Raw genomic sequence first — 72,089 nt, 5'->3', positions numbered from 1 at the left:
TGAGACCGTATCGTCTGAGCCAGTTGCCTTGAAACGATTCTGGATGTTGGATCATCTGGGCCATGGTGTCATCGGAGACCTTTCAGGTGGTCTTGGCTGGTCAAACCTGATGTATCTTAATCTGGAACAAATCCATAGCCTCTGGCTTTCTGTAGAGACAAAAACAGAGTCTCCTTTCCAAAGTAACACATCCTTATATCCAAATTTTAAAGTCAAGATATCTTTAATATATACATATTGGTTTAACTCAACATCTTTTACGATCAAATGTTTTTCTGTAGTTAAAAATCCCAAAGACAATATAATCCAAACTCTCTGTGTGATATCCATCTTTACATGGCTTATTTTTTATATTACTTTTACTTTCTCTTTAATACCAACGTCACCGTTCCTGGAGAACTTACCGACGTCACTGCTCCGTGTGTTGAGTTCTGAATCCTCTTTACCACCACGCGAGGATTCTTCTCAGATCACACTTGATTGGAGCGCCTCTTGGTTAAGGGACTTTGTCTTTAGTATTTATTTATTTTTTTTTTTCATAACACCGGCCTTTATCCCTGTTCATTTGTCCTTTTTCTTTAGTCCCTCTTTTTTTTTTTCTTCCCTTTTTTTCTTTAGCCCTTTTTTTCTTTAGCCCCACGTTCGGGCACCATTTGTAGGGCGCCTCTCTCCCTCACCCTTCCCCCTCTCTCTCCCTCTCTCCACCCCTCTTTTTGTCAAGCTAGCTATGCAATCAAGTATTCCATCCCAGGCTTCTTCTCTGCCTCTCATGGGGACAGAGCAGGACCACAGCCTGGATAGCTCAGCAAACATGCAATTGAGGATGATGATGGTGAACACACAGCCCTACTTCTACACAGCGCCATCTAGTGAGAGCCTTCTGCTCTCAGACCTGGAGCCACCTAAAGAGAACTCTGCTCTCACTCCCCAAATCAGTTCCTCTTTCTCCTTTCCTTACTTTAGTTCTCAATGGCTGCTCTAATACAACATCACACACATGTTGACTCAGCAAAAACCAGGATCGGCTCACAGTTCCAGAGGTCCGAAGTCCGACATGAGTGTGCAGCTAAAGCCAGGTGCAGCTGTGTTCTGCTTAGAAGCGCCATGAAGGACTCCGGTCCTTGAGTCTTCCAGCTCCTGGAAAATGGCTGTATCCTTGGCCAGTGACCCTGATTCAGTAAGACGTAAATGGCCATTGCTGCATCCATGTCCCCCTCGTATAAGATCGCATGCTGGATTGCTCAGGGGGGCCACCATGTAATCAATGTTTCCCCTCAAGATGCAGTCACATCTACACTGTGACTCTTACCATGCTAGCCAACACGTTCACAAGCTTTGTGAATGGACACAGACATTTGGAGTCCGATAATTCTGCCTCACACTCTCATTCTCTTTAAATCAACAACAAATAGAGCAATTTGAACTCTACTCCAGAGTCCCAGGCAGCTGGGGTTTATGCACTAATAATCAGCTCTCTCCAAATCAGCCATTGCTAGCTGGCCAGATGGCCGTAGTGGGCACCGTCCAAGATGGTGCCAGGTGACCTTTGCCTCACCATGTCTTTGTGTGGCCTTCTCCCACACAAGTCCTGTGTGACCAGTGGAGTAAAAAACTGCCACTTCTCCCCTGGTCATTGGAACACTAGCTCTAGGGGGAGCCCTGAGGACACTCCAGGAGCCTGTGAGGAGACCCCTCAAGGAAGGAACTCGATTTCACACCAACACATATCCTTCTATGTACTCTGCCATCCCTACCATAACTATCACATTAAAAGTTACTCTTACGCATATCTGTTGCTTACTCTGTGCTGTACTCCAAAGGCATCTAATTGGTTCCTGGAGACAGTGACCTTGTCACTTTGTCAGGACATAATGACATTGGAGCATTTGCTCGCGGGAGGTGCACAAACCTTATAATCTGCACACCAAGCAGCCCCAGCTCCCCATTGAATTCAGCCTCTTTAAGAAGGGCACCCAGCAGGAGAAGAGATGAGGGAGGACCCAGTGATTTGGAATCTCCCTCAATTCTGCCACACATTAATAAGTACTTTTTCTGATCCAGAAAATCAACCAAGAAAGGTTGTGGAACCATTAGTTTATGATTTACTTCTCCAAGTCAGAGAGGAACAGTGTGGGTATTAATATTCTGTGTGGGATAATTCTTCGTTTTATGAGGTGCTTTTATTCTTGCAAGATGATCTGCATGATTGACCCTACACAGCAGAGGCCATGCTTCTGGACATGCAAACACATTCCCAATCATCCCAATGGAGGGATGCTATTGCCTCTGTTTGAAAACTGTTGGTAAAATTCCTAGGCTGAATGATACACTCGTTTGGTCAGAAAATGACATGTGCTGGATAGCACACTAGGTAGACACTGAGGAAAATTCGACCAGCAATGAACACCCCCTTACTGAGTCTATAGTAAGTAGGAAATGATGACACTTTCCCTTCCAGAATAATTCCAAACCTAGGGCACCAGAATTCACCAGACAACACTCCACATTGTTCATCCCTACCAAGGGAAGAAAGCATTCTCTATCATTCACAATCTCAAACTCAATCTCAAATTCCCTGACACTATTAAGTCAATACACTTTCCAGGCTAGGACACACCCTGTGTGCACATCTTCTAATTCCCTGAAGGTGGCTTTGCCAGGTCTCTCAACCAGCAATATCTTCCTAAAGTGCCCTGACATCATGGAAGCATCTTTGCATTATTTATGCACAATAACATTTCTTCTGTGAGGTTATGAAGTCTTTGAACAAGCAGCACACTGGTTTTCATTTGTCACCCAGTATTTAAAAGGTTCATATTTGTGTGCTTGGGAAGTTTTGTTACAGCCTTTAAGTTACTAGTTACTTAAAAGACTAAAAGCCCATCCCTTCTGTAGTCCTCAAAATGGAAACAATCAGGTTCCATTCCTGTTACTGGGAACAGTTGTTCAGAAGATGCAGGAATCCTCTCTGCCCCTACAGACCCAAGTGAGCTGACTGATAAACCAGTGAAACAGAAACCGAATCCAGAGAGCTCTGGATCAGAATCTGAGATCCAAAATTGTCATCCGTGTCAATAGCCAAGCCTCTCTTTTGCTCTTCTGTACAGTGGAGTGAATACGGGGTGCATTTCAGGGCGACTGGAAGGACGGTAGCGAGACAGTGACTAAAATGCCCACAAGAGACTTGCTAACGCATAGCTTTTTTATTCACTCCACAGACATCTAACTGACAAGATGTCTCAAGTCAATGTTCAGTCTGTTACCAAGGAAAAGATTTTCATCTCAGTTTTTTTTTTCTTAAGGGCATAACAATTCTGTCAGAAATGAAAAGCCAGGGAAAGAATTGCTTTTAGATAACCTAATTAGTAAAAACTTGTAAATGATGAAATAATTGTGGAAAGACTTGCTAATTCTGTCATTTTTGTTTCTGTTCACCCAGTGATAAACATTTCCTCTTTTTTATATGGTAGCTGTTTAATTCAAATTTACAGCAGGTTTCTTTTGAGGAACTGTTACCCTCAGGGGTAGAGAAAGAGAGATGGCTTGGGAGAGAACAGGATTTGCTTAGCAACACAGCTTTGCAAGCTTTAAGACAACCTCTAGGTATACACTCTATCACTGAGCTTCGCTCCCAACCCCAGCATCTCATAAGGCAGGAATCAGTGTGATCACGTGGCTGTCATCACAGCTCCCAGGAGGTAAAAGCAGAAGCAGCGTTCAAGGTCAGTCATCCTGGGACTCTTAGTTTGAAGATAGCCTGTTATATGCGGGAACCTATCACAGGCAAACAACCAACCAACCAAAAGGCCAGGAATTCAGCTTAAAATCATGATTCCAAATCAACTGTAATTTAAATTTCCTGCTTGAAACCTGAAATTAAAAAGGGAAATGTAATATATTTCATGTGCATATTTTGTCTTCATAAAAAAATCTAGCTTTTATTTATTTTACATTTTGAGTTTTAATTCTTTCTGGGGTGAGAAACCTGAGTGCATCATTCATTCAGTTTTAGGGCTATTACATCAAGTGACTTGTGGGCTTAACTGGTCACCCAGTAGAAGTTGCCCTTCAAGAGGTGGTTTGGACCAAATGTGAGATTTTACATTGAAATCCCACAGTGAAGGTTTTCAATTTATACCACCACCTGTCGGTCCAGACTAGTGCTGTTAATGCCCTTCAGGTGCGGAGTGGGGTTGACTATCTCCCTGAACTAACTAGCTCTCATATTTGATGAGTCTGCTACCCACCCCAAGATTTACAGTACATTTCCTTTTCTGCAATCATTTCTTCCTTCTGTGCCTTCTACATGTTTAATTCTCATCTGATTGGACTGTGCATATATTTTACATACTTTTCTCTTTCTGTGATTTGAAGATCGTGTTAAATACATCACTCCAAGGCATAAATATGAAAATAAATTCTGAAAGTAATACCAACCTTCCCCGGATTACAATCTTACAATCGTCATTTCTCTTGATTTAAGGAAAGAACGTTCATGATGCTTATTAAAGGCAATGAAGAACACTTGTCCAAGGGCAGCGTAGAGTGGGGTTCATAGAAGGGGAAGCTGTCGAGATTGTCTCTGACTAAGGAATATGTAGACATGGAGCAAAGTGGAAGCCAGAGATGAAAAGTCACCAAGAGGAAGCCAAGGAGGGGTGACTTGGGCTAAACCACACTAACAGGCAGAGGGTGGCAATGAAGACCCCTTTCCTGAGCTGAGGGTGGTGAGACGTCTCAAGTGAAAGGCTTCAGGTTAAAAGGACTCATCAGTTTTCTCATTTGATTATACTCTGCAAGGAAAGATAAGGAGCCTGGAAGCTCAGATGGTCATTACAGTCAAACTTAGACAAGGAGAGAATCTTGGTCCTTCATTTTTCTCTTTCTGCTTGTACAGTTTCAAGATTATATTGATGCCATCACCCAAAGTAACCATTATTATCATGTCTACCCTTATCACTTCAAAAACAATTTTCAACCCCAACTTGACACAAACCAGAGTCACCTGCAAATGGGGAACCTCAACTAAAGAATTGCCTAGATCAGATGGGCCTATGGCCACATCTAGGAGATAATTTTCTTATTTGCTAATTGATGTGGGGCAGCCCAGTCCACCATGGGCAGTGCCATCCATAAGTAGGTAGGCCTGGGCTATATAAGAAAACAGCTGAACAGAATCCTGGAAGCAAGCTACTAAGCAGCATTCCCCGTGCCCCAGTGTGGAGGGAGGGAGAGAGGGAGGAACAGGAGTGTATAGCCCGAGCATCCTTGGATTTGACTAATTTCCATGAGTGAAGCACAGGACCAGGACGCAGACTGCTGAGAGATTGTCAGTCGCAGAGCAGGGGCCTGAAGGACACTGGGGTCCAAACGAGAGAGCACAGTCTGTTGCAATGTTTCATCAAACAGAGAACAGGGGCCAGAGGGCAGCTAAGTCCAAGGGACACACTCGTGGTTGCTGGTACTTGAACTTGAATGGGGCCAAGAGGTGAGAGACCATGGTCAAGAGGAGAGGAATCCTCACTTGTGGGAAATGACCAGAAGGAAGGGCTTACCAATTATGACGGCGTTGAAGGTCCCAAAGATCCTAGCGTGCCTCAGGCTGCCCAAGGCAGAGAAAGCTCCAGAAGGGCTTCTGCCAAGTCATGTAGCACCAATGTTATGATACAGCACGCAGGGGGCCTTGGCGGGTTGGGCCAAGGTCCCCCAGTGGGTGAGGGAAATGCGCCATGCAGACCAAGCAGCGGGCTGTGGCGAGGAGCAGTGGAAAGTCACTCATGCCGTATCAAAACAGTTGTACGAAGTATGACATCATTACTTTTAATTATGCTTATATGTAAACCTATTAAATTATTTTAAAATGCGATGATCACATTGTAGGGATCATAAATATGTGTCAATGTGAAAATAAAAAAAAACTCCTCTAATATTGAATATATAAGGATTTGGAATTTAAGACATAATTCCAGGAGAATTACAAATGACTTAAATAAAACATAAAACTAGAAAATGTTGGACACGTGAGATAATCCAGTGGGGAAAGGTGCTTGCCACCCAGGCTGAAAACCTGAGCCCCATTGCTGGACCCACGTGATAGAAAGAGAGAATTGACTCTCCAAAGTCATTTCCTGACCTCCATATGTGTACTATGGCATGCCAATACACACACACACACACACACACACACACACACACACACACACACCAAATACCTTAAATGGAGTGCAGATGCACATACTTCTGATCAACGACAGAGATTGGTATATTCCACCGAAAGCAAGGGCTCTCTAAATAATCAGTTCATGAACTGTGAGAACAGAGGGAAGAAATATCTTCATAACAAGGTGGCATAATGCTCTAGACTCTGATCTGAGATTAGAGAAGACCCGCTACAATTTCCAGATTCTCCTGTCCCGGGACAACAGACTGCACCGTGGATACACAGTTAGAAATGGAACTAGAAATAGAAATCGTTTGTTGAGGAAGTCTGACCACTCCCAAGAATAAGAATGAGCAGTGAACCAGGGGACGGGGCACAGAACCTCGAGCCACACAAGCCTCTGGACCCTCTCCAGGAAATTAACACAGCACACGTCTCCTGCTCTTTGGCGACTGGGGCTTTGTCCACGAAGCTGTTTCGCTTCACTTAGCCCCAGTAGCAAGGCTCTCGGACCCTTTGCCAGCTGGCTTTTCTCAGGCTAGTTTTGGTGTTGTCTTCTGCAGCTAGCTCTCCTGCCACAGCACGGGATTTTTAGTGTGTGCAACCTGTGTGCAAGGGAACCGTATTTATAGCTAGTTTACCCATATTCCTAAAGGTATACGTATTTCGGTTGTCAACGTTTGAGATGCCTTTTCTTTGGATTACCTAAGAAAACTCCAAAAAGTACATTTGGCAAATAGAGCAGAAGCCTAGAAAGTGGGTAAGGAGTAGGCAGGATGGGCACATTTATACATTTAGTGACAGCGTTTAGATGTGGGATTCAAAGTGGAGAAAAGAAAGTAATAAAGGAGGAAAGAGCGGCAGAGGTGTGAGGAAACGGTGGGAAGCAAAGGACTGAGGGTACTTGCCACTGCTTGTATAAAATATTGCAGAAAGGAGCAGCTCGGCTGACAGGAAGCTGATGCTCAATAGAGCATCCTAGAGGTCAGCGGCTGGTAGGCTGTCCTGGGAGCCAGACTACGGAGAATGGACCTGAGGAGTGACTCTCTAACCCGAAAGCCCTCTTCTTGTTGCTCCTGCTTCTAAGAGATGCATGCGTGCCTCCAGCTCCTCCAGACCTTCCTGCCACTAACAGCCGAGGTTCTGGCCTCCTGATCATGGGAGGCCTGCAGGGAACCACACTTCCTCCTCTGAAGAGCTGCTGGCCCTTTCCATCTCCGCCATAGCCCTCTTGGCTTGCTTTATTCTCCCACATCTGTGGAGACCAATACTGTTCTTCCTTAAAGAACAGTTCCGCTGTAATGGGCCTTGCTAACAAAGTGGCAGGCTCCGTGGATGCTAGCCTGTCTTTTTCTGGATTTCCCTCAGCGCTGACACACAAATGGAGGTCAGTGTCTCACACTCTGGTACTAAAAGGATTAACATGTTGAAGAGTCAAGAATTCTCTGAAAGCCAGCCAAATTTAGTGCCTTTTTAAAATGAAAACTGAGTGAATAACAGAAGCCCAGAGGAGGAGATGATCTGATGTTATCATTTAATGCTGCATTATCCACGATGTAGTGTGATATACAAATGCATTTATTGAAGTGCACATAATTATGTTATTACCTATTAATGGCTATGTGAGCACTTAATACACGCTTCCTAATGGTGAGATGGCCACTGGCATGGCTCTCTGCCAAAACAAAAGCCGATGAGCAGAGTGGGCTGTCCATAGTCAGAATAGGCTTCTATTAACAAAAACTAAGGCAGCATCAGAGGTCTCACACTACAGATTAACTTCTGGATCAGAAAGATCATTTTTAACAAAGATTTGGCTATCTTTTTTATTCTATGTGTCACTCATGTGACATTTTTAGTAAATGATCATTCTTTCCTGTTTTTATCATCATCTTTTTATCTTTATTTTGGATCCTCTTTGCCCCATTATTCACCCACTTTAGAGGAAAAGTGACCCTGGGCAAGGATGTCAAGCTTGAAGCATTTGGGGAAATTTTTCTTAAGTTTCAGCCGAGAAAGTACCTACAAAGTACCTATATGTTCTTTATAGCAAAGTATGTGTTTGTCTTCTTTCTCTGGAGTTTCTTCACTGAAAGTGGAGTAGTTACCAGAGGGCTAGAATCTGATATTTCTTGTTTATTTAATCATTTGAGAACAAGTACGGTTTTGTCCCCATAAGACCATAATTATGTTTTTAGGTCCACAGACAACTTCAAAGTTCCTTAAGTACCAACCTCATAAGTTTCTCCCTGCTGCCTTCTTTTTCCTCTGTCTCTCTGTCTTTTCTGTATGTGTCTCTGTCTCTCTGTCTCTGTCTCTCTCCCCATCTCTGTCTCCCTCTCCCTCTCTCTATATGTATGTGTGTGTGTGTGTGTGTGTGTGTGTGTGTGTGTGTGTGTGTAGTTACACACAGAGACCAGAGGAAGGCTGCCAAGTATACAGCAATCACTTTCCACCTCAGTCCCTTGAAACAGGTTTCTTGCTTAACCGAGAGCCAGTCTGCCAGCCAGCAAGCATCAGAGATCTTCCTGTCTCTATCCCGCAGAGCACTGAGGTTACAGACTCTGGAGACCAAGACGGGCTTTTTACAGGATTCTGTGGATTTGAACTTGGGTCTTCATGCAAGCGCTTTTACATCCCAAGCCATCTCCTCAGACAGAATGTCAGTCTTGTAATGAATACAAACCATTACCGATGCACTGAATAGAAATGAAATATCAGCAACCTTGTTTTTTACTACTTCCAAACCAGTGCAGGGAGAATAGAGGCCCAATGAGCAACACTTTTGGAGATGCACAGCAGTAGGACAGACACTTGGAAGGGTGTTCAAAGGTTAAACAAAAAGACTCATATCTTACCCCCAAGAGCTTTACATTTCTAAAACTGGTTGACAATCACACATGAAGGAGAAGAACATTTTGTCAAGTTGAAAGACAAAGACGATCAAACGTTTCCTTTAGACTCTAGTTCAAAGCTTGGTTGAGAGGTCTGGGTGGCCTCTCAACTGAACTCAGAGGTAAAATATTTCCTTTAAACTTTCCTTTCATGCAGCAAAAAGGTTTGCAGGCAAATAAAACTTCAATAACACAGTCCTCTTTTATTATTATACCTGTCTGATAACATTAAGTACAACATTTCTTTTTTAAAACAGAAATACTATCAACAAAGCAAAGTGACTTGATAAGTTTCTTGGCTTTCACTTGGTATCAGAGACACAGAGGTCAGAACTCAGAGCTGTGGAGTGTGTGAGCTCTGCTTCTGTTCTCCCTGTGCTCTTGGAGGGTATGATAAACTTGTATCATGTAAGTAGGGGACTCATTGCCTGCATTATATAAGAACTTCCAGACTTCATTCATTCATTCATTCATTCATTCATTCATTCATCAGTTCTCTTGCTCCCTCATATGTATCACATACTTTGTCTTACTGAACTTTACATAAGGAGCTGTAGACCTACATTTTAAAGTAACAAGGTGTTTTCATATCTGCTGTATGTTTTAAATTATGATCCTGCTCTATTACACTGTATTCATTTTCTAGCACTAACCATGTTAAATGTATTTTTATGTTACATAAGCTGTTTATCTAAAAGCCTACCTGTGTTTTCACTCCGCCTTTCAGATCTGTGAGAAGCTCAGGTTTTGCTCAGGGGGTGTCATCCTTTCTTAGCTGGTCAGCGTGTGACTCTCCATGAACATTCCCAGGTCCATGCACAATGACAAGAGACATTTCTTCTCTTCACCTTCTCTTCTATTTACTCCCTAGTGGAGTTCTCTGTACATCTGTGGCCCAGGAATTTGAACTGTAGTGAAATCTTATATCCTCAATGCTTAGAATGAATTTGCCCTGAGGATTCATCCATGAGCCACAAAGACTTACAAGTGATGCTGAATAAAGAACTCTTCCAGTACAATCGGATTTCACAGCCATACCTACTGCCACCATGACGATTGGGTGCCTTTTGTTTTCTTTGCAGCCTGACGACTGTGCCCTAAAGAGCATAGTCTCCCATCTTAAATTATTTCATTAATCTAACTGTCAAATGAAAGTGTTAACATTGGTAGAAGCTAAGTTTAGCTTTAATTTTCTGCCCTTCACCTGGGTATAACTATTCCATCCTCCATGGTACACTATGAAAGCACACCAAATCTGTTTGACAATGATGAACATTTTGCATAATAACACTGGAGCCTGTAATCACATAACATGCCAAAGTGGCTGAAGGTTTTAGACTACTTGACTTCCCTGGTGCTATAGTAAAACACTGACCAAGAGCAACTCAGGGAAGAAAGGATTTGTTTTAGCTTTCACATTATGGCCCATCAACAAAGGAACCAAGACAAGAAGTCAAGGCAGAAACTTCATGTGGAAACCAGCAGAACTCTGATCATCGGCTTGCACACTTGCTAACTTATTCCTCTCAGGACCACCTGCTCTGCATGGGTACCACACACAGTGGGCTGAGTCCCGCCCCCCGTCAATCATCAGTTAAGAAAATGTCCCCGAGACGTGACTATCAGACAAGCTGATGGAGGCAGTTCCTCATCTGAGGTCCCTCTAGCTGCAGCTTCCTCACGTCCTCTCCTCTCAAGTGGCCGCGGGGGAAAGAAGCTTACCTATTTTAGGACACAGATATTAGTAAGAATGAAATGCTCTCTCCAAGAGATCTGTCAGAGCCACGCATCTCTGTGCTGGAGCACGGCTGTGGAATTACGAGTGACTTCTGTCCCCAGCACTCACGTCAGGGAGCTTACAACAGCCTGCAGTAGCTCCAGCTCTGAGGAGGGGCTTCCTGACACTGCTGGCCTCCACAAGCATCTTTACTCACGTGTGCAAACCACCCCGCATGACATAATTTTTAAAATAATAATTAATTTAAAAATCTTAAAATAAAAACCTACATGATTCTCGTAAGTCAACCTTCTCTATGTATGAAAAAGGAATTTCTAAAACTTTAAATATATATACATACATACATATGTAGTGTATGTGTATGCATGTGTGTATGAAAGATCACCATAGTCTCTTCTGTAAAGTCCAAAATACATTTCACATTAAAATTTTTATAAAAGCTGGGAATTTGGGTACATAGCTGTAATCCATAATCCAAGCACATCACAAGGCAAAGACAGGAAGAATACAAGTCGCATGCCAGTCCAGACAAGAAAAAACAGTAAATTAAAAAAAAAATCAATCAATATATTTTAATGTAAATATGCTTCTTTAATTTTGACAAATACAAATAGATATTATAAATAGACTAGATAGTGTAAGTGTAATTATTCTTTGATAATTGTTTTGTTATATGTAATTTTACTATGTGAAAGTTAAAACCTTCCTTTTTGAAAAAAAAGAAAAGGGGAAGTGCTGTGGGTTGATCTGTATGTTAAATGTGTTGCTCTGATTGGTTAATAAATAAAACACTGATTGGCCAGTAGCCAGGCAGGAAGTATAGGCAGGACAAGCAGAGAAGAGAATTCTGGGAACAGGAAGGCTGAGGCAGAGAGACGCTGCCAGCTGCTGCCTTGAGTATCAACATGGAAGATACTGGTAAGCCATGAGCCATGTGGCAAGGTATGGATTTATATAAATGGGTTAATTTAAGATAGAAGAACAGTTAGCAAGAAGCCTGCCACAGCCATACTGTTTGCAAGCAATGTTAAGTCTCTGTGTGTTTACTTGGTTGGGTCTGAGCAGCTGCAGGACTGGGGTGAGAGAGATTTGTCCTGACCATGGGCCAGGCAGGACTGGAGAAAACTTCAGCTACATAAATACTCATCAAGAACTCCACCAGTAAGATTTTTTCTTAGTTTGCTGATGAAAAATAATTAGCAGAATTTTGAAGGAGGGTGAGTCTTTTTGTGACAGAGTCTCATGACATCCTGGCTGCCTCAAACCAGCAATGTAGACAAGACTGGCTTTGAAATTCTGGCCACGTACATGTGCACAGGTGTGCTCACATGTATGCATGCACACATACACACACATGCACACATACTTAGAGTATTGGGGTGACAGATGTATACTACTCTTCCAATTTGCATCTCTGTGGCTGTAATAAAACACTGACCAAAAGCAACTTAGGGGTGTAGTCAGAGTTTTCCTGTGCCAGCAGCCACTTCCCATATAGTCTTATTATTAATTATAAATGCTCAGCCAATAGCTCAGGCTTGTTACTAGCCAACTCTTACATTTATGTCAACCCATATTTCTTATCTATGCCTTGCCATGTGCCTTGGTACCTTTTCTCAGTATGGCATCCCATCTTGCTTCTCTCTGCATCTGCTGGTGACTCCCCATCTCTGCCCTTCTTCCCACCATTCTCAATTTGGCTCTCCTGCATAACTTTATCCTGTTCAACTATTGGCCAGTCAGCTTCTTTATTAAACCAATCACAGTGTACTTTACACAGTGTACAGAAGGATTATTCCTGAAAGGGTTTCTTTGGCTTACGATTATACCTTGTTATGATCCATTATCACAGGACATCAGAGCAGGCGCTCGAGGTGGGAACCTAGAGGCAAGAACTGAAGAAGAGACCACAGGAGAATGCTGCTTACTGGCTTGCTCCACTGCTCTTATACAGCCCAGGACCACCTGCCCAGGGGTGGCACCACCCACAGTGTGCTGGGTCCTCCCACATCTACCATCAATCAAGGCAATGCCCACAGGCCAATCTTATGGAGCCAATTCCTCAATTAAGGCCCCCTCTTCCCACATGTCCCTAGTCTGTGTCAAGTTGGCAAAAACTAATCAGCACAGCCACCACAGTCCGCACTAATGACACTTTTTAAAGGAAAGATTATTACTGTAATAAACTGTAAATTACAATAAACTGTAAGTTTATTGATTTAGAAATGGAGCCATGTTGTTTTGCAAATGGACTTTTGCCATGCATCTTTTATTTGGTAGACTCAATATAGTAGACAGTCTTTATAGACAAATTAAAAAACAAAACCTAGTTTGTACTAAAATGTATCTGGGTTGTGATATCCACTGCAGATGGAACAGTAATAAAGTGTCTGGGGAGGCCCAGGCCAGGGAGCAAGGTAGATCGGTGACTTAAGCTGACAGTTGCGCAATCAGGAACCAGATCAGCCCCCCGGTGAGGAGCGGACGCCACGTAAACCTGGGTGAGAACAAGCTGAGTGGAGGTCGCAGGCCCAGGACCAGGATGGAAGGGGGCCAGACGGGAGGGGAGAAGCTGACCAGACGCGGGAGCTGTGCCAACAAGCCTACATGAAGCTGGCCGCATGTCGAAGACAAATTCATGGGACTCAGAGTTTCCTTCTTGCTTCGGTACACGGGTTGTGTGGAGTACTGTCACCAATGCGAGCCCTTGACTTCAATCCCTGGTCTCGGGTCACCGGGGAAGCCATCAGTTTAGTGTGTGAAGCTGTGCCTGGTGCCAATGGTGCGGCAAGGAAGAGAAAGCCCTGTAGCTGCCCACTCAGCTCCCCTCTGGGGAGGAGCGACCTGAGGTTTGCTGGAGTGCCGATGGCTCTCCCTGTGTCCACCAGCAGCCTCAACCTCACAGCAGCAGACTGCAAACAGGTCATTGCCAACCATCACACACAATCTGTCTCATTCGCGTCTGACTGGGATACAGACACAGCTGAGTATGTTGCCTATGTTGCCAAAGACGGTGTGAATCAGAGCGCCTGTGGCATCCTGGAGTGTCCTGAAGAGCTTGCTCAGGACGTCATCAGCACCATAGGTCAGACCTCTGAGTTGCACATCAAACAATATCTCAGGAATCCACCCAAGCTGGTCAGCCCCCATGACAGAATGGCTGGCTTTGGTGGCTCAGCTTGGGATGAAGAGGAAGAAGAGGCACTTGACTATCAGTATTACAATGACTTCTCAGGGAAGGACCCGCCTCTTGATGGGTGGTAGACATGCGGCATCAGGAAGGGACTGCTTGAGCCACTCTGCCCACTGCCCAGATGCCCAGCCACTGGGGAGCCACACTGCCTATAGGGCAGCATGCTGCAGGAGACCCTGAAGTCCATAAACACATGCTGCCTCCACCACCCTGCCCTGGAAGAGAGCTCTTCCATGACCTCCTCTGCCAACATCCAGAATCTAGACAAGCCCCGCCCCAATCCTTCCGTTAATGGCAGTGCACCCCAGACTTCTGACATGAAGCCCTTTGAAGATGTCCTTTGGATGCCTCCAGCTTCCCAGTCCATGCCCATAGCTGGGTGGCTCCAAGGGGAGTCCCGGTTCCAGGGAAAGCTGAGCAGGGGGGAGGCTGAGACACAGCAGCAGCTCAGCAGTGACTTCTTGGTGTGAGAGCGAGCGCAGCCACAGCTGGCCAGTACGGGCTCACTGACTGCGGAGTGGGCAGCCCAAGCTCCTGCTTCTGCTGGCCCCTGAAGGTGTGGTTTAGACAAAGGATCGCTGCTGTGAGTTTCAGTCACATCAGCTGCCACAGGGTCAATCACTTGCCCATCAGCTCTGCAGGCAGCAAATTGTATCTATAGCCACCCATGGATGGGAAAGTGATTCCTCCCAGCCCTTCCTGAAGGCTGCCCTTCATCCCCTTCTACTGTGTTCTCGAACTCATGGGACCTCTGTTCTGTGGGTCAGGTCTTGGGTGGGAAGTGCCTACCTGGGAAAGAAGGTTTTAGTTAGGAGCCTGTGGTAGTATCCTGCTTCTGCCCAAACCTCACCAAAGTACTAATTACAGAGTGGTCCCCTGCCTTGGCCTTGCCTGAGCCAACCTGATGCCTTTTCCCCCAAAGGGTGAGTTCTCATAATGGAAAATGCCCTGTGGTGATAGGTGCAGTGGAGCAATCACGCTTTGGGGGAAGGGAAATAATCAAACCTCTAGTTTATCCTGGTCTTCAGGGGATCCCAGATCCTCTTTAACATACCCTACTCCTTATGCATCCCCGCAAAACTTTGTGCCTTTGACTGTCTCCTAGGTCTGTAGAGTTCTCAGGCCGTTCATGGATAGGGTTGCCGCCACCTTGGCTCCTGGAACCCTGTCACGCTCAGCACCCCTTCCTGTGCTTGGGAAGAAATGGGCAGGAGTGGCAGCTATCTCCTCTGTCTTTTGGTTGTGCAGCCCTTAAGAGACTGCCGCAAGCCGGACTTGGTGGCTTTTTTATCCCAGCACTCAGGAGGCAGAGACAAGAGGATTTGTGAGGCCACCCTGGTCTATAAGAGTCAATTCCAGAACAGTCAGGGCTATGTAGAGAGACCCTGTCTCTAAAAAACAAAACAAGAGAGACAGAGAGACACCAGTCCTGATGGCGGGGGGGGGGGGGGGGGGGGGGGGGGGCGGCGCGCAGGGGGGGCAGGAGGGAGGGGCAGGATCGGACGCCTGCCTTGCTCAGTGGCTTCTGGCCTTGGTCCCTTTCTATCAAGGGTCTGTATATTTCTTAAGCCCGCCCCTCCCCCTCCCGTGTTTGCGTGTGTGTTACAGTCTACAGCCAAAGCATGGCCCTTCTTCCTGCATCCCCATCCAGGCTCCCTCTCTGGGATGGGTGTGTGACTGAGTTGGGCCTCCAGTATGTGTACAGTTGACCTCAGGGTGGGCTTTGTGGAGGCTGAGACTGAAGCTGTAGACAACCCCCGATACCGTCTGTAGGTCTGAAAATGCACTCTTCTTTTCTTCCTTTACACGCATAGAGTTTAGGGCTGTGAATTTACTTTCCTGATTTTGCTTTACTTTTGAGCACAAAATGTTAATAGTTAATCGTTAATAGTTATACACCACCTTGCTGACCTTTCTAAACTTTAAAAAAAAAAAAAAAAAAAAAACTGTTGGGAGTTTACTCTCTCTAGCCTAAAAGGAACTAGGACCGGATGTAGTGGGTAGTCATTCCAGCTTGGATCTGGAAGCTCCAACCCCCATTGAGACTCTGGCAACTGTCACGCCTACGAGGCGGGGCGAGGGGAGGTGCTGGAAACCTGAGAGCTGGATGGGCAAGCGCTCGCTCGGGGCGCGCTCTCTGCGCCTGGACCCTGGATGGTGGAGATTGATTGTGCAGAGCTCCAGAGAACACCGCTGGATTGCTAGACGCCTTCCCCAGACCCCCGCGACCTATCCATTCTTTCATTTGTAAGTCATCCACTAAATAAATCTTCCTTTTAACTACGTGGAGTGGCCTTTATAATTTTCCCCAATATCTGGCGCCCACGTGGGTCAAATTCCAAAGGTCTGGGCGGCTCCTGCCCTCAGCCTGTTCCCCGGCTGGCGGGTACCTAAACCCGCCTACAAAGTTCCATATAACCAGTCCATTCCCGAAAAGGGGAGCAGCTAGTCCGGTCTCAGCACCTCCCCTCGCCCCGCCTCGTGTGAGACAGAAGGAAACCAATAAAAGGGACCATTGTCTTCTAATTCTAATTCTCTCCATGCTTACTCTTGATTTCTCAAAATCCTTTCTTACATGCTATGTCCTCTTTAAATCCAAACCTCCCATTTTTGATAACAAATAAGTTTTCCCAATAGCAATCTCAGAAGTCACAAGAAGGAAGATGGGGCCCCAACAACAACAACTCTACCCAATCCATAATGATGCCATGGTAATCATCATCATACTACACTTCTTGCCAGAATTTCAGACAATCTTACCCATTACTCTAAAACTTGCTGCAGAACCTACAGTTAGTCTAACTGAGATTTAACTATCTGAGCTTTCTCACAGTACCCAACAGAGATAACATCACCCCCTAAACGGCAGGAACCAATTCTAAGAAAACGACGCCCCTTCTCCCTTAGGTTTCATAATTCTCAGGGTTATGGATGACGGTTGTAGGGTTGGGGGTGGAAGAAAATATTAACTCAGTATTGTAAAAAAAAAAAAAAAAAAGGGGGGGGGCGGAAGAAATGGAACGGATAGGTATAAGATATGATGGTAAATCATTGTATATACTAGTAAACAAACTTGGTAAAATAGCAACCTTAGACAATTTGCACTGTAATTTGTACTGTTACAGATTCTTATATGTTGATACAAATGTAAACTATTTTTATACTCCTGTTTAAGATAATTTGTATATTGATACAAATACAGAACTATATTTGTTATAATGTACATATATTTCTACTCTTATTTGAAACATTTTTATATTGATACAAATGTAAATTTATATCTGTCATACTTTATATATGTTCTACTTCTGTTAGGATATTTGGTATATTGATATATATTTAAGATTATTGTCATATTGCATATCGTACTATATATTCCTACCTCTGTTATAAATATCTTGTGTATTGTCACAATTTTGAAGTCATCGTTCTTCACCATACATTTGCTTATAGACTGTTTACCTTATTTATGTGAAGCCTTAGTCCTTAGGTTATTTCGGTAGATAAGATTTATAGATTTATAGTCGCCTATGCCTGTCATCTCTATAGTTACGTTAGTTAGGTTATCCAGATTTACAGATACATAGGTCAGATGGACAGGTAATCTTCAAACACTTCATAGACCTAGAGAATATGGCATTTAAATAACTTACAATTCTGTTGACGTGAGGCACAATTGCTCCTGGCTGCACCAATTGATCCCGAGAGAATGTTGGGCTTCTAAGACATTTCCATTTGGAAGTTTGTCTTTTTGGCACAAAATGGCCTACGGGGCAAAGAACTGCCCTTGCCTTGATGGCTGACAGTACAAATGCAATGCTGTCCTTTCTGGACAAGCGGGACACAAGGAAAGCGACCACTGTACTCTGCCAAGACAGGGTAAGATGGTCTTTCAGAAATCCTGCTTCTGAAAATGGTCTGTCAGATACTCTAGGCCTGTAGCCAATTTGAATGCACCAACAATGCTGAGAAACATTAGGTGACTGTCCAGGCTGCCAGCTGTCTTGGTCTACTCTTGCAAGACTCCCGAAGTTGCTTGCATCCGTCTACCATTTCTCAAGTACCATTATGTTCCTTCTCAGGTCTTTGATGGGATTGAAGACTAGCAGTTATAGTTACAACTTAGTATATATAATATCTTAGATAGAACATATTAAGTATTAGATTCAGGTTCTTTAGGATAGGACACCTTTGAATGATCTTTATAACATGCCGTTTACCTATGCTCTATACTTCTCTGGATTTTAGAATGTGTTTCTTGCTTGATATTGTTTGCATTGGTTGTAGTTACATCTTATCTAGGTCATTATCCCTCATTATTTCTGGACAATATTTGATAACCATTCCTTTGTATATAGTCTTGTATTAGTTTAGAACCTTCTTATTTAGACAAAAAGGGGGAGATGTAGTGGGTAGTCATTCCAGCTTGGATCTGGAAGCTCCAACCCCCATTGAGACTCTGGCAACTGTCACGCCTACGAGGCGGGGCGAGGGGAGGTGCTGGAAACCTGAGAGCTGGATGGGCAAGCGCTCGCTCGGGGCGCGCTCTCTGCGCCTGGACCCTGGATGGTGGAGATTGATTGTGCAGAGCTCCAGAGAACACCGCTGGATTGCTAGACGCCTTCCCCAGACCCCCGCGACCTATCCATTCTTTCATTTGTAAGTCATCCACTAAATAAATCTTCCTTTTAACTACGTGGAGTGGCCTTTATAATTTTCCCCAATAACCGGATTTTTTTTTCTTCTTCTTCTTCTTCCCTAAGAGACCTGAGCAGAAGTTTGGTTAAACAATGTTGTGGGGGTGTGATGCGAAAGTTTACTTCAGATCCTACCTTCTACCTACCACTTGCAGGCCGATGCAGTCAGGACAGAAACCTTGCAAGCTCAAACTGTAGCCTTGTGAACAAGGGGAGGTCAACTGGCTTTCTCTCTTGGCCATTGCCTGTTTTAGGTATGGATGTCTTATTCCAAAGGGTAATAAATTCACTAAAGTCTGTATTTCTTCAAAATTAAAATTAGTCTGTATTAAATGTATCTGGGTTGTGATATCCACGCCAGGGGGAACAGAGCAGCAGTAACAAGATCTACTCTCCATTAGCAAGGGCCAACAGGACGAAATACACGAAGTAACAGTTTTCAAGACGGTAAATAATAAAGGAGACACTAATCCCTAAGAGTTGAGCAATAAATAAGCTGAATCATGCAATTACCCCACCCAAGAGTCGTTGCTTCAATAAACTATGCAGGCCCAAGTATAGCAAGGGTGAATTCGTGTGGAACACAGATGACACCTTGAGGTGGGAGAAAGAAGTGAATCAAGGGTAGACTTACATCCAGCGAGGCAACTCCACGTGTCAAATAAAAGGTATGATGTGATACAAAGACCAGGAGGGGTAGACTGGGATGAGAATTTAGTGTAAGGTCTCACCCTGTGCAGCAAGAGATAAAGTAAGCCTCCAAGAGCTGTGAGACATGAAAGATGTACGCTGCAGGCAGACACTGGGCAAAGCAGCCCGCCACAGCCATGCCATAAAGGAGAGAAAATAGAAGCATAAAAATTGTAATTATCTAAAAACATCGGAAAAAGATGAACACGGAAACAGAAGAGGTGGGATAAACTGAAAAACAGAGCTATTATAAATCTAACTACATGATGATTATATTCAAAGTAATTGACTTGCATACCCCAAATAAAAAAAATAGATACTTTGTGACCAAATAAAAATATAATGAGCAGGGTACGAGAGATGCCTCAGTGAGTAAAAGTACTTGCTGCATTTAACACAGGACCAGACTTTCGTTGTTGTGCAGCTCATAACTACCTATAGGTGAGCTCCAGGGGATCTGACGCCTCTTCTGGCCTTTGCAGGCACCTTCATACATGTATACCTACTTACTTACATGTAAACACACACACACACACACACACACACACACACACACACACACACCATAAAAATAAATGTCAAAAATTTAACATTCAACTATCATACTACATGCAAGAAGCTCACTTTAAATATGGACACACAACAGGTTAACAGTAAAAGACTGGAGCTAGGGATGTTAAATGGGCATGCATGAGGTCCTGGATCAATCCTGAGCACTGAAAAGAAAAGGGAAAAGATCTTCAGAAGACAATAAACCACATTAAAACTAATCTAGTTTCTATTAGTTAAGACTAATAGAAAATGGGATTGGCTATAATAGCAGAGAAAATAAACTTCAAAGCAAAGAATATTACTAAGATGAAGGACTTCATTTTATAATCATCAAGGGCTCAATTAACCATAATACAACAATATTAGTGGATATATACATGTATATATATATAGATATATATAGATATATCAGTGGATATATATGTGTGTATTTATATATATATATGTTATAATTTGTATTATATATATATATATATATATATATATATATATAAAATGTTGAGAAAAGCAAGGGCTTTGAAATGTAGAATAATTGGGCTGGTTTTAAAATGTGTCTGGACAGCTTCTTTACATCACCCACTTTCCACTTGGAAGAGTGGGAAGCACAGATGTTCACAGCAGCTTTGTTTGTAGTAAGCATAAAATTGGAGGAAAGTTTCGGGAGTGACTGTCATGGTGACTTTGTGAGTGTACATTTGTCAAAGTTTATCAGCTTGAACATTAAACACATTTTACCTTGTAATTCAAAATAAAAAAAAACAACAATAATTTCAGAAGACAGTGAAGGCTCATAGAAGCTGCTGAGCTGTGTAATACTGTGTAAAGTAAAAAAACACTGAGAAAGGGAAAAGAGGAGGGAGGGGTGGGGGAGACAGACAGACAGACAGAGAGGGCGGACTGTTCTCATTGATAGCCACCACAAAGCTGGAGACGGCTCAGGGGGGTAACCTATTTACTGCACAAGCGTGAGGCCCTGATTTTGAATCTCCAACATCCACATAAGAGCTGGGCATGGTTGTACACACCTGTAACCCCAGTGCTGAGGGCTGAAAACCTGCAGGTCCCCAGAACTCGCTGGCTGGCCAGTCTAGCCAAAGTGGCCAGCTCTAGATTCAGTAAGAAGAGATCTTGTCTCAAAAGAGTAGGGTGGGAAGCAAAGAGGAAAAATATTCAGAGTCAACTTCTGGGATCCACACATACATGAAGGAAAGAAGTACCCGCACACACATGTGTGTGCATGCATACAACACATATATGCACACCAAAAAATGAAATCCAGTACAAATACAACAACCACATGGCTGCATGTAGTAACATAGCAGCTGCTGGTGAAAATCACTGATGTCAGCTGTAACATAGCAAGCCGGAATCAGTACCCTGCAACCATACACACACACACACACACACACACACACACACACACGCACGCACGCACGCACGCACGCACGCACACACGCATGCACACACACACATGCACACACTCATGCACACACACACACACACACACACACGCACGCACGCACGCACGCACACACACACACACACACACACACACGCATGCACACACTCATGCACACACACCGCACGCACGTACAGGGGAATGTGTGCTCACAGCAGAACATTGGTTTAGCTCTTGACGCTTCGATCAGAGTCATGTTTTCTGCCAGGTCAGAGGTTTAACTATGAGATTTGGTATATTGTCTCCAAAAGATCACACACACACCCAAAAATTGGATTTATTTAATAGTTTAAAAAAGTTGTGTGTTATTCTGTCTCTATGGATGAGAGAATTTAGGACAAGAAGTTAATACCTTAAAAGTGACAAAGCACTAAGGTGTGGGGGCACACACCCATGATCCCAGCACCTGGAATATGGAGGCAGGTTTCCAAATTCAAAGTCAGCCATGAGATCTTATCCTTAAAAAAAAAAAAAAAAAGTAACAAACCCAGCATTCGACACAATATGTGATCTACAAACTTTTAAAATGTAACTCAGCAAAATACATACAAACATCAGTTATTTCACATAAAATTCTATTGCTCCTTGGAAGTCAGTTTTGAATATGATTAATTCTAAAGGTACTGAGATCTCTCTTTAAAATTCTCTTTCAAAATTCTACACATCTTCAAAAGATTACAAATCTCAATTCTTCAAATATTATTATACTTCATTTCTGGAAAAGCCAAGAATCATTTTGAACAAATAGAGCTGAATTGAAATGGTAGTATCAACTAAAAATTATGGTAATGTCTACAAAATACAAATGGCTTCTCAAAAATATTGCGTGAGATGAGTATGACTAAGAAGTGTGTAGTCCCCACAGGAATCTTTAAAAAGTCTTTATGAGCTTAGGAAACACATTTTAGTGCTCCTTATTTTTATGGTTTGGATGGGAAATAACCCCACAGGCTGCTGTGTTTGAACACTTGGTTCCCGACTGTGAACACTGCTTCCAGAGACAGGGCTTAGTGGGAAGAATGAGTCACGAGGGGGTGGGGCTTAACCGGAGGTAGTGCGTCATGAGGGGTGGGCTTAGCCGGAGGTAGTGCGTCATGAGGGGTGGGCTTAGCTGGAGGAAGTGCGTCATGAGGGGTGGGCCTTGAGGTGCCATAGCCCTGCTCCCACTGGCCTCTCACTATCCGGTCCTGGTGAGGAAGCAGCCTGTGCACATGCCCCACAACTTGGTGTTACCCACCTTAATTGGCTGTATCTTCAAACTGTAAACCAAAATAAACCCCACTTTTCTTACATTGCTGCTGGCCATGTGTTTGGTCACAGTAACCAGGAAAGTAACTAACACACTTTTAAAAATCTTTTTCTGGGCCGGACAGATGGCTCGGGGGTGAAGAGCTCTGGCTGCTCTTCCAGCGGACCCATGCTCGGTTCCCAGTACCCATGTCAGGTGGTGGCTCACAATCACTTGTTAGCTCCAGCTCTAGGGACATGACACCCTCTTCTGGTCCCCACCGGTACACACACACACATTTACCCAGACACATAAACATTAATACGAATCATATTTAAATATTCCTTTGGTCTCTGTCTAGCTTAAGTCTCATGCAGCTCACCCTTCTATCTCTGGAATGTTACTGAGTTTGCTCGCCTTACCCTAGATCTCATTTGTGTTGTGCCCAGATCGTGACCCCCAGAGAGACCACCAAAGACGAGCATGCCGGAATGCAAAAGCAAGGTTTAATTCTGGATATCCAAAAGCAATACAAGCCTAGGCAGGGACTTCGTCCAATACATCCAACACAGTGGAGGCTGGAGGAAGTGCCCACCTGTCTGCAAGCTCAGTTTTTAAAGGGAAAAATCACAAGGTTACATCATTTAGGGGTGCTAGTACAGGTACAATTCTGATTGGCTCACTTCTAGGGACTTCTAGAAATTACTTCTAAGGGAGTGGTTGCCCGCCACCATTTCTCATTGGCTGCCCTCAGGTGGGGGCATTTCTGTGGTCAGTTACCCTGGAAACCAGGGAGAGGACATTCCATAGTCTGGCAGGCATTACCTCGTGACTATCTTGTGGCTCTGTACTTTTACACTTCCTGGTTTCTGGAATCTGAACTGACTGGTCTCAGTAACTTCTGGCCTGTTCCAGTAACTTATGGCCTGTAGCTAAAAGGAGCAGTCTTAGGCCTTTAGTTTTGGGGTGAGAGCATTTTGGTCTTATTTTGGTTCCACATTTCCCCCTTCTCATGTGCCTAATGGAACCCAATCATGGGTTTTGGACAGTTAGCTCCTAAGTATCCCTCTCTAATAATGGCCATGTATAGTTAGCCATCTTGTCTCTATGCCAGGGAGTTTTCTTTTGACCCAGCATTTCAACCTTTTCTGAACAGGGAACATGGGTGACGTTCTCTTCTGGAACTGCTTCAAGCTGGCATTGGGGCGCCGATATCAGGGGGCCCCAAAAGGCTGAAAAGCTAGTCAAAGACTGGGCAAGGGGGCATTTGTCAGAAGCATGTAGCTGCCTGACCCCATAGGGACAGACAGGGAAGAACCATGTTAGCTGGGCTGGTCCACGTCAGCTTTTAGCGAGTTTGGAGCTCACAGTCATCTGGAGCAGTGGAGTCAGCAACTGAAACCTGGAGGTGACTGCCAGCCAAATGGAAATCTGTTGAGACAAATTTAAACTAGGAACAGAGGTTAAAATTTATGAACTTATTTGGAACCCTTAGGTCCATACCCTTAGTAATGGGAAAATCAGTAGTCCCAAGACCAGGAGAGAGGAAAAATACCATCTTTAGGAATACTTATCTGGGGTCCTTTTGACCTCTGCGAAGTGGGTCTAGGTTTTTATGACTCTTTTGATTCTTTGAGGCCTACTTACAAAATGACATAAAAGTTTTAGATACATTAGTATTACCAATCTATACTGAAATCCATATTGTCAGTAAAACAGCAGAAGTAGACTCATGCCTTTGAGTCCCAACAACAACTACAGATTTGGGTTAAAAGCTTGTGCATTTTCCTTCTGTCCAGAAAGCCAGGTATAAATTGGACAGAGATTTTTGGCCTGGTGAGAGGCACTTTTAGGTTTACATTTATACATATTTAGATAACATCTAAAACAAATCCAAAATATTGAGCTTGTGACTGAACAGTAAGTAGTCATTGCTCTACCAGCTCATCAGGACTCCTAAATGTTAAGCTCTGAACCATAGAACAGGAGAGTAATCTGAAACTTATCTCATTTTGGACTCATATCTGAACCTTTATGACTTACTTAAACTTTTATATCTTAGAACATTTTCCTAAAAGTGAGCTAACAAGAAAGCTATAGCCTTGCATGAGGATCTGGTTGATGCTGCCATGTTGACAAAGTTAGAGCTAGCCTGGCCATCAGTACTGTCAGAGATCTGAGAAGGATAAACTATATCTGAGTGCAGACCAAGAAGCTTCCAATCCTATAAATTACAGGGACCAAACCTTACCCAGGTCTCCACAGCGTTGGAGGCACCAGTCAGAACAACATCAATCTTCTTCCACCATCAGGTCCATAAGGCAGAGTATTTTTCCTGTGGAATAGGGACATGGAAGACTGACCTTGATCACGCAAATGGGTGCAATCAATTCCAGTGTCCTACTGCTTGTCCACAGTCTGGGCTGGGTCCTGGCGGCAGGCGTTGCATTGGGGCATCTTGCCCTGTGGTCATATTTCAGGCAGAGACGTTGTGGTGCCTCATATGTAATCTTCTTTGGAGACCTTGGGTCACTGCTAGGATCTGGAAGCCTGTCTGATATAGTAAGCTTTTAGATCAACATTTAAATGCCATATTCTGCAGATCTCTGAAGTATGAGGGCTGTCCAGGCACATCTGAATAGACAAACTTTGTTTCTAATTGCTTGTTTCAAGCTCAACCCTGAAAACATATGCAAGAGACTGAGTAAATGAGTAAACTTACATCAGTACTTACTTACCCTGACTACAATTAAAAAACTTGATTACTTATGACTATTTATGTTCTCTAACAGTCTACAAAAGTAGCCTAAAAACAATGCTTTTAAGTTGAAGCTCTTCTAGCATCAAATACAGGTTCAGTAAAGAAACCAAAACAGCCGGGCGGTGGTGGCGCACGCCTTTAATCCCAGCACTCGGGAGGCAGAGCCAGGCGGATCGCTGTGAGTTCGAGGCCAGCCTGGGCTACCAAGTGAGCTCCAGGAAAGGCGCAAAACTACGCAGAGAAACCCTGTCTCGAAAAACCAAAAAAAAAAAAAAAAAAAAGAAACCAAAACAAAATATCAATATACAACATTCTTAAGCCTGAATGTACCTTGGGTAAGAAGAAACATTTTTTTTAAGCCATTGTTTTTTAACTATAAAAACTGTTCTTAAAAGATTGAGATCTCTCAAATGTGTTCCACCACTGCAACTAGACTTTTTTTGGAACTCTAGTCCTGCCATACATTTGCAAACTTCAGCTGTTTCCTATGATTTCTTTATGTTGCAAAGTTTGGCTGCCAGAGCAAGGTATATTCCTGTGAATAAAAGCATTGATGTGCAGCTTTAATATTAATAAAATACCTTATTTATTAAACATATGTTGCCATCTATTTAAATTCTCTAGAAACTTGCTGTTGAACACTTGGTAAAGACATAAGTATTAGGTGTTAACCCGAGTAGATCTCTATAACCTTAGTAAAAGATGGCTGCCAGCCACATGGCTGCCCATGAGATCACCAGCCAAGATGGAGGGAGCCACGTGGTTGCTGTTTAAAGCTCGTTTTTCTAAACAATAATTACTTGCACACATACACACAGTTGGATCCAAGTTACACACATACATACATACAGTTAAAGCTTGCTTACATTTTCAAGTCACATACCTATCCACATACACACATAAGCAGTTTGCAGAATCATTAGCCATTCTTAAGATGAAAACCAACAAGAATTAACTTTCAAATTCAGTATTTGCAGGTATAAGAAACCATAACAAACAGTTTACATCACTTCCCCTCTGACCTTCTACGACCTTCCATGTACCCTCAGTCCGTTCCTTTGATCCCTCAGACATTTACTCCAGACAAATTGCACTTTTTCTTTTCCTTTAAAACAGAAACTCTTACCAGTCTTTCTTGTGATTTCCCTCAGTACTCTAGAGTATATTGTAAAGTTATAATATTTTAAACAAGAACAGAAATACATGCATATACCATAACAAGAATAACTCTCAATTTGCATCCGCACTGTACCACAGACAAGAAACTGTTGGTGACATTCCATTCTTGGAGCCAGACCATGATCAGGTTTTAGCCTCAGGGCAGGTCTTGGGAGCCCCACCCAACAGCATGAAAGAGGACGGGAAAAGCGGGGAAAGCATGCACCATGGAGACAAAAGATTGCTGTTAACCTCAGACCCTCAAGTACAGAGAACGGCAGACTGAAAGTGACTCCACGCCCTGGCTGGGCCCACAGACCTGTAGGCCACTCCTCAGCTGTGACCCTGGAGGGGCAGTTAGTTCTCCACCAGCCCCCACACTGAGCTCCTTGAGGCTCCTGCTGGCTCCTGCCAGCTCTGCCCCATGTCCACACAGGAGCCCAGCCAGAACCTGCCGGCCAAATCTGGGCCCCACAGTGCTCACAGCCCGCTCTAGCACAAAGCCATGCCTAGTTCCCATGCAGCCAAGCCTCTACTCCATAACTTTTTGAGCGAGCTGGGGCCCCGAACCCTCTGAATCTAGGCCCCGTGATGCTCACGGGCTGCCTAGCCTTCTCAGCAGCGCCCTGGGTCCCCGAAGTAGCAGCTGTGCAGCTGCTGCCTGCACTCATTGCAAGCTTTCTGCTGCCTGCTGCCTGTGCTCTGGTTAGAGAGAGCAAGGAAGCAATGTTAGGTTAGTCTGTGCCAGTTCAACCACCAAAGGGGTCTCCATCCCTTCGGCTGGCAATCGGCCCACAAGTCCCAATACACACACAAGCTCAGGCATAAAACATTCACACATGTGGCCACAGTTCTCACACATTTATACATTTATGAAGGTATAACAAATAACACGGACGAACAAAATAGGCAGACAGAAAGGAAGAACAAGGGCCCTACAGATGGTCCAGGCAGACGAGAGTCCGGAGAGGGAGCCTCGATAATGCCAAAGACCTACAGATGGGACAGGGACAATTCAACAGAGTCTCCCGATCCCCAGACGGATCCAAACAGACGGACCCCTCACGGGCATTCTAGCAGATGGACCCCTCTCGGGCGTCCTATGACGGGGGTACCTGTGGGGACCCCCGCATCCTGATGAGGGGTTGGAACGTCTTCCAACTCCTCCAGGTCACCTTACAGGCGCGTCCGCCAAGGTGAGCCTGTCAGATTCAACCGCCGGCTTCGGATAAGAAAATGAAAGTAAAACAAAGACAAGAAAATGGAGCGCTCTTACCGATCGGTGCAGATGGACCTCCGGAGCTCTTAGGGGTCCTGGCGGCGGGGGGTCTCTGGGGATCCCGGAGAGCCCCCAAATGTTGTGCCCAGATCGTGACCCCCAGAGAGACCACCAAAGACGAGCATGCCGGAATGCAAAAGCAAGGTTTAATTCTGGATATCCAAAAGCAATACAAGCCTAGGCAGGGACTTCGTCCAATACATCCAACACAGTGGAGGCTGGAGGAAGTGCCCACCTGTCTGCAAGCTCAGTTTTTAAAGGGAAAAATCACAAGGTTACATCATTTAGGGGTGCTAGTACAGGTACAATTCTGATTGGCTCACTTCTAGGGACTTCTAGAAATTACTTCTAAGGGAGTGGTTGCCCGCCACCATTTCTCATTGGCTGCCCTCAGGTGGGGGCATTTCTGTGGTCAGTTACCCTGGAAACCAGGGAGAGGACATTCCATAGTCTGGCAGGCATTACCTCGTGACTATCTTGTGGCTCTGTACTTTTACACTTCCTGGTTTCTGGAATCTGAACTGACTGGTCTCAGTAACTTCTGGCCTGTTCCAGTAACTTATGGCCTGTAGCTAAAAGGAGCAGTCTTAGGCCTTTAGTTTTGGGGTGAGAGCATTTTGGTCTTATTTTGGTTCCACATTTCCCCCTTCTCATGTGCCTAATGGAACCCAATCATGGGTTTTGGACAGTTAGCTCCTAAGTATCCCTCTCTAATAATGGCCATGTATAGTTAGCCATCTTGTCTCTATGCCAGGGAGTTTTCTTTTGACCCAGCATTTCAACCTTTTCTGAACAGGGAACATGGGTGACGTTCTCTTCTGGAACTGCTTCAAGCTGGCATTGGGGCGCCGATATCAGGGGGCCCCAAAAGGCTGAAAAGCTAGTCAAAGACTGGGCAAGGGGGCATTTGTCAGAAGCATGTAGCTGCCTGACCCCATAGGGACAGACAGGGAAGAACCATGTTAGCTGGGCTGGTCCACGTCAGCTTTTAGCGAGTTTGGAGCTCACAGTCATCTGGAGCAGTGGAGTCAGCAACTGAAACCTGGAGGTGACTGCCAGCCAAATGGAAATCTGTTGAGACAAATTTAAACTAGGAACAGAGGTTAAAATTTATGAACTTATTTGGAACCCTTAGGTCCATACCCTTAGTAATGGGAAAATCAGTAGTCCCAAGACCAGGAGAGAGGAAAAATACCATCTTTAGGAATACTTATCTGGGGTCCTTTTGACCTCTGCGAAGTGGGTCTAGGTTTTTATGACTCTTTTGATTCTTTGAGGCCTACTTACAAAATGACATAAAAGTTTTAGATACATTAGTATTACCAATCTATACTGAAATCCATATTGTCAGTAAAACAGCAGAAGTAGACTCATGCCTTTGAGTCCCAACAACAACTACAGATTTGGGTTAAAAGCTTGTGCATTTTCCTTCTGTCCAGAAAGCCAGGTATAAATTGGACAGAGATTTTTGGCCTGGTGAGAGGCACTTTTAGGTTTACATTTATACATATTTAGATAACATCTAAAACAAATCCAAAATATTGAGCTTGTGACTGAACAGTAAGTAGTCATTGCTCTACCAGCTCATCAGGACTCCTAAATGTTAAGCTCTGAACCATAGAACAGGAGAGTAATCTGAAACTTATCTCATTTTGGACTCATATCTGAACCTTTATGACTTACTTAAACTTTTATATCTTAGAACATTTTCCTAAAAGTGAGCTAACAAGAAAGCTATAGCCTTGCATGAGGATCTGGTTGATGCTGCCATGTTGACAAAGTTAGAGCTAGCCTGGCCATCAGTACTGTCAGAGATCTGAGAAGGATAAACTATATCTGAGTGCAGACCAAGAAGCTTCCAATCCTATAAATTACAGGGACCAAACCTTACCCAGGTCTCCACAGCGTTGGAGGCACCAGTCAGAACAACATCAATCTTCTTCCACCATCAGGTCCATAAGGCAGAGTATTTTTCCTGTGGAATAGGGACATGGAAGACTGACCTTGATCACGCAAATGGGTGCAATCAATTCCAGTGTCCTACTGCTTGTCCACAGTCTGGGCTGGGTCCTGGCGGCAGGCGTTGCATTGGGGCATCTTGCCCTGTGGTCATATTTCAGGCAGAGACGTTGTGGTGCCTCATATGTAATCTTCTTTGGAGACCTTGGGTCACTGCTAGGATCTGGAAGCCTGTCTGATATAGTAAGCTTTTAGATCAACATTTAAATGCCATATTCTGCAGATCTCTGAAGTATGAGGGCTGTCCAGGCACATCTGAATAGACAAACTTTGTTTCTAATTGCTTGTTTCAAGCTCAACCCTGAAAACATATGCAAGAGACTGAGTAAATGAGTAAACTTACATCAGTACTTACTTACCCTGACTACAATTAAAAAACTTGATTACTTATGACTATTTATGTTCTCTAACAGTCTACAAAAGTAGCCTAAAAACAATGCTTTTAAGTTGAAGCTCTTCTAGCATCAAATACAGGTTCAGTAAAGAAACCAAAACAGCCGGGCGGTGGTGGCGCACGCCTTTAATCCCAGCACTCGGGAGGCAGAGCCAGGCGGATCGCTGTGAGTTCGAGGCCAGCCTGGGCTACCAAGTGAGCTCCAGGAAAGGCGCAAAACTACGCAGAGAAACCCTGTCTCGAAAAACCAAAAAAAAAAAAAAAAAAAAAAAAAAAAAAAAAAAAGAAACCAAAACAAAATATCAATATACAACATTCTTAAGCCTGAATGTACCTTGGGTAAGAAGAAACATTTTTTTTAAGCCATTGTTTTTTAACTATAAAAACTGTTCTTAAAAGATTGAGATCTCTCAAATGTGTTCCACCACTGCAACTAGACTTTTTTTGGAACTCTAGTCCTGCCATACATTTGCAAACTTCAGCTGTTTCCTATGATTTCTTTATGTTGCAAAGTTTGGCTGCCAGAGCAAGGTATATTCCTGTGAATAAAAGCATTGATGTGCAGCTTTAATATTAATAAAATACCTTATTTATTAAACATATGTTGCCATCTATTTAAATTCTCTAGAAACTTGCTGTTGAACACTTGGTAAAGACATAAGTATTAGGTGTTAACCCGAGTAGATCTCTATAACCTTAGTAAAAGATGGCTGCCAGCCACATGGCTGCCCATGAGATCACCAGCCAAGATGGAGGGAGCCACGTGGTTGCTGTTTAAAGCTCGTTTTTCTAAACAATAATTACTTGCACACATACACACAGTTGGATCCAAGTTACACACATACATACATACAGTTAAAGCTTGCTTACATTTTCAAGTCACATACCTATCCACATACACACATAAGCAGTTTGCAGAATCATTAGCCATTCTTAAGATGAAAACCAACAAGAATTAACTTTCAAATTCAGTATTTGCAGGTATAAGAAACCATAACAAACAGTTTACATCACTTCCCCTCTGACCTTCTACGACCTTCCATGTACCCTCAGTCCGTTCCTTTGATCCCTCAGACATTTACTCCAGACAAATTGCACTTTTTCTTTTCCTTTAAAACAGAAACTCTTACCAGTCTTTCTTGTGATTTCCCTCAGTACTCTAGAGTATATTGTAAAGTTATAATATTTTAAACAAGAACAGAAATACATGCATATACCATAACAAGAATAACTCTCAATTTGCATCCGCACTGTACCACAGACAAGAAACTGTTGGTGACATTCCATTCTTGGAGCCAGACCATGATCAGGTTTTAGCCTCAGGGCAGGTCTTGGGAGCCCCACCCAACAGCATGAAAGAGGACGGGAAAAGCGGGGAAAGCATGCACCATGGAGACAAAAGATTGCTGTTAACCTCAGACCCTCAAGTACAGAGAACGGCAGACTGAAAGTGACTCCACGCCCTGGCTGGGCCCACAGACCTGTAGGCCACTCCTCAGCTGTGACCCTGGAGGGGCAGTTAGTTCTCCACCAGCCCCCACACTGAGCTCCTTGAGGCTCCTGCTGGCTCCTGCCAGCTCTGCCCCATGTCCACACAGGAGCCCAGCCAGAACCTGCCGGCCAAATCTGGGCCCCACAGTGCTCACAGCCCGCTCTAGCACAAAGCCATGCCTAGTTCCCATGCAGCCAAGCCTCTACTCCATAACTTTTTGAGCGAGCTGGGGCCCCGAACCCTCTGAATCTAGGCCCCGTGATGCTCACGGGCTGCCTAGCCTTCTCAGCAGCGCCCTGGGTCCCCGAAGTAGCAGCTGTGCAGCTGCTGCCTGCACTCATTGCAAGCTTTCTGCTGCCTGCTGCCTGTGCTCTGGTTAGAGAGAGCAAGGAAGCAATGTTAGGTTAGTCTGTGCCAGTTCAACCACCAAAGGGGTCTCCATCCCTTCGGCTGGCAATCGGCCCACAAGTCCCAATACACACACAAGCTCAGGCATAAAACATTCACACATGTGGCCACAGTTCTCACACATTTATACATTTATGAAGGTATAACAAATAACACGGACGAACAAAATAGGCAGACAGAAAGGAAGAACAAGGGCCCTACAGATGGTCCAGGCAGACGAGAGTCCGGAGAGGGAGCCTCGATAATGCCAAAGACCTACAGATGGGACAGGGACAATTCAACAGAGTCTCCCGATCCCCAGACGGATCCAAACAGACGGACCCCTCACGGGCATTCTAGCAGATGGACCCCTCTCGGGCGTCCTATGACGGGGGTACCTGTGGGGACCCCCGCATCCTGATGAGGGGTTGGAACGTCTTCCAACTCCTCCAGGTCACCTTACAGGCGCGTCCGCCAAGGTGAGCCTGTCAGATTCAACCGCCGGCTTCGGATAAGAAAATGAAAGTAAAACAAAGACAAGAAAATGGAGCGCTCTTACCGATCGGTGCAGATGGACCTCCGGAGCTCTTAGGGGTCCTGGCGGCGGGGGGTCTCTGGGGATCCCGGAGAGCCCCCAAATGTTGTGCCCAGATCGTGACCCCCAGAGAGACCACCAAAGACGAGCATGCCGGAATGCAAAAGCAAGGTTTAATTCTGGATATCCAAAAGCAATACAAGCCTAGGCAGGGACTTCGTCCAATACATCCAACACAGTGGAGGCTGGAGGAAGTGCCCACCTGTCTGCAAGCTCAGTTTTTAAAGGGAAAAATCACAAGGTTACATCATTTAGGGGTGCTAGTACAGGTACAATTCTGATTGGCTCACTTCTAGGGACTTCTAGAAATTACTTCTAAGGGAGTGGTTGCCCGCCACCATTTCTCATTGGCTGCCCTCAGGTGGGGGCATTTCTGTGGTCAGTTACCCTGGAAACCAGGGAGAGGACATTCCATAGTCTGGCAGGCATTACCTCGTGACTATCTTGTGGCTCTGTACTTTTACACTTCCTGGTTTCTGGAATCTGAACTGACTGGTCTCAGTAACTTCTGGCCTGTTCCAGTAACTTATGGCCTGTAGCTAAAAGGAGCAGTCTTAGGCCTTTAGTTTTGGGGTGAGAGCATTTTGGTCTTATTTTGGTTCCACAATTTGTACCCTCCTATATTCTTTTTTGTTTTTTTGCACTTTTCTTAGACATACAGTCAGCCCGGTGTTAGTGACTTCCACCCATGGATGCCCAGTTTCTTTAGGAAATGCCTTATTGAATGTGCAGTCCCAGAGGAGCAAGCTAAGGGAGGAGGAGAAGGGGAGAACAGAAACTTCACTGGTGTGCTTTCCCGGGTGGCAGAACTTAGGACAAGCTAATCTTTTATTTCACACAATCTCTCTAGGAAGAACACTGGAAGCTGCTGGAAAGCAGAGAAGCAGAGGTAGATTTCCTCACTTGCTGTGGTCTCCCTACATCATGGGTCACTCCTACAAGGCTTTTATACCTGCCCTCTGTGTTACTCCAAAGTGGACCCTAAGCAAATCCAGCGACATCTCATATTCCAGTGGCAGCTGAAAAGCCCAAAGCCGTGTGGCCAGAGATGCTCCGGGTTCGTGCCCGCAGGAATGAGACTGCAGGATTGAGGACCTTGCTGAGGTGGGTCCTCAAGCTTGTAACAGAACAGCAATGTTCTGGCTCCTGGGCCATGGAAGCAGCCTGAGCAGTTTGCTTCTGCAGCTGCTGTATTCCAGGGGAGAGCACAGGGCGGGCTGACCTTGGGAGCTAAATCCAGACCAGCGACTGCTTGAGAATGAGCTCATTGAGCTCCCATGAGGGAAGCACCTTGGCCACACAGAAAGCACATAGCTAACGCTGACTGCCCTTTGCATTGTATTGCCTTATTTTCAAGCTCTACAGGCTTCTGTGATGTCTTGCTTGCCTTTAAACCTTTCATTTGTATTTTAACAATAGGTGTGTGGCACATGCTAGCTCAACCCTTACATTGATTTAAAGTAAAACTGCACCTCTTTGCTACACAAGTTGGATTATGAGTTAGCAATGGCACTTAGCATATTATTTTGCCTTTGCAAAATAAAATCTCTTTATCAAATATTATATAATTTTGAAGAATATAAAATTCTTATGAAGAATTTTCAGTATGTCTGACTTATCACTATGCTGTTTCTGGTCCCACAGAATATGATTAGAACTTAATATCGTAAGTTTCATCCTTTGAATGGTTCTCATTAAGCCAATAAGTAAGCAGGGTCATCTGTGAAGCACGGAGTGCCGGCTATGTGGTCTATTCACTTTCTGAAATGAACTAATACATTCTGCAGGAGCAGAGGCTTGTGGGTAAATTATGACGGTTACCCTCAAATACATCAATACAATATTCCAGAAGAAGAGTTTGTCAAACCAAACACAAAAAGCACTTATTCGTGGACTTCAGAGATAGTGACTGGATCCTGTATAAGGATACTAACTTAATAGTTTCGTCAAGAGTTGGGCCATGTTGATCCAAACCAGCCAGACAAGTCACCCAGCACTGTGCATGTTCATTCAAGGCAGCACTCTACAGCTCAGACCAACCCCAAAGCTGCCTGATGGTTCCCAGGCCTGCTGATTGGGTGCTCTACCTGGTGCCATGACTCAAATCTTCTTCTGCATTATGCCTTTCACAGGCTGCATACATTGGCCATGGCCACCCATGGCTAGTCACAGACACACTTAGAAAACCCAGGAATCCTCTGGGGCTCTCTGTTCTCTCAATTCTGCCAAGATACTGAGTTCTCAGCTTTCTTTCAATTCCTGGACATAAAAAGCTACAAATACTGAGGTGGTAGGCATAGTTTGTAATTAAAAGGGTACTTACTGGGTCCTCTGCATAAGGTTTTCTGAAGACCCAAAATTCTAGGTATCCATAACAGAGCCAAGACACATAGATATGGACCATCATCTCTGCATCCTTTATATCTCCAAACACCACAAACACTGCTCTGCCATCACCCTTGGTGGCACTACTGTTTGTCACCCTTGGCTACAGTGAAGAGGATATATGAGTTCTATAATTTGGATACTGAATTATCTCCCCAAAGCCAAGGTGTTCGTCTCTCAGAGTGGTACTATCTGGGATGGTAGAGTCCTTTAAGAGGTACCACCAAGGGGCTGGAGAGATGGCTCAATGGTTAAGAGCACTGGCTGTTCTTCCAGAGGTTCTGAGTTCAATTCCCAGCAACTACATGGTGGCCCACAACCATCTGTAATGAGATCTGGTGCCCTCTTCTGGCCTGCAGTCAAACATGCAGACAGAACACTGTATACATAATCAATAAATCTTAAAAAAAAAAAAAAGAGGCACTGCCAAAATCATGAGGCAAAATACGCATATTCTCTTATAAACTGAGTGTCTCAGATTTTTTGCTCCAATGACACAAAAGTAACCCAGGCAGTGAGTTTTAGGAGCTCTAGTCAGTCTTCTACAAATCCAGTAAAAACTGTTTAAATTTAGACAAAACTCCTTCACTAGTGATCTCCACTTTCACACTCACAGAAACAGGCAGTTTTGGATATCGATATCCATACAGACTCTATTGTGTCTAACAGATAAAGCCTTGAAAGGGTTTCATACCTCTGTCTTTTCTTCATTGGTAAAATTATTAGAAAACCAATGCAAATATAAAACCTCCGGGACTTTATTGGGGTGGTGGATTAACTATTTATCATCGTTACTATGACTTGACAAGAAGCAACTGCAGATTTGCTTTGTAGTGAACCACACACTACAATGTTAACAAGGGCCCATCCTCAGCCTTCCTATCACTTTATCCTTAATCTTGTTCATGGATACAAGTGGTCTTCCTCTTGACTTGCCCATTTATTTGGCCACTCAACTAGTGTGTGCTAACCTTCATAACCCTGCAGGTATGTCTCCTTGGCTATCCTCACCTGGACAGTCATTATACTGTAACCCTGAATTTCGGCAATTGGGCACACTGAGCCACCATTCTAACACATGATCGGTACAATGGGTTTACGTTTCCTTAGTAGCCAAACTGGCCTACAGAGAACTTCCTAAACTTTGTCATTTGTGCGTGTCTCTGTGGCTGTTGATGTCCAATGAACCTTCTCATGGAACATAGTTATCTGTGGATATTTCAGCTAACAACTGACCAATGCCAGCACACACACTACACTAAACCTTTTAAATATTTTAATTTTTTTGTTTGTATGCAAGGCAGGGGGAAAGGAGCACATGCCACACACACGTGGAGGTCAGAGGACAACTTGCAGAAGTCAGTCCTCTCCTTTCACTATGTGGGTCCCAGGGACTGAATTCAGGGTTTCAGTCTTGGTGGCAAGCATACCAGCCCTGTCAACATTTCCTTTTTTTCCCCATCCACCTCAGAAAGCCTGCACAAATGGGTTATTGATTTTACCATGCTTATAGAAGCCATCCTGGTGATGAATTCAGACCATCTCCCAAGATCCTAATCATAGTGTTAAATCCTCTAGCAAAACAACTCTATTGTGTAATCTAAGAGCCCTATAGCAGGGGGATGTCATCACATTGGTTCTCTCCCGACCCTCTTCAGCAGTGGTATCTCTAGAATATTCCTCTGGCTCTTCCCAACGCATGCTAATTCTTAAGAGCTCCTGTGTTTTCTCAGGTCTTAAGCCTATTTCACTTGAGTTCATAGGCTACATACTAAAAGGGCTGGCTGCCTAGGAAAGCCTCTGCATCAGGACCAGTCTTCAACAGCACCCACATACCTCCATCTCCCGTCAGGATTGCTCAGGTTTCCTAACCTTTGTGTGATACCCTCCTTTGGATTGACATGAAAAGCTTTTTTCCTATGAAATCAGAGGTCCTCTGGCTTCCACACGTATTGCCTTTTCTACCCTCTGCTGTTCCTGCATTTCTCTAAACACAATGGCAGGAAGTGTCACCCCTTTTTCTCCAAATATCCATACTTGAGCAGTCCAGTGTGGTCTCCCCTCTACCGGGACTGTGGTTTGCATGGGAAACGCCCCCAAGACTCCTGTGTTTGAATTTGGTCCCGGCTGGAGGTGCTATAGGAATGTTATGGATCCTTCAGGAGGTAGAGCCCCACTACAGCACTATGGACCTGGTTTTTCAGTCCCATCCCACTTCCTGTTCTCTGCTTCCTGCCTGCTGCACGACAAGCTGATTCTATGTCCCTACCACATCTCCCTGCCATGACGGGACTAAATCCTTCTGGAACTGTAAGCCAAAATAAACCCTTTCTTCTTGAGTTGCTTTGGTAAGAGTATTTTAGCACAGCGGCAGAAGAGAGGCTGAGGTATCCTAGGTCACTGTTAATGCAAGTAGGAATCAGACATTTGTGCCAGGGACCATCAGTTCCCCACTTATCACCAACTGTGTCATGTAATTAATCTCAGATTTTTGTCCCAATATTAGGTCAAAACTTTACCAGTTTATAGAAAAATACTTAAATGCTTTCCAAAGTAAGTTGATAAAACATACCAAGAACTCAGTATCGAAAGTATTCAAGTATAATACTAGATTTATTTTAAAAATGAGATTCAAGGGGTGAAGCATCAGCAATACTAGTCCTGGCATTATGTGTATGAAAGCAGCTAGATTTCTGTCAGTCACTGAGGCACTAACCAGCACTGGTGAGCACATAAAGTGTAAGAAAATGAAGATGTCAACTGCTAACACAGACATGACTACTTAAGACAGCATGAATGGTCAGTGAAAATTCAGAATATAACATGACTGTATGGATAGAAAGAAAAGGAAGAACACAGTAATTTTACCCGTTACACTTTGTAAAATCAGATACATGAATTTATAAGCAGTGCTTTTAATAAAAACAGCAATTTAATTTCAAATAAATATATTTCCTTTCTTTTCCTTCATCGTGTATTTTACATATAACTAACTGGCAAAACCTACCAGATGATTGAAATCAGTAATAATCCAATCCATGATACTCCATTTGCCTTGCATTTAACTTATTTTTCTTACACTAGAAGTCCAGTATCAGTTCCTATAAACTGCCAGAACCTACTCCTGGGCCTAGTGTGACTAGCCTTTTGGACAGGACCAAGGGAGGGAACGTCTGAGCATCTCATGAGTCAGCCTGTTCTTCTCCCAAGGCCAGCGGGAGCTGCCCCTAGTTCTCCTGCTCTTCATAGTGGGCATAGCCACTGGCATAGGTCCTTCCTAAGTTCAAACCAGTGAACAGATCTGAGGACTCAGCATCTGAGTCCTTCCCATCTTCCTCCTCCTCTTCATCCTCTGCTTCTTCATCCTCCTCCTCCTCATCATGGTACCCAGTATCTGCATACTTGTCAGAAGACAGGTTCTTCCAGTAAGAGTCATACCCAGAAGCTCCATCTCCCTCTTCACCTCCAGTCTGTCTGCCAAATTTCAAAGAGCGAGCTACAAGAGAGTCACATACATGTCATCGATTAGTGCCAATGCTCACATACCCCACTGCCATGGGATATTCTTAGACTAGTGCTTACTCTTACATGAGAAGGAAAGTACTTTCCTAATTCTCTCAGAAAAGTCTATTACAACACAAGCACAAATAACTGAGGCAAACATTAAACCTCAGTGAATATTAGTACATTTCTTGTATCAAACTGAGAAACTGTACCACACATTTCCCAAGGCTATAAAATCCCACTTGAATATGACAATGAAATTATCCTTTCAAACAAAAAGATAAATTAGACACAGACACACACACACACACACACACACACACACACACACACACACACACACACACACACACACACACACACACACACACGCGTCAAGCCTTACTTGACATGCTGAGATCCTTTGTCTCCTGAGTTTCATGTCCACATTTTGGGCAAGGAGGCTGCTTCCCTTTTTCTTGCTTAAACACCTTGCTCCTTGTGTGTTCATCACAGAAACAAGCCTGTACAGAAGAAGCAGAAAGAAGCCAGGGTTAATTTAAATGATATAAGGAGGCACCATTCAACATGATGAGAAAACCTGAACATAATTTGTCTGAAGCAGAATTAAGAACTGGATGGGACTAAACACATGCTCTTGTTACTGGTTTGGACTTTTTAAAGGGAAATGGATTTTTTTGCCAGGACTAAACACAAGGCAGACATTTACACAGGAGGACATGGAAAGTGGCTTATCTACTTATCTATACTTGAGGTCCTTGATAACAAAATGGTGGGGAGTCTGTTCATCTTGAGGGCACACCACCACCCAACTAAGGAGTGGAAAGAAAACTTCAGGCCCTAAGTACTGAGAGCAATGCAGAGGGCCACTGAACCCTGTGGATCTTGGCTGACATCGCGAGGTGAACAGGGTAGTGAGCAGCAGAGACAGACTAGCACAGAAACAGCAAAGGCAGGCAGACACTCAGAGCTCTGTGGAAAGCCATTCCACAGCACTCAGCAGAACTGGGAAAGAAGGAGGACAGGATATGGACAAGAAAGGCTACAAACAAGAAATGTTCCTGAGAGAAATAAATTCTCTGGTGATCTCTGTCCAACAGGAATGCCAGAGACAGCCTAAAAAGACACTATGGAAATCTTCTTCACCCAGACTCTTCTAAGCAGGAACCATGTAATCCATAGCCCCAGGATTCCAGTCACGATGCTCTCTACAAACATAAGGCTCAAAAAACACTGTGCTGGGCCCCTGGGGACATGTGGTAGAGGAACTACTACAAGAAGTGGGTGGCCAATGGAAAGCCACTGAAGTCACTGACTTCTATGCCACAATCTCAAAACTAAAAGAATTAGTCTGGCTTGGCAATTTAGGCCAGGAACCACAATACTCAGGAGGTGGAGGCAGAAGAATTATTGTGAATTCAAGGCCAGCCTGAACCACACAGCAAGACCTAGTGTCAATTAGATAACTAGTTCATTAATTAATTCAAGAAAAGGCCACACAAGTTTTAAGTTCCATATATGTTAGTGCTAAAGCATCCAAGGCCTGGGGCAAGAGTACAGGGACTCAAGTGCAAGTCTGAATGAGACAGCAAGGAGGCACACCTTACAGCGGAGACAGGAATGCTGGCCAAGTCGGTTGCAGGAGACGCCTGTGAAAGACAAGAGCCATCTTAAAATCTGGCCAGTTATTCAGGCCTTGCACATTACTTCTGTCACTTCTGAATCACAGGTGCTCTCTCAATGGCATCAAAGCCCAATCAGTCAGTTGCTGACCTGCAGGGTTCAAGTACTATAAACACACAAAGCACCCATGCTTCCTCCACAAATAATTTTATTTCTATCCTACACGTCTAAAGTCTAAAGGGGGGGGGGCATGCAGTATACTTTGAAATACTCTTGTGAAAATTTCTAAGTAAATACTGAATTTTATATACAGTGTGCAGTACATATCTCAGATCAGCGACTTAGAGCAACTAAAATCTGTAGATGAATGAGAGTTTGCATCTCCCCCAGAATGAGAACCATACATACAATGGAAGTGAGTAACTGAGAATGTCTGTCTTTTCCCTAGGGTCGTCAATACCAGGCATCACAGAGTAACACTTTTAAAGGAACACTCATTTCAATTAGCCTTTTGAAATTATCTATAAAGATAATTCTATTATTATTAATCCAATCAGTCACATTGGTTCTCAACTGGAAAATGCAGAATTGTGGGTACAGGTTAAATATAGACCTCAGATGCCCAACCAAACATAAGGTGAACTCTCCAGGGAGGGAGGAAGCCCGCGTCCCCACACTATCAGAGATGCATGAGGAGGGGCACTTACTGAGAGCACTGAGAAAGGGGAGGAAAGGGCTGGGCTTGCTCAGAATATGTGGTGAAAGAAAATGGCCCCCAAAACGAGTGGCATTATTAGGACATGTGGCCTTGTTGGAGTAGGTGTGGTCTTGTTGGAGGAAGTGAGTCACTGTGGAGGCAGGCTCTGAGGTCTCCTTTATGCTCAAACCATGCCGCCCAGTGAGACAGACCACTTCTTGTTGCCTATACAACATGCAGAACTCTCAGCTACCTCTCCAGCACCATGTCTGCCTGAACTCTGCCATGTCCCACCATGACGATAACGGACTAAACCTCTGAACTATAAGCCAGCCCCAAATAAATATTTTCCTTTAAAAGTTGCCGTGATCAGCGTCTCTTCACAGCAAGAGAAATCCTAACTAAGACAGTATAGGAACCTAAAAGTGCAAATGCCAGCCGGAAATACAGAGGACCAAGAATGCTATAAGAATATCAATATCTGATGAAGGCCAAGAAATGAACTGCTCAGTCAATATACCACCATTATCCCCATAGAAAACTTTAAAGCTAATGTCTGTGATTTTTTTTCTATAAACAAAATACACCTCCCCCCCCCCCCCACACACACACTAAGAAGTAGCATAAAAGAACTTACTCCAGAATCCCAGGTCCAGAAAAAACTAACAAAACAACTTACATTTAAATGTCTCTGCTTCTAAAACTTGGCAGCTGGCTTGATGCTCAAACTGATCATCTTCACAAAGAAAATTATGGCAAAATGAACAGCTGAATATTCTGCCTCCTGTGAGATTAAAATACTCAAAATGTAGTATCATAAACTTAATAACTTTAAAAATTCTTACCCATATAACTTGTCAAAGATAGCAACTAATTTCAGTATATCAAAATTGCGCAGCAACAGCTAAAATAAAGCTGGTGACGTACTTCAAAATGAACATTAATTATGGCCTCTACTATCTCCTTCCCACTTACAGAACATCACAGGCTAAGAGAGGCTGCCTGTCCTCCCCCAAACTCCCCTCTACCTGCTAGAGTGAAAGGTACTAGCACTTCCTAATACTGTTGGCACAATTATATCAGTGTATAAGATATGTATCAATATATCAGTGTAAGATTTGAAAGAATCTATATGGAGAAAGATCACACACAAGCTAGCATTTACTCGTAACCGGGTTTAATGTTTGCACCTAATCACTTACCATGGTCCCATACCCCTCGCTCACATTCCACACATTCCGCATCAGTGAGTGGGCAGGCGCAGGCATGGGTGCTAAGACACTTCCTCCCGTGGCAAACCCAAGCTTCACAGAAGTCACATATTGCACCCTGCAACAGAGAAACAAGAGCTCTAGAGCAGCTACCACAGGGCCACTGCAAACACTAAGCAGAGGAACAAAGGCCAGCAGCTAGGAGGAGGGATCCGGAGCTGTAAATGTAGAAAACGAACAAGTTATCTCCCCTTGATCAGACAGCATTCTAGCAGGAAAGAAGGAACTCTCAACTAGGTAATCCAGACTTTAAAGCAGAGAACTCTTCCCCCAGCCCCCACACAGACCTGCGGGGCAAGGAAGGGTAGCAAGTGGTTACCAGCACAGAAAGAACAGGCAAAGGACTCAGGCCTGAGGGAACAACGCTGTCCCAGAGAAGACCCCAGATCAGGGAAATTACCATCAACAATGTACATAAAGCCAGGATCACTTTCCTCACGAAAAAGTGATCTGGACATGAAGCATAAATGACACTGCAGAATGCAGCAAAACTCACAGCTCATATTTAATATCTCTTTAGTGAAAAAGAACAAAGTACAGCAAGTAATCTATTTCTATTTATGGTACTAAAATTCCTTCTAAAATCTTACCTAGTCAAGATAATGTATAACTAATAGGTACTTCTTGACAAATTTAATGTTTAAAACAAATTAACCTTAAGTTCTTTTGAAACCTATTTAACCAAAGGCTTGAATGATGGTGAGGGTCTGACAACCGGGAATTTATTTTGTGAAGCCTGTGGAACAGCTAGAAAGGTACAATGGCACCTTCAGTTGGGTGACCTCTAAAATGACAAAGAAAGCGCTGTCATTAGGGAAACGAGCTTCACCCCACCCGGCTAGCTCTCACAGAACCGGAAGGTGCTGCCACTCCGCTAGAGGAGGGTAAGATGGATGACTAATCTTACCCAGATGCAAATCTTCTAAGCTACACCAGTGACGGTCTAGCACCACATGGCCACTGGTGCAACCATGGCACAAGTGTTATGGGAGTAACCAACTATTCCTGCTTGAATTTAAAGTCTATCCCAGTGCCTGATACCTGGCACTATTATCAGGACCAAAAGTGACCTGAGGCTACATAGGTCATAGGTCACACCACTATTATTCTGCTAAATGGACACAGAATTAAAATGACTTTTAATGACTTATTGCTAAACACATAGATAAATCAGTGTGTCTCTCAAACCTCATCAAAGAAGCTTCTGTTCTTGCAATAAATGGTAATTAACACAAAGACCAAAAACTGGTCAACATGCAAAGACTGTGGAGTGCAGAAAGGCCGACCTCCAAGACTCAGGGATCTCTAGCAAAAACAGGGTTTAGAAGCCAGAGGTGGTAGAAGACTATAAGGAAACAAAAGTGAACCCCAGACACAATAGGGCAGTCACACACAGAAAAATCACAACAACTTTGGACAGCATGCACAAAACCTGTGCAAGAAGCTCAAAGCCAGCAAGATCCCTGCATGGAGGTGAGAGGTGAGCATAAAGAGAAGCAACTGGTATTTGATAGCTTTTGGGAGAAGAGTCAATTTTCTTTAAGGGTATGACCTCTGGTAGGCCGAGCATGCTCCAGGGCAAGCCTTACACCTAAAAGTATTTGGGCAACATGAATTGGACTCAATGAGTTAAAAAATAACACAAAGTTGGATGGATAGACCTGGGAAGAGATGGAGGCCAATATAATGGAAATATACTGTATGAAATTCTCAAGGAATTAATAAAATTATTTTTAAACATATTAAGATACTGGTTAAAATGGCTTTATCTTGGAAACCCACCACACTAGACATGACAAGCAGCTTACCACCATAGCAAGGCCAGTACTGTAGACACCAGCATGCTTGATGACACAGTCTGAAGACTTCATCATGCACTTGGTTTTTCCTGATGAAAAAAATACACATGCGCACTATTAGCCCTACAAATTAGTACATACAAGAAATGTTCACTAATTCCTCTTTGATCTAGCCCAAGAGCCTCTGGAAATAATATTTTAAAAAATTAAGAAGTGAAACCAGTGTATTTTCCCATTTGAATAAAGAAGCACATGGATATATATCTCATTATCTGAATCAGATGATCTGAGATTAGACATTTATTAATCTATAAAAGCTGTTATATAATAATTTATATACAATATGCTAATTCATACTTGTAATGAAATCAGAAGTTCCAGGTTATGCATTATAATCCAATGATCATTTTGACAGTTTCAAATCTTATGAACTTCAAGTGAATCAAAACACTGTAAAAAGCACACTTTAAAATGAATTTTATATTCATAAATCACAATAGAAATAGCCTGGCTTGGTCTTTACCAGTTATTTCTTGCCACAGACTATCAAAAGGCATACCAAATGATTATAACCCTAATTGTTGCACTTAAGTTTATCCACACATAAAAATCACAACATCCTGAAAGATGCTTATCTACAAATTACTAACCCCAACCCTGCCAAGAAATCTGTTCATCAGACATTATGTCAAGATTAGTGACCACATATTAACTGCCCATCAGACTACAGAATGGAACACGAGACAAACAGAAGATGCTCGGTTGCCGGTATCTTGTTTCCTGAGAAGCAAAGTTAGGTAACAGGAACTGAAGAGAAAGAAACTGGACACGGGGCAGCAGCTGCCAACTGATCCGTGACATATGAGAGTCTGCAACAGAAAATGCATCTGAACAGAGCTCTATCTACAAAGTCCAAGCCTAGAGACACTGACAGTGCAGGGCTTGCCTTTTGCCTTCCACAAACGTGTTTTCTCAGCCTGCATTCACTTGATTTAGTACAACAAAGGCAGGTGAGTGTTTGATCTACAGGTTCTCTTTTCCACTAACTGCAGAACTCAATCATTGGAAAAACTAGAAATATTCCACACGTAACCCTACTCACTAACCTGCTGCTCTGCATAAGTATGTATAAATGGGCACCCCAAAGTGCTCTATTTAAACCACAGTCTAAGTAAGGGGGGCATGTGTTCAAGAAGAACGCTGAGGGTAAATCTGAGGAAAGGTGACTAGGCTCCCTAAGGCAAGTGGTTAGGAACACATAGTAGATGTCCCCCAGATGAGAGTAATCTGGCAAAGACCACAACACTCTCAATGTAAGTGTTTTCTGATCAGACGTGTTAGCATGCTAAAAGCTGTGAAGATCACTGAGGAAACACCAATCTTTCTTCTCTAAGGAAGACCATTTAGTTTCATTTTGAATTATTTTAGGGAAATAGCTCCGCCTACACTTGACAACTGCCAGATAAACATTTGATAAAAACATGCCTTCATAGTTGCATACTTACCACACTGTGCACATATTGGTAACTTCTGAACAGAATTACAAAAATAGCAAAATGCTCTATTCTTCTGCCGCCTTGTCATGTAAAACAAAAATTTTAAATAGGGTCAATTTCAGACAAAGGAGAGACTATTTTATTGCTGTGCTGGTTAGTGTTTGTCAACTCCACACAAACTAGAGTATCTGAGAAGAGGGAGCATCAGCTGAGGAACTGCCTCCATCAGACTGGCCTGTGGGCAATGTCTGTGCAGCCTTTTCTCAACTGCTAACTGATGGAGGAGGACCCACCGCGGGCAGTGCCAGCCCGGGCAGGTAGTCCTGGGCTGCACAAGAAAGGTGGCTGAACTCGAGTGTGGAGGCAAGCCAGAAAGCAGCATTCCTCCACCGTCTGCATGAGCTCCAGCCCCAAGGTTCCTGCCTTGAGCTCCTGCCCTGGCTTCCCTCAGTGCTGGATGACGAAATAAACCCTTTCCTCCCCAAGTGTTATATCACAACAAGAAGCACACAAAGACAGTTTCACACAGAAAGAAAAAAAAAATAAAGAAAATTTACCTCTGACACTTGTCACATTCCTGTAAAATTTAAAAGATAGCATTAATTTTCTGCTGGCTGAAAATGGAAAATTTACTTACATTATAAAGACTATTTTCTTTCCCACATTAAAATGTAACTGATTCTACACCCCAATTCCAGCTCCAGCCATGTGCACAAGCTCTTGTACTCAGGCCACTAGCAAAGGTAAACAAGAAAGTTACACTGTGATCCACAATGGGAGAAGCCATGCTACAAAAGTTCAACATCCTGGGTTTGCCTTTAAAGAAACCAAATCCCGTACAGAAAACACATACAAGTCCTTGCTCAATTTCCTGTTTTAATTAAAAAACACCCTATTTGTCTACATTGGGTGGACGCTAGAAATACAGAAGGACACAAAGTGATAAAGATCATAAATTATCTACATTGAAATGGGGCCACCAAGCTCCCTAGGCTGGTCTACTCTTCAGGGTCAAGCCACTATCGGTCTCTTCCCAAATACGTTCTACACTCTTCTCCATTCCTTCATTTATGCTAACACTTTCCCTTTTCTCTCTTCCTGTTGAACACTCTAGCAAAGAACAATCTTCTCTGTAAGCTGCCCTCCCTCGCACACACTCAGTTTCACTTAATCCTAAGTAGTAGTAAATAACGGCAGCACAGGACTGCAACGCTACTGGAGTACTTAGCAAGGTCTACTCACATACACGCACTTACGTATGCTAGTCACTTAGCTCACTGTTTAGCACCCCTCTTTTCTGAAAAGGACCTGATATTCACAATGCAGTTCCCACTGTCACATCTGCATCTGTACCATAAAACCTGACCCTGTACACCATAAATATCAGTCCTGGGACAAAATGGGCTCAAACCCAACCTCTGAGAAGTCTTTTGTCCTGTGACCTCCACAAAGTGATAAATGCACGCTACAGAAACCAAGAAGGTAAACAAATAAAGGACTACCATCCTCGGAGACGCAGGAGCAAAAGAAGAGGAAGCAGAGAACCCAGGACCCAGCTGTCCCTTGCTCTTTTACACCCTTTCTTGTTCCCACTACTTGGAGCTACTGCTCCCATGAACTCCTTTTCCCTAAGGCTAAATTGTGTCCCCGTCATATATAAATAAGCCCTATAGACACTAGGGAATTCTAGACTTGTAAAAGAGGCATTCGATCAGCCATTCATGTTGCACCAGAGTCCATGCAGGGTATGTATTCCGATGAATAATAAACATTTGCTAAATTAAGTCTTGTAAATAAAGCATTTCAAAAAGTCATACATTCTTCAAGACCAACCTGCTTAGCATGGGCAGTCAGTTAGGAAAATGGGATATGTCTAGAATCAGGGTGCTCAAGCAGGAAATCAATGAGTGAAGAATGCTAAGAGAAAATGATGAAAACCCAATGAATAAGATAAGTGAGTTAAAGAAGATAGAAAAGCTGGAACCTCTCTCTCAGTTCCTATATCCATTCTCCTTCAATATCTATTATCAACAGTATATGAGGTAACAGGCCACGCTTCATAAATAATATGCAATCTAACAACAAAAAAAAAAAATCATTGTTACTCAGTAAAAACAGTGACCAGGCCTCTAACAGGTGCCACACGTAGTGAGCGCATGGGCTCACTGCAGATGGTCATGTCCTCAGACTTTAAGATGGTGCCACCCAGCTGCGCCTTTCCCCCACCCGCTGCTGTCGGAAGCAGCTCTTACCATGGAGGCATTGCACGGGTGCTTTGCTAAGTCCACGGTGCTTCTCGATGCTCTGAGCTGTTTCTCCCGCTCTCGGCGGTTCTCCGCCTTCTTCCGCGCACCAGTCTTCTTTTTCGGCATTTTCCCTCTTTCTAAACAAGAAAACAGATTCACTTACACAGTGTTTATACTCTCCTTAAATCGGAAACTCACCCCCGTCACTTTTACAGTCACACGTGTCCCAAGCCGTTAGGCAACACCACACACACCCACTACCCCGCCAAAGGCTTCTAAATTAAGACCCTCCTCTGCACTACCAACTCTAAAATAAAACAGCACAGGCAACAAAAGAACTCACCCTAAAGCCAGAGTGTTTTTTCACTCTAAAGTTTACTATTCTGCTCTTCATTCAAAAAAAAAAAAAAATGCAGCATTAAAAGAAAACGACTACAAGACTCATTTTGTGCCAAGTCGAAATCAGCATTCTGAGATACAGAACCACATCCCTACTGCAGCCACCCACGCAGCACTGGACAGTACACTCTCGATGTGATAGTATCCAAATAAAAATCCAGCAGGCCAAGCACTAACTGCGGGGCCAACCCATTTCCCCTGACGAGATTAAGAACCACGGTTGCTTTCCCTGCCTGTCGCTCCCGCCTAGGAGCAGCAACTTTAACAGGCCAGATGCTTCGGAGTTTGTTTCCCACACGCACATCACACCTTACAAAACTGCTTCCCAGCACTCAGAAAAACTACAGTATAGAAAACCAGGCTTCTGTTTCCTTATTCCAGAGCCCGATCCGTTGGGCAGTCCTAGGAGCTAAAGAGTGGTTAATCGTCGTGGGGACTTGTGTCAGTATTTAAAGTCTGCAGCGAGGGGCTGGAGGAGGGACCCCGGGTGGCCCACTCTCGACCCACGGAGACATCGCAGACCTATTTTTTTTTTTTTCTCGAACTTGTTTCTGACAACGACGTGGAAATTCTTTGGGCTCACGCTTGGACTCTAGTGACAGACAGGAGAGCCGCACTGGGTGGCGGGGCTCAGGGAGGCCTGGAGGCGGGGGCGCGGGAGACCCACGCGGCTCGCGACCCACCGCCCGCCCCGGGTCGCCAGGCTCGCGGTCCCCGCCCCGCACGCCCGCAGCCTCGCCGCGGGGACGCGCCGCTCACCGCAGGGGTCGCGGACGCAGAGGCGAGTCCGACCCGCGGGCCAGAACTCGGGGAGAGCGCTCCAAGATTCCCCAAGGAAGCCGCCGAACCTCTCCGACGGCGGAAACGGGGCCGGATGTCCGTCCGCGTCAGAGCCGCACACTGCACACGTCGCCGGAAGAATCCAGCCTGCCCCGCCCACTTCTGTTTGCTCCGCCCTGATCTCGCCTCCTCCCGCGGGAGGCGGGGATTGGGCGCGGCTTTGCCTTCCCGGAAGTGGACGTGCGAGGCCGGGAATGGGCTCGGGGCTTGAGAAGGAGGAAAGTAGAGGTCGGAGAGCACAGCATCTCAAGCCCTGTGGTGTCTTATTCTCATTTTATTGTTTTACTCAGAGGAATTTCAAGCCCTGTGGTGTCTTATTCTAATTTTATTATTTTACTCAGAGGAATTGAAAAATCCAAAAGGAAGATAAAGATGAACTCACAGAAAATTTGAAAGAGAAGAATTAATTCGCTAGCCATTTTTCCTGATTCTTTTGGAATCCTTCCCGCTGTGGCCCTGACAAGCCTTCCATGTCACATCTTTTTCCTTACTGTTTTCCGAGCCTCATACTGAATGGAAGCCTGGCCTTGAACCCATGACCCTCCTGCCTCTGCCTCGCAGTGCTGGGGTTATAGGCATGCGCACAGAGACCGTGTTTGATTGGTTCTCTCACAACCCTGACGTTCTGAGTTGTCTCTTGGTTTCGCTCTGTTGTGTGGATTCTGTTCAATTGTGAGCAAATCCTCCCAGGTTCTCGGCTCTGTAGCTGAGCTCTGACTACACTTTCCCACAAGACTGAAGGGGACATGGCGCTCTCTCCTCCCTTACCCCTGGGGATGAGGTCCTTGACGTTGCTCCCAGTACCACACATGATTATCACTTACTGTCTGTCACCCTCTATACTCGAGTGTGGCTATTTTATACTCATCCATATTTCTGCCCTTAGCCTTATTCACATCCCAGGGGAGGACTCGTCGTTTTGGTCTCTTGATTTCTTCATCCCCATCTCATATCACCTTTGTATCGCTCCCCAAAGTCACTTGGATGACCACACCTAATCTCCAAAGAGAGCTGCTCCATCAGTGAAATCCTAATTCCAATGCTTTTGCTTACTTGCCTCCTAACATTGCCAATTCCCTGCCGAAATTCTCCTTGCTACTGGAGACTTCAAATCTCTTTGGTCTCTATTCTCTTATTAGACCATCCTGTTTTCTTCACTTTTTTCTTTCAAGTCCCACTTAATAAAACAGTGCCATCATTCCAGTCACAATTTTTTCCCCAACTCCCAGTAATTAAACAATGTACCTTTTCCTTCCTATATTGAATTTCTGAGGTTTTTTTGGGGGGTGGGGGCTAGCAAACGGGTCTATGTCACTAAACTAAAGCCTTTCAGGATTGCCCTTCTGTCCTTTATGTTTCTAATCAACTCTGTCATTCCCATTTCCCACAATAATAAAGTCTTCCTTTTCTCAACCTTGCACCGCTTATCAGTGTCAGCAGACATCACCACCTTCTCTTTGTATAAAATGAGGACATGACCGCTCCAAGAAATGGCTAAGGAGAAGGTTTTCATTGTCAACACGAGGGAGAGAACAGTCCAGAGGCGTCTGGAAGAGTCCAGAGCAGGGAGAGAAAGTAGTAGACTAGACATGGCCAGGAGACTGAACCAGGCCATGAGAAGAGAGAGACACATGGAGAGGGAGAGAGGAAGGAAAGAGAGAGAGTGGAGAGGAGAGGGAACCAAGGGAACAAGGAGAACTTGGCCTAGAGAGTGCGTGGAGGACGAAGCTGGGGGAAGGGACGCTGGAGAAGTTTAAGGTGGGGCTGAGGTGAAAAGAGCTGAGTGGAGCTGCAGGTGCTGGAACCACAGGGCTGGGGAGCTGGCCACCAGCATGCTAGCAGGCACCTCGGCCTGCCTTTGGTCCTGAGTTTCTTTGGAACCTGATACTATTTCACAAACAGAAAAAAAAAAAATGTCTACAACAGCTGGTCTGTGTCATGTTTTGCTCCTTGCATTCTGGGCACTTTGTGTGCCCTTCACAATTTAACATATGAAGGAACTCACGGGGAGGTGATATGCAACTTGGCCCCAAATTATACAGCTATGCTGGCTTGAGTGGTCATCTAGTGTAGCAGGAGTCCTAGTATGCTCTCAGGGTGGGAACAAAGTTCAGTGGTTGAATGCTTGCCCGCCATGCAGAAAGACTACTAAAACTATGTGAGTTAAAAATATGAAAGTTTTAAACACTTCATTAAAAAATAATACCAGTACATCTATTTCATATTAACATAAATGGTATTCACAATGGAAAATGACTGTATTTTCCAATATAAAATACATAGATAAGTGAAGGAACCTGGCTCTAATTGGAGTATTAACAACATCTGCCCGATCATGTGCTTCCACGTTCCATGAGCTCCCTTCCACCCTGAACCACCATGATGACAAGGACTCCTCCCCCTCCTGCATGCCAGTCTTATTGTGTGGACCACAGCGTGAGCCCACAGTCCCACCTCAGCTTCCCAAGTGCTGGGATTACAGATGTGGGCCACCACATCTGTCTTCTTAGTGTCTTATAGCTATACAAACTGGCCAGTATCCTTATTTATTGCCCATCCCCTTTGTCTATAGGCACATCAGACTCTAGTAGCTGCCTCCTCAGCCTTCTGCAGGTCAGGGCAGCCTCCCTACTGCCACACAGTCCTTGCCATTCATTGTAATATTTGTGCCAACTTGTAACTTAACCTTGGCCATATGCCTAGTGTTCAGATGGAGCTGGGGGCAGACTCTAGACTCTAGAGGTGTCTGTGTGGGTTCCAAATAATAGAGAAGATTAGCCAGTAATTGTAGGAGGCATGAAGGTCTTTGTGCTCATAGATAAGTCTTGCGGGCCGCAGAAATATATCATAAGAACTCAGCTGATTATGGCAAAGTCACTACCTGGAGGGATCAGGGAATTCCTCCAGAGGAAGCCAAATCCCAAGGAGTTTTTGGTGTTACTTGGCTTGTTATATATCAGCTGTATTCTGTTATGAAAATCATGTGTGCCTTCATAGTTTTCCCAATTGACTTTCCCCTAAGAAGGACTAACAGTGTAGACTGATCACTCTCTGGACATACACATTCCAGGTATTTGGAGAACAGCCTCAGGAAAGGCTTTCTCTGGAACCAGTTATTTCCCTTAGCCACTTTCAAGGACTACAGGAAACACCACCCAGGTGGACGCTCAACTGCCAAAGACTAACAATGATAACAGCCCACCTGAAAGTCTCCTGACTTAAATTCCACAAGGAGACACCACCCAGGGGGGCGCCCAACTTCCAAGGACTAACAAGTGATAGCAGCCCACGTACAAGTCTCCTGACTTACAGTAAATTCACAAGAGGACGCCGCCTAGGCCAGGTGGACACTAAGTAATAGTTTTACACAATTTAGCTTAGGCCCTTCTTTCTTACAGCCTTACTAACTTTATAGACCTCTAACTACTTGCCTAACCACTTCTAGGAATATTTAGATAAACTTCTGTGCTAACAGCTATGCTCAGCCAGAACTCCCAGTTCAAACCTCCCTGTATCACCAGAGGCATCTAGCTGTACACAGGTTGCCTAGAGACTGAGCACACTTTCCCCCACCCTGCAGTAAACGGCAGACAGCTTGAACAGATAGGAGCCACAGGAAAAAAGAAGACAGTTTTATTTTCTCCCATTGACCTAGCAACTTAAAGATTTTTAACATCCTTTACCAAACACATTTAAGGTTATAGTTGTGCACGTAAGATCCCTCTTCTTAGATGTTACCCATATTTAGCCTTTAGTTAATTCATTAGTCACTTCCCCTTTGGGTCACAAATGGTAATTAACAACTAGTGCCCCTCTTTGTAATCCTTATCAACCCTCCATTTGATCCTGATAGCGGACAATCACTGCCTGAGGAAGTTCAGGCTGAGTGTCCTGGGTGGAGGGGAGGATTGTGATTTTGGGGAGATATATAACGGTAAAGCAGAGGACAGGAAAAAAGAAGAGAGAAGAGAATGGAAGAACGAGATGGGTAAGAACTGGAGAGGAACAAGCTGAGATGGGGAAGAACTAGATTGAAGAGCTAAAAGAGAGGACTAGAGGAACGAGATGGAAGATGAGGAAGAGCCAGATGGGGAAGAACAAGATGAGGAAGAGCCAGATGAGAGAGAAGGAGACAGGAGAGGAGCTAATAGGGGAAAGAACTAGGTAGGTGAGAACCTAGAAGGGACAGAACTAGATGAAGGAATTAAGATAGAACATAGAGGGGACAGTAGATAAATATAGAGAGAAATCAGGCAAGAAAGGAGCTAGACATGAGAACAGAACTGAAGCTGTGTATAAAGGATGTTATGCCAGAGGAATTAAAGCGAATGGATCAAAGAACTCTGAGTGCGTAGACTGATTTACCGACCCTAAAGATTCTCTGCTGGTTGATAGAGCCTTCCGCGGACCCTGGGAGAGGACTATCGAGGGGCTGGACCCCCACAGTCCTCGTTAGATAAGCACTAGGGGAACCTGCAATGTCAAGCACACAGGGTTGTTCCTTCAAGGAAAGGAATACAAATCTGTTATCTATCTAAAAGGCTGTAGTGGACTGCTTTCTAGTGTGATGGCCTTTGCAATATCTGTGTGGCCAGAGACTGTTCCAGAACCAGATCATCCCCAGACTCTCATCATAAATATGTTTTTCTTAGTCAATCATAAACCTGTTTTTCTCAGTCAATCTATAGAATCCATCTTTATGGACTTTACAGAGAGTTCCATGTAGTCATGACTGATCTGTATTTAGCTTATTTTGTTTCTTAAGGAGATTGATGTATATGCTTTGTTGTGAATGCGGAACTGAGTTAATTATCAGAATAGTTTTCAATGAATTGTGCTGTGCTTAACTATGCTTAAATAAACAAGTGGGGTCAGACTCCTGCTGAAGTTTGAACCAACATTGGCTGCTGAGTCATAGTGAGCCAAACTGCCTTCTGGCCATGAAGGTTGCAGAGACCCAACAATTAACTGGGAAAAGTGGTCCACAATGAAGCTCAGAGGATTCAGGAGAACTGGAAATGTAAGACTTTTAGGTGTCACAACTCATCCCATCACACCAGAGTCTGTCTGAACAACATAGTGACCTTGGAACAGCCATGTCCCTCCATTTTTGTGGTTAATCTCCTTTGGAGCTCAGCCACACTCATGATTAAGAGTTGGGCCAGTTCCTGGGTTCTTCTGCTTTCCTACTGCAGAATAAAAGCCTCTTTCTTTCTTAGCAGAGACTCTTTCCATTTTATTGTTAGGTTTTAAAATCCAATTAAGCACTTTTGGCTTTTTTTCTTTTCTTTCTTTCTTTTTTTTCTGTTCTCAAATAATTAATTTTACTTAGCAACCAGCACTGCTATTGTCCTTAATATTACTGTCTCCCTCATATTTTTCAAATGCTTGATACATTGCACTCATTAGACTATTATCTTCTATTAGAATACCATCCCAGTTCTTTACTGATGAAGGTTTTAACCACTGCACTATTACCTCATGCCAAGGACTATCTGTCTTATACCTGTCACCAGCAAGAGGTCCTCAGAGCAGTAAAGTGGCTGTGATTCAAGTCGTAAATTCTATCTTAGTTTCTACTTTTATGGACCAGACCTGGCACTAATGCCTTGAAAACATGCTGTGAGTCAGAATTAAATAGAGGCAGTCTGTTTGGGAAAGCATTTGGGAGCAACAGGTGGGGAACCAGTGGTAATGGATTGGATAGAGTGGAGCTAATCGGACTTACACTGTCAGTGGAGGTCTTGAATCTCAATCGGAGATGTTTCTTCAGCATTGTCCTGACTTAGGGCAGATGAATTGAACCTTTGTAAGCCTCTGACATTCAGTTTTTGCTGAAGGGCAGCCAATGGAAAGGGTGTGTCCTGAGGTACACTGCTGATGAAGAAGTTGGACAGCTGACCAGGGTCAGCCTGCTACACTCCAGGGAGCTCAGCTCCACAGACCCTCACCTCTGAAGAAGGACAGACATCCATTGATTGAAATATTCAAAGAATCTTACTATTCAGATCCTCAATGCAAGAATTCTAAAAAGTATGTGTTAGGAACAGGGAAAAGGAATTACAAGGAAGGAGAGATCTAGAATGTCAAATATGTAATAAGTTCATCTAATACATAAATATAGAACAATAAAATTTAAATTTAGGTACAAAAGTAAAATGTGCAGAACTAAATACCACCAAGATATAATTCAAATCAAATAATGACAGATTTTTAATGGAATTTGATGAGCTGATATACTTATAGGGATGATAGTCACAAAAAAGCCTAGGCAATTTAAACCCCAGCAGAAAGAGAATATCATTATGTGTTTGAAAGCTTCATTACGGTAATTAAGACAATCCTGTATAGTGTTGGTCACGAATACACAAGCCAGTGTACCTGCATAGAGGGCTTAAAGAAGGAGTAAGTGCAATGGGGGACATGGAGAGCATATGAATCACATTGTTGACTAAATGAAGTGACCCCGCCAGCTGAACATATAAAGGAATTGGGAACCAACTTTACAACACATAAAAATTCCAGGTGAGGGGCTGGAGAGATTGCAGAGTGATTAAGAACACTGTCTGCTCTTCCAAAGGACCTGGGACCAAAGGACCCAGCACCCACATGGCTGCTCACAACCATCCGTAACTCCAGTCTCAGAGGATCTGATGCCCTCTTCTGTTATCCATGGCACTGTATACACATGGTACATGGACATACATGCAGACAAACACTCATACACATAAAAATAAATAAAATCTTTAAAAAAACCCTTAGAATTCCAGTTATATTAAATAACTAACTATACAAAGCAAAAATAGAAAAGCAACACAGGAACACAAAGGGGATACCTATATTGAAATGGGAATAATGCTTAAATAAAACACAAAGATGAAAAGCAATAAAAACAAGTAGTGAATTCAGAAAACAAAACCCCATAATCAAAGAAATCATAGAAGAAAAATATAAATAAAAATGAAAAGAGAGTTTTGACAATCTAACTGAAAAAAATTATATACAGGTAAAATATCTCTACTTGGTGAGAAAACTTTAGTGGATCCTAAGGAATTATAAACAAAGGATAAGAACAAGGGTTTTTGATAGAACATAAAATTCTAATTACATTTAAAATATCCAGATCAGTACCAGGATGGGATGCCGTTTGTGGTGGTTGTAATGAAAATGTCCTACAGAGGTTTGTGTATATGAGCATTTGAGCTTCAGTTGGTGGTGCTCTTTGGGAAGGTGTAGGAAGTGTGGCCATGTTGGAGGAAGTATGTCACTAAAAGAAGGCTTTGAGAATGACATTTCCAATTGCTCTCTCTGCTTCCTTCTTACAGTTCAAGATGTGAGCCCTCATCAAAGCTTCCATTTAACACTGTCCTTTCACTATAGAAGCAAAGCATATAGATTTAGGCCAGGGTCTCACTGGGGGGAATTTGTCTTGTCAGCTTTTAAAGTAAACTAAAAATTCTATAGATGTGTGCAAACACTACTACCCTATATTAATCTAGCCTCTAAAGTTTTGTTGATGTGGAATTAAATTCTTATTGGCCAAATACCTATTTTCATGAGGTGACCTGTAAAGATTTTGTTAAGCTCAGGATTTTTTTGTTGTTGTTTTTTGTTTTTTCGAGACAGGGTTTCTCTGTGTAGCTTTGCGCCTTTCCTGGAACTCACTTGGTAGTCCAGGCTGGCCTTGAACTCACAGAGATCCGCCTGGCTCTGCCTCCCGAGTACTGGGGTTAAAGGCGTGCGCCACCATCGCCCGGCTAAAGCTCAGGATTTTTAATAACACAGTTCACAAAACAGTACAAGGCAATGTGAAGAGAACTACTAATCTTCACTAACCTCAGCAGTTAGTTTTGTTTCTTTTGCTTAGAAAACTGATTGTAATCTATGCATAATTTTCATCCAAATTCTGTATTTTTCCTTGACTTAAACAAAATGAGATATGATTTTCTTTATAATGTGTACAACACTAATATAAATAATAGCAGTTAAGACTAAGCCAGGCAGTCAGTCTATCATGTGTGTCATAAGACTGCTTCAGAATTGTCTGCTTAAAATCCACCCTGATCTTGCAGAGCACCATCCAGAGCGCAGTTCTGGATGCAGGAAGCAGCCCTGTACCTGCAGTGAGAGGCTCCCTGGCCTGGGAAACTGCTTTCAGTGACTTGGTGTCTTAGAAATCATGGTTTATCCTCAGGAGAATGTTCAGTGTCTTGTAACAACTAATTATTATTGCAAATTAGGGCTTCATTGTAATCTTCTTTATTAATGACAAATGATAAAGCAGTGCATTAATAACCCAGGGTGCTGTCGATCTCCAATTTCTTCTTCAGAACCATGCTGCATCTGGTAAAGTAGGATGTGGAAGAGTGATGAGTATGTTTCCTCAGGGGCCTGGCAGGGTGCAAATCCTTAGCAGTTTACCAGCTATGTATGAAATGGGAAGCAGGTACCACGAACGACTCTCACCGGAGACTGCCCAACAACACTTGGAAGTGATTGTTACCACCACAGGCATGGCACGGAACAGCGGAGATGCACAAACAGCTGAACTTAGAAGTAGTGATGCTGGCTTTATGTAATAAAGGAAGCATTTGTAACTTACAAAAAAAAAAAAAAAGAATGCTCATAACAACACTATCGCAATAAGCTCCAAATTAAATAACCCAATTATCCCTTGTCAGGACAATGGGTGAATAGTTCGTGACATATTCATTGTATTGAAAACAAGAATGAGAAGATGACATCTTATATAATATGGATTAAGTCTTAGAAAACATTGTTGTGCAAAAGAAGCTTAGGACAAGAAAAGAAAAAACACCACACAAAAAAATTCAAATCCAGTCAAAACCAATTGACCTGAAAGTCAGGAAACCTTGGAGAGAAGATGGTGGTGTTTTATTTAGAGGGGCAAAATCAGAAAAGAGTGTCTACAGGTCATGCATGTGGGAAGTCCCCCATTGGTTAACCTCTAGCAGGTGGATCTGTGTGAGGACATCTTGGAGGAAGTATGTCACTAAAAGAAGGCTCTGAGAATGACATTTCCAACTGAACTCTCTGCTTCCTTCTTACAGTTCAAGATGTGAGCCCTCAGCTTTCTGCTTCAGCTGTAATGTCTGCCATTTGCCTTTAAGCAGTGGAGGCTTCCTGGAGGAAGTGGGCCACTGGGGTGGGGCGTCTTCATAGGCTGGCCCCACTTCCTATCCTGTTTCCTCAGTGGTCGACACAGTGTGGCAGCCAGCTTCCTGCTCCTGTCACCTGCTTCCGCGCCCACTGCCACGTCTCCACCGCCATGATGGGCTGCATCTTTTGGAACTGCCAGCCAAAATCAACCTGTTCTCCCCTAAGTTGTGTTTATCCCACCAATCTAGAATAAGGCCACTATCACAGTTTAAAGCCAAATTTGAAGCAAGCTTGAATTAAATACTGGCCAGGTGGATGGGCTCTGGCCAGGTCCATCTCTGGGTTCTCAGAAAAAAATGCCCCCAAATCAAGCTTTGCCATGGCTTAAGTATTTCCCATCAGGCCCAACCAGGGGCAAGCACACATCCTGACATATTTCCTGCCTGTGAACCTCCCGCCCACAAGTGATGAAGGACATCCAGTGCAGATGGGTCAAACAGACTTTTTAAGGGGAATGAACACATGTGGCTTGTTATCGCCCATAAACAATAGCCTCCAACATTTCAGGAACTATCTGTCCTTGGGCAGGGGACTTACAGATCAGAGGCAATTTTATTTCCTGGATCTCTTAGGCACAGTAATTAAAACTTAAGATGTAACTTTGACTCTCACGGTTGCTTTCATCAGGGCATTATTATCATAGCAACAAGAAAAGTAAACAAGCCACAGAGATGACAGACAGCACAGGTCTGTTTATTTCCAGAGGCAATTCTTTGTGAACTCCCTCTCCGCCACACACACACACTCCCCATACAAATTCTTCCTTTTTAATTGTGAAAGTAAAATCCCATTTTTTTTTTGCTTTTAAGTATCAATTAAAATTTATGAACTTAATCTCTAACCATCAACATAGATAACACTAAGGAGTTGTGTTTGATAAAAGGAAATATAATTGAAATACTATAATTGAAATACTTACATGCAGAATGATGTAAAGTAATTCAAAGTATTCATTGTGTCTCCCTGACAGCCCTTCTCATGCCTGCTATTTTCAGAGACACAATGGCTTTTTCATTCTGTGGTACTGACTCAGGGGCTCAGGTGAGGCCAAGCCACACATGCAGCACATTGCCCGGAGGCAAAGGTACTGACCGAGTCAGACAGATTTGAGAAATTAGTTTATTCTGAAAATAAAAATTCATTTGTTGATGTGGTGTATGCACATAGTGAGATATCTTTTCATTCATACCGGACAGTATGGGTGGATCACAAATGCATCATGCTGAATAGCATCGCTACAGGAGGACCTACCCTGACATTCTGAATGGTGGTTGCCAGAGGGAGATGTGGGGTCGCTAATCAAAAAGTCCCATTTTCAGGAGTACAAGATAAACAAGTTGCTGAGACTCTCTGTATTGTGCCTCCAGATGACAGTCCTGTGTCATGTGCTTAAAACTTCATTAATGTGATGGATATCATGCTGTGTTCTTATCACCTGTTGTGGATTAAATAAAAATGATTTCTATAGGCTCATGGGGAGTGGCACTATTAGGAGGCGTGGCCTTGTTGGAGGAAATGCATCACTAGAGGTCGGACTTGAGGTCTCAAATGCTTAAGCCAGGTCTAGTGTGGCATTCACTTCCTGCTGCCTGCTGATCTGTATGTAGAACTCTCAGATCCTTCTCTAGCACCACGTCTGCCCGCACGCCACAATCCTTCCTGCCATGACAATAATGGACTAAACCTCAAAACTGTAAGACAACCCCAATTAAATGTTTTCCTTATAAGAGCTGCTGTGATCATGGTGTCTCTTCACAGCAATAGAAACCCTAACTAAGACACCAACATAGAATTGAAAAATTCATTTTCTAACTCATAACGTTACTTCCCAAATCCTGGTACTTATACTGTTCACATTCTCTACATCCCATCATCCTCATTGCTCAGATAGAACATAATTATGGCTCACAAAATGACTATGTCACCCACTGTTTCTCAGCTCCTTCGTGACATCTCAGCGCTCAGTAGAGCTGATATGCAATCCTTTGGCAAGTTTATATTATGTAAGAAAAAAGTCTTATACTGTTCATAACCACTTAGCAACTTACTTTTTCCATTTTTCATGGCTATCATACCTTATTATCCATTGACCCAGTCTGTCACAAGGAAAATATCAAGTGTCACCCACGACCAATCAGGTTTATAAATGTCTTATATATCATATCTTATACCTTTATGGCTCTTTCTAGTTTCCCAAGATTTATTTTAACATTCATTATGATGTTGTGAAATATTAATTTAAGATGTGTTACATTCACTTATGCTGTGGAACATTTGTTTAATGATGCAAAGATGTGTTGCATTCTTTTATATTGCATTTGTTTAGCTCTGTAAAGCTGTGTTATTTTGCCTGCCTAAAACACCGGATTGGTCTAATAAAGAACTAAATGGCCAATAGCTAGGCAGGAGAAAGTATAGGTGAAGCTGCAAAATACAGAGAAGAAATCTAGGCTCAAGAGAAGAGGGAAGAGTAAGACAAGGAGAAGGAGAGGAGGACGCCAGGGATCAGCCACCCAGCCACACAGCCAGCCATGGAGTAATAAGGGAAGAAAGATATATAGATATATAGAATAAAGAAAGATGAAAAGCCCAGAAGCAAAATGTAGTTAAAGAGAGATAGTTAAGTTAGAAAAGCTGAGTAGAAACAAGCCAAGCTAAGGCTGGGCATTCATAAGTAAGAATAAGTCTGCTGTAGGACAATCCTTTTTTATACTATGAATATGTATTACTCTCATTTGCTAATAAAAAGCTGATTGGCCGATCACTGGGCAAGAAGAGATTGAACATGAGAGACAGACTAGGAGAATTCTGGGAAGAGGAAGGGTGGAATCAGAGAGTAGCCAGCAAATGCAGAGAAGCTAGATGAAAATGTTGTACTAAAAAAAGGTACCAAGCCACATGGCTAAACATAGATAAGAATTATGGGTTAATTTAAGTGTAAGAGCTAGTTAATAATAAGCCTGAGCTATCAGCCGAGCATTTATAAGTAATATAAACCTGAATGTGGTAATTTGGGAAGTTGCTGCCAGGTATTTGGGAGCAGGCGTTCAGGACAAGAAACTTCCCATTACATAAGTCTCTTTATATTTATTTGGGAGCTGGGTGACAGGCCCTCAAAGAGTGAAAAAAAAAACAACCAAGTACATAATGATATTTATCACTAAAGCAAACTCCATTTTTGAGTGGATATTATTTGCAATTTATAAAAAGGAAGCTGAAAGGTAGTTATAATTGTCATCATAAATGATATAAATTCAAAATTAAGTTTGGGGACTTATTTTAGTCAGTGTCCTATTGCTGTGAAGAGACACAATGACCACAGCAACTCTTACAAAGGAAACACTTAATAGGGACTTGCTTACAGTTTCAGGGGTTTAATCCATTATTGTCATGGCAGGAAGCATAACGGCATGCAGGCAGGCATAGTGCTGGAGAATCTCTGAGAGTTCTACACCCAGATTATCAGGCAGTGGGAAGAGTGAGAGCCACTGGGCCTGGCTCGAGCTTTTGAACCCTCAAAGCCCACCCTCAGTGACACACTTCCTCCAAGAAGAAGGCCACACCCAATCCTCAAGTAGTATCACTGTTTGATGACTAAGCATTCAAATATATCAGCCTATCAGATCCATTTTCATTCAGACCACCCCAGTGCTTGAAAAACAGTTCAGTGGTTAAGAGTCTTACCTGCTCTTCAGAGGACCCAGGTTTTTATCCCCAGCATCTACACAGGAGCTTACAACTGTCTAGAATTCCATTCCAGGGTATCCAATGCCCCCCCTTTGCCCTCTTTGGGTACTAAGCATGCACAGATATACATGGAGGCAAAACACCCATACATATAAAATAACAAAATAAAATAAAAATGAAATTTGTCATATTTCCCAAAAGAAGAGATAGCTTCTCCTTAGATCTGTGAACACAGAGCACTACAATCTAGACACAATCCATTGATACAATCACTAAGGCTTTGTAATATGGTTCTCAAATGATGAGTCAGGCACTTTACATCAGCTCAGTTCTCTATCTGACGGGTGTCTGGATGACCTGCAAGCCCTATAGGACTTGTTTGACTTTTTGAGGTTTTTCTGGATTCTGTCGTGGAATGTGGAAGCAGACAGGAGGAGGTCCAGGAGGCTTGAGAAGAGCACAAAGGTTGAGGGTCCTAGCCCACAGCTACTAAGGACAGAGCACAGATAAGAACCCCCACCCCCACCCCACCCCTGTCACGATGCTTTGCCAGGAATTTTGTAAAAGCTGTGAGAAGAGCAATGAGTGCAATGTTACCCAGAAGGGAGGAAATGGAGGCACCCCAAAAAGCAAAGCACTGTTTTCTCTTGGCTAACTCCACTCCTCCACTTTGGGAATGGTCACTGTTCGATTCTGCCTGAGATCGGAATTTGAGGTGGAATGAATTTTTCAGAATTGGTTAAAATATTGACAATAAAGATTATACTGCATTGCCCTGTCCTCCAAACCTGAAAGGTCATTTGCCATTAATTTTGAGGTAGAATGTGATTATTATTGAATACAACCATCTGGATCACACTAGCTTCCAGCTGTCCAACAAGAATTAGTGTAAATTCGATTAATGAAATAGCCAAGTGATAGTCCATTTTTTTCTACTTGAGATGGAGTGGAATAACCATGCATACATAACCTCTTTGCCTTTAAAAGAGGCCCAGCCTGAGCTACATGAGTGCTTACACTTGGAAAAGTAGCAGGTGTTGTTACAAACTCAATCAAATCCCTTCCTCAGTGATAGTATAGAACTTGCTGATCATGATAAATATCTAATGTCAGACAGTAAATATTCATTTAAATTACAGTTTTTTTCTTTCTTTTTCTTTTTTCATTGAAGAGGGTCAATTTATAACATCAATAAAGATTTCCTGAAATAAGAAGTCTGGATTCTTCAGACACTTCTGTAAGCATTCCTAGTAAGGTAAAAGCCCACTTTAAATTACCAAACATTTAAAATAGATCCACTTTGTCAGACTGAATCTTTTTAAAGCCTGCTGTTTAAGATGTAAAGACAATGATTAAACATTGCATTAAAATCAGTTATCAAGTATATAATTTAGGAACTAATGTACTTGGATGTAATTAAAGCTTAAGTAACAGTTGATTCAACTATTTACACTTTTATATAAGCATATTTATATTTTTCTCTCATAGCCAAGAAGTCCAGTATAGGGACAGTGATTCTGGTCTCTCCTGTTGTCACTTTAGGCCCATCAGCCAGGCTTGCACAGGTGGTCCTCACGAACCAACCTTTTAGGGGGTGAGACTGAAGGTGGAGAAGTTGTATTCACATTGCTGAATTGACCACTGTCAACACACCTTTCTGAAAATCAGCAAAGGGCTCTAGCTTCAGATAACTAATGAGAATCAAGTCACTGAGCATATCTTGTAACTTACTTGGTCACTTTGCAGCCCTAAATAAAAATGGGGTTTTCCTATTAAGGGAGAAATGTACATCCACCAGGAGACCAGCAGGCGTTACCAGGTCTTAATTTTTGATAAACTAAAGATGGGAAATTAAAAATAAATATGAACTACAACAACATGAGTTCAAATTGAAAACAGTATTCTCTAAAGCTCCATTCAAGTACAAAGCCCTCTGATTCTGCATGAGATAAAGGTTGATTGATTGACTGAATGATGGATTGGTTTGAACCTCAGGCTTTGTGCACACCAGGAATACACTCTATCACTGAGCAATATACCCAGCCTTTAAAGTTTCTCTTTTGGGACAGAGTCTTTACAAGTTGACCAGGCTGGTCTTGAATTAGCTCTGTCACCCAAGCACACTTTGAACTTGTGATCCTTTGGCCTCTGCTTCCCACGTGACTGAGATTAAAGACCTATATTAGAATATTCGGAGAAATATAACTTTGAAGCGAGGAGCTGATGGAGTAAGGAAATCTATTACAACCCACCAGCTTCTCCTTCAAAACAAGAACAACAAAAGTGGACTGTGAGCAGCATGCTCAGTGTGAGCTGCTAGATGACAGGGTAAGGGTGAAAGCAGCATCCACAGGGAAATCCCACAGCCTCCCCACAGCACTGCTGGAAAGTGCTCCAGGGGCCCCGGAACCCACGCGACCTGAAGGCAGCTTCTGCAGTTGTGGGTTCCTGGTACTTGCTGACTCCAGCAGGAAGCAAATGCAAACACGGTAGAGGAAAGAATTGCTCTCTGAAGCCCCAGATCATCCACGGGTTGATATCGTCCAAGTAATGAGGTCACAATAAAAGATCATGAAACACACAGAGAAGTCTAGCACGAAAGAAAATTGCAGAACCTCAAATGTGCATGATCGCATTAGTGACTCCATCTCATTACTTGCAAGAAAACGCTTTATTCATAACTCATTTATGACCCTAGACAACCCACAAGACTTTTCAAATCATCTCACTGTGTACTAAGTGTCCTGTAAATACTTGGGGCTTTTCTACATAGACAATTGGTCATCTGTGACTAATGGCCATTTCCTTTCTCCCTGTGAGATCAGTACTTTTTCTTCCTTTCCTTATTGATCTAGGTTGGACTTCCCAATGGTGATTAGGAGGAGTCGGAGGAGGGAGGAGCTCTTGTCTGGTCACTTTGAGGGGGATGTTTTTATTAAATATCCACTAAAATGAAGAAGCAGAAACAGATAGAGGTTGACTCTGTCACTTTCTATTACCAAGAGATTGGATTTTTAACTGTGAATCAGAGACAAAACCATAAACTTTTAATATGTTCTTTAAAAAATGAATAAAAGCTGGGTGTGGTGGCTTACTCCTTTAATCCTAGCACTCAGGACGCAGAGGCAAGTGGATCTCTGAATTCCAGGTCAGCCTGATCTACAGAGTGAGTTCCAGGACAGCCAGGGCTACATAGAAAAGCCTCATTTCAATGAGAGAGAAAGGGAGAGAGGGAGCTAACAGAAAAAATGGGCAAAGGAAATATTTTGTGAAGAACTGCAAGGAGTTATACATTCATAATCACAACTCGTCAAGCCTCTAGAGAAACTTCTGCACACATATTACAGGAAATGTATGCAAGAATACACATAGCAACTGTAATAGAAAAATACTGCAGGCCAGCTCCAGTAATTAACATAACAATCATTAACAAACTGTTACTATTCACCTGCTGTAATAGTATTTGGTAGTGAGAATTAATGAAGTATGGCAATCTTCAAACTGTGAATACATAAATAAAATACATGCAAAGACATATAGATATTATTTTACATAGAGAAAATATTAAATATCTTAATGATAAATGTGAACAATTGGTTACATATTTCTCAATACTACCTTCACTGCTTGATACCAGAAAAAGCAGTTTGATGTGGGTTCACAACCATATATTTTTGCCCAAAGGCCAAAATACAAATATTTAACTGCGCTATTTCTTTGGTGTCGTGTTTTCTGGAAGCAGTTATGAAAATTGAAGTAATATGCGTCACTGTATTTCACTTGCTGGGAAAAATAATACATTTATCACATTTGGTGTCCTTCCTTTCTATTGCAGAGTGCTGCATGGTCCCCCAACACCCTGTCTATGGGACTTAAGTCAAGGGGGCTAATACAACCATGTGGATACTCTCACTACCATGTGTCACAAGTATAAAAATTCTCTGTCCCTGACCTGTAAGTCTATGTCTTCTCCCAGCTTCCACTGAAAGAGTAACAGGCCAACTTGGCATCATGCCAATAGGATCACAGCCCAAATTCTTTGTAGAGCTTTGCCAGTACTTTGGGAGAAAAGAGAGACTTCAAACACCCTTGACCTAGTTTAGTAGCTAAGTAGTGCTGTTGACATGAACTATCTGAACCTCTGTGGACTTCCCATTCTTTTTTCTGTAAAATGAGAGAATTGGGCAGATGGCCTCTAAGGTTCACTGACTGCTTATTGCTTAGAGATGGAGGAAACTGTGCTGGGAACACACGAGAGGTGGAGCGCCCAGCGACAATAGATAAAATACAGATGCAGACATCAAACTTACGGGTCGTTTTGTAAATACACGAATCTTAAATGACCAAGTGCTGGGGCGGATGGACTTCCTCTTCATGCATGTGGAAGAAATGGGAACAAGACGCGTGGGGCCATTCCTTGCCCTTTGTACTTCTCCGCAGTGTTGGCAGGCTCCGGATTCCACCAGGCAGAGGCACTCAGGGGAGATTTGGAAAACAGAATAAAGGAGCCACTCACACTCTGCCAGCCAGCAGGCAGATCTAACAGACACCAGAGATGAAGTTTGACTAGTCTCTCAGGCACGCCAACAGAGACCACCAGCAGCGGTTCTCACAGCTCCTTCAACCTCCATATTTTATGATTTTTTTGTAATCACTGTTCCCTGAATGTTAGATTTCTATATGCTGTATTTGAAGCACCTAGTACCTTTCATTCTGTCCTTCCTGCTTAGAATAGCCGCAATGGTTTCTGTTAGCCTAACTGAACTCTCCAGTTTAGTGAGGCCAAGAGTCAGGAAGAAAAGAAAGAAGAAAAAAAAAACTACCCTAAAGAGGTTTCAATTTCGCATTAGAATGTTAAACTTTAATTGTAAAACTAGAACAACAGATTCCTACTCTTAGAATTTATATCCATGTTACATTGGTGTTGCCATGAAAATTACTATAAGGTTGGTGACATCAAACAGAGCTTTTTAAAACCCAGTGGACCATGGAAACAGTTCAGGTGGGAAAGGGTTTGCAGCGCAGGTATGAGGACCCGAGTTCAATCTCCCAGAACCCGCAGAAAGAGAAGCCAGGCACAGCAGTGCAGACACAATCCCACTGTTAGGGAGGCCGAGACAAGGGAACCCCGAGGGCTTGCTGACTGTCTTAGTTAGGGTTTCTAGTGCTGTGAAGAGACATCATGACTGCTGTGGGTGACTGATTGATAAATAAAGTGCTGATTGGCCAGTATCCAGGCAGGAAGTGTAGGGACAAGGAGACAAGGAGAGAGGAGAATTCGGAGAAGTGGAAAGCTGAGGCAGAGGGACATTGCTAGCCACCATGATGAGAAGCAGATGTAAAGATACCGGTAAGCCATGAGCCACGTGGCAACTTATAGATTAATAGAAATGGGTTAATTTAAGATATAAGAACAGTTAGCAAGAAGCCTGCCACAGCCATACAGTTTGTAAGTAATAAGTCTCTGTGGACTTGATTGGATCTGAGTGGCTACGGGACTGGCAGGTGAGAGAGATTTGTCCTGACTGTGAACCAGGCAGGACCAGGAAAACTCTAGCTACACCATGACCACGGCAACTCTTATAAAGCATTTTATTGGGGTGGCTCACTTACAGTTTCAGAGATTCAGTCCATTATCATCATGAAGGGGAGCATGGCAGCCTACAGGCAGATGTGGTGCTGGAGCTGAGAGTGTTACATCTTGCAGGCAACAGGAAGTTGATTGACTGGCACACTGAAGGAAGCTTGAGAAAAAGAAGACCTCAAAGCCTACCCCCACAGTGACATACCTCCTCCAACAAGGCCACACTTCCTAATAGCGCCACTCCCTTTGGGGGCCATTTTCTTTCAAACCACCACACTGACCAACCAGTCTAGTTGAGTCTGTGAGCTGCAGGTTCAGCAAGACACCCTGTCTCAAAGAATAAGATGGAAACTGATTAAGGAAGGTACCTAATGCCAACTCTGGCATCTACATGCACAGGCGTGAACATGGACGTGAGCATGTACACTCAGGAACAGACACAGGCACAGAAACGGTCTCTGTGGGTGAGCCTTCTGGATGGGCTTGTTCTTTTTGCTTCGAGTGTTGTAACATAAACAAAGGTGTCAGCAAAACTAGAATCCTCATTGGAACCATGAAGAAGACTCCCTCAAGAAAGTTCGGGTTGTTGGTGCCCTTCCATTCCTCATATTTGCAGAACCTCAACCTCAACCTCGTCTTTGCTGCCAGAGCTGCCCTTATTCCTTCTCCTTCTTCTGCTTTCCATTTGGGCCCTGCAGCTGTGACAGACCAATGGGGTCAAATGTCTTCCCCATTTCTCGTCTCTGATTTTTCCTTCTGATGCATCTGACTCTAGCCACAGAAAGGGCTCTGTGTTGAAGTAGCCGAGCAATCAGATCGATCTCACCCAGATAACCCAGGGTCATCTCCTCATTGTAATTCATTTTTAATTATACCCAAAAAGTCTTTTATTTGCTATATAATGTGTTCATATGTTCTCAAAATTAGGAAAGTTATAGAACACCACATGAATGTGTTTGCCTAGCAGATCAGCTGTGCAATTGGAATCTATTTGGATCTCATTTGTTGATTACACTTTTTCATCTGGCATCCTCAGCTGTAGCCTGAAGCCCTTCTCTGTCCCACCCGGCTCATACGTACCTCTGTGGGATCTCGCATCACTTGATGCAAAAAGCCATTGTCTTCTCTTGTGTGCAATAATCTATTGGCTTGTAGACACTTCTTTTTTTTAACCTTTTAAGAACAAGATTTTATTTTTAATTTCGTGTGTATGTGTGTGGGTGAAGGTTCTCAAGGAGGTCAGAGAACTGGACCTCCTGGTGCTGCAGCAACACCTGCATGGGTGCTGGAACTGAACTCAGGTCCTCTTTGACAGCATGCACTTGTAATTGCTAAGCCATCGGCCTGGTCCCTAGGGACACTTCCTTAAGTAAAGGAGAGGAAAAGATGGGGGAGATTACCAGTGCAAACAAAGGCACAACAATGCTGAGCCTGAGGTGACTGTAGAAAGTCTGTCCTGCAAAGGCCACCATGTGTGGGTTTAGGGAAAGTGGACATTTTTCAGAGATAGTACCATAAACATTTCATTTAAAAGTGAAGATGCTAAGGCTGCTTCTCCCTGTTGATCAATCACAGGTTACCATAGTAACTGTGCAGTCTCCCTTCCAACACACTCACTCACAAAACAAGCAAAACTGGAAACATAGTATAACTCAAAAACTCCATTTGAGCCCAAAGCCACTTCTAAACTGGAGAGAGAACTTAAGATTTTTCTTTTAGGTATAAAAATGAAGAGCCCTACCCTGAAGGACGTGAAGACATAGTCAATCACTGTACAGGAGTAGTTTTCTTCTTCTTGTTGTTGTTGTTTAGGACTATAGCAAAATAAGATGTATCGCCTCAGAATTGTCACACAGGAAGAAATATTTCTGATCATAACGTATACCCCAACACATAAACCCAGAGACATGTTTGTGCTTTGATGTGGAACAAGAAAATATATGAGTTAGAAAAGCAGTTGGGTCTTTTGTCCTATGCCTGTAAATCTATCATTTGTCTCAATAATACAGGTTATGTTTCCTCTCTAATGGGGTCTTCCCCAGCCCAGGTTGCCTTTATCACCTATGATGCACAGCAAAGAAAAGAAAAAATGAAATTTGGAGAGATGAATAATAGTTTGAAAAAATCCATTTTATCTTCTCAGGTCCTTTGGTTTCTGTTTATTCATAGGGGGAAAGTGGGTTATGAAAACACTTTACAAGCAACATATGTGAATAGCTTGTGTACTTTTACCAGACGCCTGAGGTACAACAAAAACCACAAAAACTCAAAGTGATACAATTTCTTAATACTCGACTCTTACATTGTAAAATAAATGCAGAGATTTTCTGTTCCACCTATTGGTGAAAACTCACACACCAGTCAGCCTCCTGTTGGTATTCCAGCCTTGTGTCAGATGACCTTTAAAAGGCATGTCGATATTTATTTGATGTAAAATCATTTTATGTTTAGAATGTTTATCCCAAATGGGTTAACCATGCTCAGAAAAGACCTCAAGGCATGCATTTATAGGAATACCTCTGACGACCTTGCCAAAATTCTACGCTCTAAAATACCCGTGGGTTTGCTAATGTGAAAAGGTTCTTAAAATAATGAATAGTCTTAGCTTGCAGTCATGTTGAGATGAGAATTTTCATATCTCTGACCCTAAAAGCAAGTATTGATATTCCAGGACCAACTCAGCGAGCATAAAATGTACCAAAGTGCTTCAAAACAATCGTTGCCTGTATGTTGAACTTTCCTGTTTGCTGATATTTTTGTCTTAGTTACTGTATTGAAGAAATGCAAGCGTCAAGATTGGGAGCCTGAGTCCCAGGAGCTGCTTCCAGTCCTGCTGCAGTCACCTTGGCTGTTTGCTGATCACACCTCACGCTCACAGAGGAAGTTGATCAGTTTAAATGGCACACAATGAAAGGGAGGGGTGTCGGTGGTGTGTAATGAATGCCATGTAAGCTTATAATTATGATTAACTACTAGAGATGAAATTGTAAATACAGGCTTTTGTCTTTTTGTCAAAATGCATCAAGAAGCAGCAATGAAGGCATTGTAAACAGGGTAAATAGATTTTCACAGCCTTTCTGCAGAGGCCTTCTTACAAAATCCTCTCATCCAATAGCTTACAAGCACTAACAGTCTCATATCTTCAGCACTTTCTTGTCCTCTCTTGGTGGTGCTCATCCATAAGCTTAGGTTTCTGCTCCATTCTCGAGGGGCATCATGGGATATTCTGACTTGCCGTTATCTCTGACTGATAGATCTGCCCTTATCCTTCCTTTAGCTGTATGTAGCCAGACCTTATTTTAAAATCTGCAGCCTGCTCGTGTTGCCTCTCTGTTTTGAAAGGACCCCAAGTTTGCACAGTGAAGTCCCAATATCTTAACAAACTAGGCTGTCTTGCCCACAGATCGATGCCTCCAGCTTCTGAGCAGCTAGCTGCAATCCCACCGGGTGAGCTAAGTGGCTGTGATCCCACCAGGGGAGCCGAGTGGCTGTGATCCCACCAGGCAGGCTGAGTGATTGTGATCCCACCAGGCAAATCACCTAGTGTTGCTGTTCTTCATTTGTACATCAGCTCCCCTGACCTGTTGCACGTAATGTTCCCAATTTCTTAAGAGAAAAGTTACCCTCTGAGAAGGTCCAGGCAGAGCGACCCTCTGCCCTTCACGTTCAAGGGTGCCAACCCCTTAGAGCAAGCCAACCCCTGGCCAAAATATTCGGAAATAACTTGTCCTTATTGAACATTAGAATGCTTACTTCTTTTCACTGCTGTCCCTCAATGATACAAAATAATGACCATTTATGGGGCATTTAGATTGCAGTTGTACAAAATAGAGACATTTTGTAGTCAGAGGACATTATTTGCCATGAATAATGTAGTTTCATGCATTATTTACGTAACTCATATATAAATCTGTGTCTCAGTATACCTAGATATATGCAAAGGTACATTCTCACGAAACAGTTCATTGCTTCACTTATGCCTCATAACCATTTGTATGTTTGAAATTATTTGGAAAGTTTGACAGAGTAGGGTGTCTAATTCATGTAAGTCAGATGTGATAATCTGTTCTGTTGTCTGTTTCTTTCATTTTGTGTTTCCATGCTCAGTAGTCAGTGGACCAGTAATTTACCCCAATGCTTAACCTAGACAAGTTGCAATTCTGTCTTTTGCAGCAGATGAACCATGAGTCAGTAGACATGACTTGGGGTATGACTCCAGCACACATAGTTCTAGGACTTTTAGAGGCCTACTTTTCTCAACTTCTTTAAGAGACATTGGTAAGTAGAATGAAAAACCAAGGGATCCTATAGGATGGGATCAGCTGCTAAGATTTGATTTCTTAGGACCGATGAGATGGCTCATTAAAGGTACCTGATGCCAAAACTGATGACCAAAGTTCGATCCCAGGAACAGCATGGTGCAATGAAAACTCTGAGTTATGAAAGCTGTCTTCTGACCTCTACACATGTGCTGTGGTGTGAACACTTCCTCACATATTAATAATTCACACACGCACACAAAAATAAATAAAAACAATTCAAAAGTTTGCTGTCTCACTGTTCATTAACTTTCTGGATGTTGCCTTTGACTCCTCCGTGTGTGTGTTGTCTTTATACTTCATTTTCACAGGTTCCAGCAACAGAGACTGTGATGAACTAAAGGTTTGTGTCCTCTGAAAATC

The 72,089-nt window shown here is 43.3% G+C and overlaps 1 protein-coding gene and 1 pseudogene across 2 annotated transcripts; one reads left to right on the top strand and one right to left on the bottom strand.

Moving 5' to 3' along the window:
* Positions 1 to 13,304: 13,304 nt before the first annotated feature.
* On the top strand, positions 13,305 to 14,688 carry LOC102905635 (SHC-transforming protein 1 pseudogene; annotated as a pseudogene).
* A 22,987-nt stretch (positions 14,689 to 37,675) lies between these two features.
* Znf330 (zinc finger protein 330) lies at positions 37,676 to 49,045 on the bottom strand. Of its 2 annotated transcripts, XM_006995731.4 has the most exons (10): positions 48,876 to 49,045; positions 47,724 to 47,854; positions 46,029 to 46,048; positions 45,481 to 45,551; positions 43,985 to 44,064; positions 42,108 to 42,234; positions 41,585 to 41,689; positions 40,188 to 40,234; positions 38,971 to 39,088; positions 37,676 to 38,577 (listed from the first exon to the last, which is right to left on the bottom strand). In XM_006995731.4, the coding sequence occupies exons 2-10, from the start codon at positions 47,841 to 47,843 to the stop codon at positions 38,309 to 38,311; spliced, it is 957 nt and encodes a 318-aa protein (XP_006995793.1). In that variant the 5' UTR covers positions 47,844 to 47,854; positions 48,876 to 49,045; the 3' UTR covers positions 37,676 to 38,308. The 2 variants fall into 2 exon arrangements, with proteins under 2 accessions (XP_006995793.1, XP_042133411.1); XM_042277477.1 differs by lacking the exon at positions 45,481 to 45,551 and having other exon boundaries at positions 48,876 to 48,894.
* Between the last annotated feature and the right edge of the window lie 23,044 nt (positions 49,046 to 72,089).

The sequence above is a fragment of the Peromyscus maniculatus genome, chromosome 5, assembly GCF_049852395.1.
Source record: "Peromyscus maniculatus bairdii isolate BWxNUB_F1_BW_parent chromosome 5, HU_Pman_BW_mat_3.1, whole genome shotgun sequence".
In the NCBI taxonomy this organism is placed as follows: domain Eukaryota; kingdom Metazoa; phylum Chordata; class Mammalia; order Rodentia; family Cricetidae; genus Peromyscus; species Peromyscus maniculatus.
The sequence above is the reverse complement of the archived record's forward strand: the minus strand, read 5'-3'. Positions and strand labels throughout refer to the sequence as shown.

What these genes read in the sequence shown, in the direction of transcription:
- Znf330 (XM_006995731.4), bottom strand. Translation starts at nt 47,843, where the DNA reads ATGCCGAAAAAGAAGACTGGTGCGCGGAAGAAGGCGGAGAACCGCCGA. An exon ending in GCGAGGGGTATGGGACCATG is followed by an intron (nt 41,690 to 42,107) that starts GTAAGTGATTAG and finishes TTAATCTCACAG; the next exon opens with GAGGCAGAATATTCAGCTGT. An exon ending in ATTCCTGTCTCCGCTGTAAG is followed by an intron (nt 39,089 to 40,187) that starts GTGTGCCTCCTT and finishes TCTTCTGTACAG; the next exon opens with GCTTGTTTCTGTGATGAACA.